We start from the raw sequence: 72,089 nt of genomic DNA on the forward strand, positions 1-72,089 counted from the left end.
TGATAGTTGCTGTTAGTGCTGGGGTTTATTGTAGTGGTAAAGAAGGGTTCATTGCAATGGTGAATAAGAAGAAGAAGAAGAAAATCAGAAGAAGAAGAGATCCCATCTGCAAAACAAATAATAAGAGGAAGACAAATCCAAATCCTGGTAGTTGTTGTTAGTGTCGGGGTTCATTGCAGTGGTGAAAAAGGGTTCATTGCAATGATAAATAAGAAGAAAAAGAAAAAAAAAATTACAAGAAGAAAAGACCCATCTGCAAAAAAAAAATAATAAAAGAAAGATGAAAAATTTATTTATAAAAATATTAAATATTAGAGAGTATTTAATAAAATTAAATATATAAATTTATATTTAATTTATATCATTAGATATAATATTAAAATGATCTAACAGTTTAAATTAAAAATTAGACTAAAGAACTAATGTTAATCTTAAGGATAGTTGAGAATAACAAATTAGCTCCCTAGCTTGATTAGCTTCATTTCTTTCTTTTCTTCAATATGACTCTGTTGGATTTCGATTGTTGTATGCTTGACAATTGCCCTCTCTAAAAAGTTAGCATTTATTTATTTGTTAATTTTCTTTAATTTTGACATCAAATTCATCCGCCCTTCTCAGAGTTTATTTACCATATTATTTCAAAATTCAAACTTATTCGATGTGATGTTTTATGACTGTTTTTTACCATAGAAGCAAATAAAAATTCCTTAGCAACATTAACTAATTTAATTTTAGCCGAGCTTATACTTGATTTGTGGTTCAATTCTAGTGGTAGAGAATAAATCTGATTCTTGGTATATGGATATATTCTTGCAAATCGATAAGTTGAAATTTGTGTATAAAATAAATTTGTGTTAATTTTTTATTTTGTATTTTAAGTTTTATTGGTATCAAGTTATTTTTATTTTAAGTTTAAAGTTTAAACTTCATCTAAACATGTTTTTTTATCTGATTTAGACCCATCCGATTTTATTGTAATCCAAAAGTAACGAGATTTTATTGGGTCAAGAATTTGAATAAAAATCTAAAAAATTAGACTCAATCAATATTTTTTATTTGATCTGAGACAAGATAAATTTAACTTTGCCTCATTCATGAATATCTCCATTAGAAAGTAGAGATCTTAACTTAATTTATTTAAAATTTTTTATTCTATAATTTTAATTTATGAGTTTAGTTATAATGTATTTTAAAAATATATGTTAAGATTATTATTAATAAAAGTTTTAAAAATTTTTGTTTTAATAAATACACAACATATAAATGCATGAAAAACTCAATTTTTATATTTTTTTTTTCTATAAACACTTTCTTAAAAAATAACTTCAACTTATGTCTTATGTATTTAGGACATATATTAGCTCTGTATCTTAATTTATTTCTATAAGATTTGTGTTGGGTTGTGCTCGGCAAATTATTAGTATTTAGTACTGCGACTTAGATACTTGGATATGTCATTTAATTAGGAGTTTCAATCATTATGTTTTATAAAAAAAAATACTTTTTATTTAACAATTATATTTAGATAGAATAATATAAAAATATTTATTTATTTTTTATTATGTTAAAATATTTTTTAAAGATCTCTTTTTCAAAAATAAAAAAGATAAATTTTAAAAAACGAATTTTTTTATATTTTTAATTTAACTTAAAAGAATTTATCAAAAGTACTAACATTTTAAAAAGATTTTCTATTAAAAAATTATTCCCATTTAGTGGCATCTAACCAAAAACTAAAAATTATTCCCATTATTAAAAAGTTATCACGGTATTCCCCAGTCCGACAGGTCAAGTATTAATCTATCGCGGATCAGAGCTTCATTTAAGGGTCTGCTGCTTGTCATGCACAAGACAAAATTCGAACACTCAACACTTGATTAGACAAACGAGTGAACTGACCACTCGACCAATCCAAATTGGTTTATAAAGAGCGAATTAACTTGTTTCAAATAAGAACAGTCGTGGTTGAATATTACTGTACAAATAAATGAGAAATGTTAGGACAATTCTTTTTTATGAATATTAGTCAATAATTTTAGAGTTAATATTTTATTTTTATATTATGATGATTTAAAATTTAAATTTAAAGTTTAAATCTTATTATTTAAAGTTTAGTATCGACTAAATGTTAATAAAAAATAATAAATTTTATTATTCATATTATATTATTCGAAATAAATTATTAAAAATTTGGATTGAATTACCTGGACAAGTTATTAACTTATTATAGTACTGTAACTTGAATCAGTCAATTTTAGGGAAAAAAGATCGTATATTTTATCGCATATATTCATAAAATATTTTTATTTAAAAATTATATTTAAATACAAAATATATATTAAAATATTCTTTTAAAAGGATAAAAATTATCAAAAATACTAAAAATTTAAAAGACTATTCTCATTTAATGGCAACTAAACCATAAACTAAGTGAAAATTTATAAAGAACGAGTTAACTTGTTTTAAGCAAGGACATTGGTAGTTGAATATAACATTCTATAAATAAATGGGTGGTGGTTGAATAATTGAATATAACATTGTACAAATAATAAATGAATTCAGATTAGACTATCTATGCTAGAAAAGTTATTATGAATTATGCTATGTGTATATTAAAATAAATTATTAAAATTAGCTATTGGTATAAAATATATGCTAAAATATAAATACATATTTAAAATAAGTTAAACTATATATGTATTTATACACAAAAACATTGGTGACTGATTTTAGTAGTTAATTTTAGTGTACAAATAACAATTTTAAATTAGTATAAGGTGGATACTATAATGAAGACTTTATAATTGTCTTTATATAAAAATACATTCTTTTAATCTTTAGACGATGAATTGTATAGTTAGATTTTGATATTTATAAAAGTGTTGTCTTTATTTAAAATATAACTAAATAAATAAATCACACTTTAAATAAAACATCTTTATAAAAAAAATATTTTTGTCATCTTTATTTAAATAGTTACTTTATTATAATACTGTAACTTGAGTCTATCAGTCAACTTTAAAACCAAAAAAGAGAGAATTTTTTTATCTGATAGTATTTATAAAAATATTTTTATTTAACAATTATATTTAAATACAAAAATATAAAAGTACTCATTTATTTATTTATTATATTAAAATATTTTTTTAAAAAAATATCACTTTTAAAAAATATATTTTTGTATTTTTACTTTTATTCAAAAATTACAAAAAATACTAAAATTTTTTTATTGAAAATTATTCCATTTTGGTGGCATCTAATCTAAGTCTAAACATGAACAACGTCTAAATTTATATATGGCGCGAGTAGTGGACTTGTTTTTTTTTTTATTTAGTTGACTAGCGAGTCAACTTGTTTTATGCAAGGACAGCACTTTTTTTATTTAAGTAAAATTAATTAATTATTTATTTAAATAAATCAATTTATAAAATTTTATTTTGTTAAATATTTAGTTATAATTTTACTGACACAAAAAATAGACAAAAGAGAGAAAAAAAATTTATAAATGTGAGAGTAATTGACAATAATTTTTTTCTCTCTTTTTTTTTTCATTTTTGTTGGTATTGACAACGTAAACTTAAAAAAAAAATATTTTATTTTCGGTTGCATCAACAATAAAAATACAGAAATAATTCAACGCAAATATCGTAATTTTTATTTTCGCTTTTTATACTAGTAAAATTGTACCTAAATATTTAAAAACATAAAATTCTATAAATTTATTTATTTGAGTAAATAATTAAATAATAAAAAATTAAAAACCGCAAGGACAGTGGTAGTTGAATATCACATCGTAAAAATAAATGATAAATGTTTAGAGGTTAGTAATGAATAGTGGAATGCGAAATGAGAATAAATTTGCAGGTTTCGTTAGAAGCAGATGTATACAAACTTCATTCACTATTCTCCTAATAATGCTAATCAGAATCCCTTTAGTTTCTTGTTTCTTTGTTTTTGGGCAGGTTGGTTTGCATCACGAAGCTAAGGACTTCACTCTCCCTCGTGGTAATTAAGGTCAGCTAGCCACCCATTCATCAACTTCAACTAATCCTTATATGCTTCTTTAATTACATACTTTTAGGATTAAGGTTGGTTAATTATATTAAAACTTAGATATATATATTTGATTAATGTTGCTTAATTGCAAAAAGACCATATATAAATATTTGTTATGAATTAAGACTGCATTTTTAAAAGAGATTTCATATGAAAAGAGACAGATATTAAATTAAGTTTTTGTATTATATTTAGCATAAAATATACTGAATTGAGTTATATTTTAATATTATTTTTGGTTTAAAATAAATATAAAGATTAAATGATAAATTTAGAATTAAAAAGTTAAAAAAAGAATATTTAAAAGAATACATTTTTAAAATTTCAGTTTTTATCTATAAGAATTTTAAATCTTTATATATCCACTATTTGAAGGTAATCTTAGTAGTTCCGAAAACCAAATTCAGTCTGATTGTGTTAATACTCTCTTGTGCTAAGTAAGATATATATAATAACACTCGAAATTAACTAAGTTAGATTGGTCTAATGGTTAGTTTATTAGTCTATTTAAACAAATGTCAAAAGTTTGAATTTCGTCTTGTGCATACAATAACTTGTTGGCCAACGACAAATCTTTAAATAGAGTTTCGATTCGCAACAAATTAATCCTTGATCTATCAGACTAGGGAAGATCGCAGATAACCCAAAATAATAATAATAATAATAATAATAATAATAATAATAATAACACCCGAAATTAAAATGTATCTATGCAAGCATATATTGTCCTATACAAACTCATATTTAAGATGTGTACATAAAATTGCAACAAAATGTTGAAACTAACTTATTAATTATTATTAGCTGCCATCCTCACCAATAAAGTAGTAGAGTAGTAGGAGGGTTAATTAAAATGAAAGATGTGCACATTATTAATTTTCTTTTGTATATCGAAATATTGCATGAAAAAATTTTAAATTTAAATTTAATTTATAATCTGAAGTCAATAATAATTATGATATTAAAGTACTTTGGTAGGTTGTTGTGATGCTAATATTTGTGTGTTTGTATGAAATAAAGGGTATTTTCAGTTTTTTAAATTAACAAAAAGGTTATCTTGTTTTTTCCTATTTTAAAATAAAAAGGTCAAATTTCTACTACAACAAAACAAACGGAACACTAAAGGGAATGTTTTTTTTTAAAACTTATCCTAAATTTAGTCTTTTTAAAATTAACTACAGGAGTAATTTGGTTTTACTAAATCAAAATCATACTTCTGAATTATAATACAATTAAACAACTTTAATACACAAATGTTTTTAGTTTCTAATACAATAGAATTTTAGAGTTTGTAAAATAAAATTTATATTTCAAACTATAATACAATTAATTAAACAACCTAAATTTTAAAATGGTAATTCATCAATCTTTTAAAAATTCACTATAAGCTAGGGTTATTTTATTTTAGTCTTTCTAAAATCAAATTCAAGTTTTTAATACAATTAAACAACTTTAACCATAAAAAGAGTATTTTAGTCCTTTTAAAAACTGATTCTAATTTCTATTTTCTAATACAATCAAATAACCTTTATTAATCATATAAGGATATTTTAGTTTTAAAAATTAACCTTAAAATGTTATTTAGTCTTTTAAAAAATAATTATAAGGGTATTTTAGCTTTCAAAAAATAATTCTAAAAAGAATATTTTAGTCTTTAAAATGATCTTTGTGTATTTGAGTCTTTTTTAAAATAAAATTCAAATTTCTAATTTCTCACGCAATAAAACAATATCAATTAATTAATGCTATAAGGTTATTTTATTCTTTTAAAAATTAACCTTAAAAGGTTGTTGTCTTCTTTTAAAAATTAACTATAACAATATTTTTTTATTTAAATAAAATATTAAAATTTAAATTTCCTAATAAAATTGAGTAATCTTTATTAATTAGATAAATTTTTTATTTCAGTAATTTTAAAATTAACGTTAAACTGATATTTTTATAGCTATTTTTAATCCTTTAAAAATGTAACACAAAGATATTTTAGTCCTTTTTAAATTATACTAAATGTTACTTTAGTTTTTTCTACAATAAATCATGTAAATATTTTATTTTTAAAAATTAACTTATTTTTGTCAAAATATTAAAAAGATATGTTAGTCTTTTTACAATATTTTTAAAAAGAATATTTTGTTCTTTTTATAGTTAATTAAAAAGACATTTTAATAGTGATTTAAAAACTGGTTAAAATCGAAAGCTGCTGTGAAATCCGATTTAGACAATAAATAAAATTGATGAATTGTCGAGTCGCTATCAAATCGAAAAATCAATTAAAAAATGATTGGTAAAAAAATAGTCAGTTTTGAAAATCTTTTATATGATGTCATTTGATGTTAAAAAAAATTTCTTTAGCAAGAACATGATGCAGCAGATAAAGTGTAACACTCTAACATACAAAGCTTTACATCTAGGATGTAAAATAGAGGTGGCGAGACGCTACGACCTCTAAAAAAAATTTTAATATATATATCATAGTGAAAAAGGTTTATAACTAGGAGTTTTTGAAGAAAAGGAGAAAACAAAAGTTGTTAAATTTAAAAGCGAACCCTTCGAATACGGTAACGTAAGCAAAATAGAGCAAGCTAACGAATTTATATATACTAAGAGTTCCAAAACACATGTAACAAAACTCAAGACTCGGCTCGTGAAGATAAGCTGATTCGAGCACATAGTTATACGACATATATAGATATATAGGAAAGCCCAAAATATAATCCAAAATACAGAGTTACAAAACCTAAATCTTCAAAATCACCTTTAAGAGGAATTAATACAACATATATATAATAGGTGGAGATAATAAGTATCTAAGCCAATACAAATAACCAAAATAAACCCAAAGGATAAAGATCTTCACAACATTAGAAGCTTCCAGCATTCCTCAGCAAGGTGCCTCACGTCCTACATCTGAAAACCACAAAATCCACATGGATGAGAACCGGAGATTCTCAGCATGGTAACAGTACCCACATATCTAACATATAATGTCTTGGGAAAGTCAAAGGCAATCCTAGAACTTTCAACAGATAATTAAAGCTTAAAACATAACTAAGCCATGAAATTAAAATAGGCAACTAACTAAGGGTCTCCAAAACTATCTAACACTCCCTTTTCCAACTCCTCCAAACCTCCCAACCACCAACGGAATCAAATGCAACAAACATAATTATTACAAACAGAGAAATCACAAATAGGATTCAAATATAGCAGATAATCAAGTAGCATTTAGTTATGCAATCACTTAGGCAATCCAAACAAGACATATAGATGCATATGATGCATGCCTCTCCTAGTGGCTGATGAGTCTCATCTGTCGGTTACAAAGCCAACCCGACATGTCCCGGTAGCTAACCATTGGACAGAACACCAAATATAGAGCAAGTGGGACAACGCCTCAACCCTTGCATCTTACCCGCGTACTCGGAGCAGGGGACAACTTCACCCTGCCTCTTACCCAGGCAGTGTTACATTCTCGGTCCGGAGCAAGTGACAACAGAACACAGCCCTTGCGTCTTACCCGAAACCTTGAATTTTTACAGAACAAGTGGATAATACCACTGTATCTTACCTGGCTTACTGACTCTTACCCGGAGCAAGTGGTGTTACTGTATCTTACCCGGAATCACATTTAGAAACACATTTTCATTATCATTACAATTTATTCATATTCATTCAAATTCATAATCAAACTCGATCCTTAACCTTCCTCTTTCCCATATCTAACCTCATCCTCAATCATATCTCCTACAACTTCATCGCTGACCCGGAGCGAGTGAACAACGCCACCGCATCTTATCCGGCGTCTCAATTCATTCCTAAACACACACACACACCAATCACAATTAGTTATCATCAACTCAATCAAACACATTCGTCATCATTTCATTATCATTACCATTCTTTCATTCATCCATTCATTCTCAACTTATACCCGACGTTCTCGCCTCTTACCCGGAGTAAGTGGTTAACACCACTGCGTCTTACTCGGAGGCACATCACAATCAATTTCAATTTTATTATCTTTATAATTCATTCATAATCATCTATAACCAATGCATAATCATCCTTTACAACCATGGCATCACGTATACTTCAGTTCTCTGCATTTTTCATACATAAATCATCATTAACTTTCCCCTTACTTCATCCTCAAGCTATCCATATTCCTAGCTTATTCTTAATTACTAAGCATTCTATTATAATTTAGGACTTAAAGGATGAAAATGGAGGTTCATAAGCTTGAAACAGTGTCTCGGAAGGTTGCAAGCTTGCTGGGAAAGTGAAAGACTTGAAAACAAGTGTCTTATAAGAAAATAGGGTCGCGTGCGTACGCACAGGGGTGTGCGTGTGCCGTGCGCATGCCCAAACGAATTTTCAATATGTGTGCGCACATAGCGTGCTAGCGCTCCCATCAGTAGCCATGCTCCTGCATGTGCGTATGCACAAGGCTATGCGTGTGCATAGGTCCAAAAATTCACAGGGTTTGCATGCGCACACAAACCAGAAATCACAAATTCTGCAGAATTTACAGAATTCAGATTTCAAGCCCCAACTTTCAACGATCATATCTCCTTCCACAAAATTCATATTTCCACCAAATTTAAACCATTTTAAAGCTTGTGAAATAGTCTTTCATTTTGTATAAAAGCATCAAATTTCAAAAACAATTGCTTAAGATATTATCTGTTGAAGTTCATCAAAAATTCAATTTTACCAAAGTTCATAAACTCCCAATTTTCAAAACATACACTTCCAAATTCATTCAAAACCCAACCAAAACTCAGCCATTTCAACATCAAACATTTCAACCTCTCATTCAATCCTCAACCCACTAATTCTCCACTTTTTAACCAATCTCAATTCAATAAATTCAATGTATAATCAACTTCCCATAGCTCAATTTTCCAAAAATTTATTCAATTTTCATCCAATCACCATGAGTATACTTATCAATATCACACACCAAATTATGCTCACCAAAAAAATTCCCAATCTCACCAACACTTAAGCATATCAATCCACATTACTTATAATCTTACATGCTCATCAACAATCAGCAACACTCACAACCAACCAATTACTATTCACATATATTCAACTAAATCCATATCATCCAATAACCACATCAACATTTTAAAATCCACTAATCACATACATAACAACACAATTCATCTCAACCAATCAACAACACTAATAGTTCAAATCCTATCTTAGGGTCTCTAACCTACGTTTTCACACCACATTATATTTTAGATATAGGAAACCGAAACTATACCTTAGCCGATTCTCCGCTCAACCCGGAACACTTTTAATTTCACTTTTTCCTCAATTTTCAAGGCTCCAACACCTCTAAGGTCAGATTTCCAGCACCACGAGCCCACTCCAAGCCTTCCAATACCTCAATTAAGTTTCAATATTCACATACACACTACCTAAACCACAATTATCACATCCAAACAGAACAACATAATACCCAAATGCCTAAATTCAGAAATTTTATTAGGGTTTGAGATCTCTTACCTTATCTAAGGATCAAAGAGGCAAGATTGAGCCTTCTCTTCAAGCTAATTAGATCCTATAACATCAAAGAGCTCAAAATCTCAACATTTTTACCCAAAAATTCAAAAATCAAGGCTGGAAAAACTGAGATGAAAATGTGGTTTACCTCAGAAATAAAGTTGTGGACTTTGTAGAGTTGTGGTCGCATGGCCGCAAACGGTGTGACAATCGGAGTTCCGGATAAAAAGTTATCAAGGATTGAAGATCAAGCTAGGTTTTTACTTTTGGAAGTGTTCTTCTCTTCCATGGCTGCCCAGCAGCGTGTTTTGCATAGAGTGAGGGAGAGAATGAGCTGTGGCTCATTTAACTAAGTGTAGTGGGTTGGGCCTTGGGACCATTTTGGGCTCGGTTTAATCGGTTCAGTCTGTTTGATCAAATTTTGGGCCAAATTTTTTAAAATTAGTGTCAAAATTCTCGTTTTAATTTTCTCTATTATATTAAACCATAAAAATAAAATTTATTATTTTCTAGAATAAATCTTAATTTATAAGTTAATTATTTGTTAAATAACCGGATTTTACACAAAGAAAGAGTTGTCAACGGTCCTAGGTGTTCCGAATGTGGGAGCTCAGGACAAATACCTTGGCCTATCCTCAATAGTCATAAGATCTAAGAAAGAAGTCTTTGGCTTTATTAAAGATAAGGTGGCAAAAAAAATTATCCTATTGGAAGCGCTCATTTCTCTCTACTAGTGGCAGAGAATTGATGATCAAGGCAGTGGACTCAACTATTCCGGTATACACTCTTAGTTGCTCTAAGTTACCAGATTCCCTCTTGGATGAACTACATCGAACCATGATGCAATTTTGGCGGGATAAAAAAGAAAAAAAATGTAGTAGATCAGCTGGGACACAGTAAGTAGAAAAAAACAAAAGGATGATTAGGATTTAAAGATCCAAAAGCTTTTAATCTTGTCATGCTAGCAAAATAGGGATGGAGATTTCTTAGCAAACCTCACTCACTGTTTTACAAGATTTCAAGTATAAATTCTTTAGATAAACATCCTTTATGGAAGCTAAGGCGGGATTCAGACCCTCCTAGACGTGGCAGGGCTTACTAGAAGGCCAAAAGATACTAGAGAAGGGTATAAAATGGCATATCACTACTTAAGGTGGTGTTAGAATCAGGGAGGATCCATGGTTTGGGGATGAACCCCGTTTTCGCATTTCTAATGAAGAGTGCAGGGATGAGAACCTAACATAAATTCGACATTTACTGACAGCAAATGGAGAGTGTAACCAACAATTAGTCCATCAAAATTTTAGCCATGACACAGCTCAGTCAATATTCCAGTTGCCTATCAAACAACAGGAAGACTCAATATACTGGATTCACAATAACTCTAGAGACTACACAATAAACTCAGAATACAAAATTGCCTACCAATTTTTTTACTCACCAGAAGAGCAGCTCCACCTATGTTTTCAACATGCAGACACTTGGAAGACAATCTAGAACCTGAAAGCACAGCCAAAGGTAAAAGTCTTTGGAAATTTATATATGAAGGTATTGCAGTGATGAAAAAATTAAATAGAAGACTCCCCCAAGTAAGATCCAATTTCCCCAGATGCACAAAGAAATCTTAAATGAAGCACAAATATAAAGAAAAATAATTCATACTCATGTGTATGAGATGGTGTTCAAATGTCACTCTATTTTTCTTGCTTTCAAATATTGTTGTGAGGCCAACTATATAGTGTCAAGCTTGCTCTTCAAATTTGTTTCACTGCCTCTATATTATCTCTAATTCTTTCCGTTTCTCTCTCCCTTTCTTGCTAGCTCTTCTTTTTCATTTTTCATTCATTAATCTGCACCGTTGATTTAAATTTTGGCTCCAAGTTTTATTCTTAGCCATTCAATGAAATCAGAAAAAATAACCTCCAATTTTCTTCTTTTTTTTTGAATAGTGTAGTAGAAAATTGGTAGCCTCAACAAGCTCACTTTTGCATGCACAAGAGCACAACTGCTATCTTTGCTTCTGATCCAATGCAGTCTTTGATTTGTCTTAGGCTTTATTGTTTGACTTTTTCTTCCTTTCCCTTTTGATGCCAACATTTGGAGATCCCTTTTTCATTCTAGCTTGAACCTATTCTAAAGCTTTCTTCTTTGACATGGTGAATCCTTGTTAGCCTTGGTTAGAGATAAGCAATCGTTGGTCCAAAGGCACGATGAAACTGGTTTTTGCTCATCATTTTCATTGGGTTGAAGTTTTGATTGTGAGTATTATGAAATGTTTGTTGATGCTCCAAGTTATGGGCTTGTATGCTTCTTGGTTTTAGACCTACTACACTAATTAGACTTGTTAGCACACATTTGGAATATATTTCCTAGTCTTATCTAAGTTGAACGTGATGGTTTGGTCAAAATTAAATTCACACCAACAATTCTATTGCAAAATATTTGATTATTTTTATGTTTAATTATCTTTTTTTTTCCAAAGATGAGGTGAATTTATTAATTCCAAAAGATAGAATACATGTGTCCAAATGAGACAAAAACCATATGAAGAAGAAGAAAATTTCCAAAGGCCGAACATAGTGAGCAAAAAGCAAAAATTGAAATAAAGAAGAAGAAACAGCCTCTAAATTATATTTTAGGATCTAGAAAAAGCAAATGAAATAATGTTTTCAATTAGTTTTCTTCAAAATCCATTTATCTTCAGATGGGTCTTGTTCACCTGTTCGAAAATTCTTTTGTTCCGAGCCCTTCATATACACCACTAGTAAACTCCAAGCGCCACTAAGTTCTGTGTTTCTCTTGGGTTCAGCAGCAAATGATTTTTTTCTTGGTCCAACACTAGAAGAATCGTATAACGTCTTCACTAATGTCCATATCTCTTAAAGGACTCTTGGACCAATCTTCTTTAGCTTTCTCTCAAATAAATAAATAGTGGATAATGTTTCAAAATCAGTGTTGCAACGGAGATATGTCACCATTCTTTCTAGGATTCTTTGATGAAAAAGCTCTATGAGAAGAAGCTGTTAATGTAGAGCTCGCCATAAGAATCGGAGGATTTTGGGAGCAGTCTTTAGTTTCTAGAGGTCCTGCCATACATCGTTCCTCTGGCGAAGAAAAAGTAACTTTGTATTCATATGAAACCTCCAATTTTCTGGATTTGTGCAACATCCAAGTAAGTTTATGTCTATCTCCCATCTCTACATTTTGATTGCTAGGATTTGTTGACTGATTTCAGTTGAAAATATTGATTTAATGAGCTGCTGGTTCTATTCGTTGTTCCTCATTAACAAATGATAGAATCGAGAGTGTATGATTTGAGTAAAATTGATCAAAACGAATAGGAATGATGAACATATGAAAAGTGAGAAATTATGGATCGGAGAATATATTCACATCAAACCCAGATCCGATCTTCCAAAAGAGTCCTTTTTCGAGACTTTTTGCCCCTCTAGGATGCTCTTCCAATTCCAAGAAGGTGAGTTTCCTGCCTCAACTCTTAATATGTCTGTAAATATTTGTTTTTAGGAATCCCAAAAAGAGAATTAGGTTCTGTTGCTAACATCTAGCATTGTTTATCCAATAGAGCTAGGTTCTGTGCTTGGAAGTCTTTAAACCCAGGCCTCCTTTCTTTTTAGGTCTTGGCATCGTATTTCAGCTGACCCAAACAATCCTCCTTTGTTCCTTTTTTTTCCACCAAAATTAAGAAAAAAATTCCATAAATTTCTTGAATTAAAACAACAAAAAATTTTAAAACAAAAAAGAGTATAGATGGAACAACTTCACCATCCACTTTAATAAGCATTGTCCACCTCCAACCTGAAGGAGTTTATATTTTTAGCCTTCAACCCTTTTTCGAATCTTGTTCTTATAGCATCAAAGATAACCTTTTTCGATTTTTGAATAATAGACGGCAGACCCAAATACTTTTCTTGAGTCCTAAATATGTTGAATATTCAGGCTTTTAGCCAGAAAGATTCTAATATTTTGAGGAGTATTGTTGCTTAAAAATATAGCCAATTTGCTGCGATCAATTATCGGCTGTTTTTTTTGCTTATGGAAACAGCTAAAGTGATACACCATGAAATGGAAGGAACACCTAATATTTCACTGCTATGGGTCAGAAACAAATCGCAACTTACGTTTTGTGTTTGTTTATTTTTTTATTTTTTTGAAATACACCAAACGTAAGCTACGTTTTGGATTTTTTATTTTTTTTAATTTCAGTTTAAGACTAAACGCAAGGTGCGTTTTAACAAGTCAGAAAAAGAAAAATTTTTTGAAGCCCACAAAACGTATCTTACGTTTTGTTAATGTTAGAAATTTTTTTTCGGAAGTCCCAAAACGCAGGTTGCGTTTTGTACACAAAATAATATTTAAATCTACAAGTTTGCCTATAAATACGAACTCCGGTTTTGATTCATGTTCATCTTCACTTCTCCTCTTGCTCTTTCTTGTATAAAGTCCTTAGTGAGGTATTTTTTTGGCAGATAACTGTGTCAAAAAAATAGAGTTAGTTAAGGCTAAAGTTATGGAAGGTGTTGCAAACTTGCAAGTATATTATAACAGTGAGGTTATAAGAAACACACATGAAGGAGTGACTTTTGTTTGTGAATGTCCGTTGTCATTTGCCATTCCATGTACCATGAGTTTTGTCGAGTTGCAAAATGCTCTTTGTAATAACATTCAAAGCCACATTTTGAAAAGGGTGAGCAATCTTTTATACAGAAGTCCTGTGCAAGTATTTGGTGGGTTAATACAGTTTCAAATAATGCCCATCACTGACGATGCCTGTAAAACCCGGTTAATTAACGGCTAATTAACCCATAAATGAGAATTTATTCTAGAAAGCCCAAAATGTGATTTTTGTGGCTAAACGTGATAGAGGATTTTGAGACGAGAATTTTGGTACCAATTTTATAGAATTCGGACCAAGATTGGACCGAACGGGCCAAACCGGGCCAAACGGACCCAAAGTGGGCCCTTGGCCCAACATAACTAAACCAAAACCCTAGTTTTCAGCACTCTCTCTCCTCACAACACACTCAAACACGCTGAAATTAGAGAGAAAGGGAGGAAGAACACTCTCTCAAGTTCTCTCCCTTGGTTGATCTTTAAACCACCATAACTTTTGATCTAGAGCTCCGATTGCCGCTCCGTTTACGGCCACGTGTTCACCGCGGAGAGCTCTACAAAACCCATACAATCAATCTTGAGGTAAGTCACAAGTTTCTGTTCGAATTCCAGCCCTTATTTTCGAGTTTCATGGGTGAAATGTTGAGATTTTGGGTTCTTTGATGTTATAGGACCCAACTCTCTTGAAGGAGAAGGTTAATCTTGTCTCCTTGGACCTTGGGTGTGGTAAGATTCTCAACCCTAGTGTATTTTGTTGTTTTATGATGTTTGGGTTTTGAGATGTTGTGTATGGGTATGATGGTTGTGGCTTAGGTTGTGTATATGTGAATATTGGAGCTTGATTGGTGATTTTGAAAAGCTTGGAAAGGGTTTGGTGGTGAAAAATCTGTTCTTGGAGGTGTTGAGGCCTTGAGAGCTTGTGGATAAGTGGTTTGGAAGTGCTCCGGTGGAGCTTGGGAAAATCGGCTAAGGTATGGTTTCGGTTTCCCGTATCTAATATGTAATGTGGTAGGAAATACTTAGGCTAGAGGCCCTAAGATAGGCATTGAATGGTTGATGTTGTTGAATGATTGAGATATATGATGTGGTCATATATGTGATGATGATTATTGATGCCTTGGTGGTATGATGTATGAGAAATATGCATGTTGTGATATATGCTTGATGATTGGTTATGGTTGAATTGTGGGTTGAACCATGTTGATGGTGAGTATGATATTGATTGTGTACAATGATGATTTATTGGATTTGGTGTTGTTGAGAGTTGGCATGAGGAAGAGTATATGATATGTCAATATGTTTGAGTTTGAGCCACTTGGGTGAAGTGGGTTAAAATGATGAGATAGTGATTTTGTAAATCGTGGTAAAGTGTCAATGTGTGAGTTGAGGAGGCTTGATGTTGAAATTGATATATTTTGATTGATTTCAAAGAAAAGGGATGAAAATGGCATGTTTTGATTGATTTTGAAAAGAGTTGGAAATGGCTTGTTTTGAAAATGGCACTTTGTGGTTTTTATGAAAAACATGGTTTTTGGGCATACTTTGGCGAGACATAACTTGGACTACGGATCTTTGTTTTGTACCAAATCTTTTTAGAAATGAAATTGGATCCGAAATGTCCGTGTCGTTCGAAGAACGGGTGAAAAACGATTTAAAATGAGGAAGTTATGTCCGTTGGAAGATTGGGGTTCAAATTGGTGAATTCTGCAGCTTTTAACTTAGAAAATTTTTAGCAGAATGACCCCTTGCGCGTGGGCGCACTTGGCGCGTGCGCGCCGTTCTTTCCGAAAATGCCATCCACGCGTGCGCGTGATGTGCGCGGGCGCGCCGATGGTGCTGCACCCAATGCCCAACCATTTTTCAGAGAGTTATGCCAGAACTGTGCCAGTGTTGTGCCTGGGGCACGAGAACGCCCACGCGTACGCGTGGTTGACGCGTACGCGCCGATTGGCAAATTTTTAATCCACGCGTTAGCGTGCATGACGCTTGCGCGTCGATGAGTTTTTGAGGCCATCCACGCGTGCGCGTGGAGTGCGCGTACGCGTGAACCTGTTTTTATGCCAAAGTTGATTTTTGAGTTTTAAAAGCCAAATTCCATACTTCTGAGCCTCCGATCTCACCACTTATATCTTAAATCATTATGATATGCCTAGCTATGAGAGAAGGAGCTAGTGGATGTGGTAACTTGCGAGTGAAGCAAGGGAAAATGATTAATCAATGAGGATCATTGATGATTATGTGAGATGTGGAGGATGGTGGTGGAAGTGCTTGTTATGCCATTGGCCGAAGGGCCGTAATTGTTTATGAATATTGGCTGGTTATGGATTTAACCGTGAGCCGGAATAGCTGTGTATGCTATGAATATTGGCTGGTTCTGGATTGAACCGTGAGCCGGAATGGCTGTGTATGATATGAATATTGGCTGGTTCTGGACTGAACCGTGAGTCGGATGGCTGATATGGATGTTGATCCATGGATGAGAATTCATGCATGTTTATGTTGAATTATTGATGATTGTGATTTGCACTTCCACTATCTGAGATACGAGTTTCCCTGGGTAGTAGCAGTGGCTAGCCACCACGTGCTCCAGGTTGAGACTTGATACTCTGTTGACCCTATGTCATAAGTGTGGCCGGGCACTGTGAAAGACCTGGATGAGCTCGCCCCCGTAAATATTCACCAGTGAAGGTGATGGATATAGATCATGATTATGATCAAGTTTATGACGAGTATAACTCGAGTTGGGGATGCGTGACAGAGGGACAGTCCAATGGTTAGCTACCAAGACTTGTCGGGTTGGCTCTATAACTGACAGATGATATCATCAGCCACTAGGGACAGGCATTCATCATTTGCATACTATATGAATTGTTTGGGATTGCCTATTTGACTGCATATTACTTGCTAATTGTCTAAATGCCTTACTTGTTCCTAATTGTATATTTCTTGCTTGATATAACTGTGTTTGCTACATTACACTCCTGCTGGTGGTTGGGAGGTCTGAAGGAATTGGAAAGGGAAGTAATAGTTAGACTGAAGTATCTTTAGTCAGATGCCCTTTATGGTTTAGCTTGTTGATAAGCTTTGATATTATTTGGAGGAAGTTCTAGGATTGCCTTTGGCTTTCCTCCATTATTATGTATTATATATGTGGAAGTTGTTACCATGCTGGGGACCTCTGGTTCTCACCCATGCGGATTTTGTGGTTTTCAGATGCAGGACGTGTGGTTTCCCGTTGAGGCATGCTGGAGACTTCTAGATTTGCGAAGATCCTTTGTTCTCGGGGCTATGTTTTGGTTTATATGTTTTGTTTAGATACTTTTATCTCCATTAAATAATACAAACTGTGATGACTCCTCTTATGGGAGATTTTGGAGAATAGGTTTTATGTATTTGTGTCCCTTTGGGTTTCCTTTGGGGTTTTCCTTATTTTATCATATGTATATATTGCTATGCTCGGACCGGTTATCTTCGCAGCCGGATCTTAAGTCTTGATATTCCTGTTTTTGACACTCCTTTGTATATATATAATCTCGCGTTGGTTTATCCTTATTCGTTACGTTGTCGATCGGAGTGTTGCGCTTTAGAGTTGCGATGGTTTTTGTTTACCCCTTTTTCTACAAAGGCTCCTAGTTATAATCAATCATTCATACTACTATATGTACTAAATTTTTATTTTAGAGGTCGTAATACCTTGCCATCTCCGAATTATGACTTAAGCATAAGACTCTGTATGGTAGGGTGTTACAATGCCAGTATGCAGCATATGTTGTATATTTATCAACAAACCCGATCTCACGTGCCGATGATAGAGCTGTACATTGAGTTTGAACAGCAGTCGGGGATGAGTATGATCAGCGACGAGATCAATGTTGATGAGCTCGGTGATATAGATTGGGAAGAAGATAATAATGACAGTGAAGACGAATTTGAAGCTAACTATGAAGTTGATGACGAAAACGATGACGAAGACTTGGAAGGTAATCCGGCGGTGCAAGATGAAGCGAATGCGATTGTAAGCCAGCACCCGTTTGGTGTTCCGTCTTTTATGCGGACTCTAGATCTCGAAGCCATGCATGCTCCGGAATTTCCTGAGTATGCGAATACAGGTATGTCATAATTATTAATTGAAGTTTTCTATAGTGCTTATTTTATTTGCCTTGTTTGACTGATGGCGGTGCGCATGTCGTTGGTGAAGGTAACGTTGCGGCGGAAGATGGCGAGTTTAGTGTCGGAATGGAATTTGGTTCGAGAGAGTCGGTGATATCTACAATCAAAAGCTACACCATATCTAGAGGAGTTGATTACACTGTGTATGAGTCTGAGCCGCAGACATTCTATGCGAAATGCAAGGGGTATGGTGCAGGGTGCGACTGGCTTATTCGAGCTAGCTTGATTCGAAAAAAAGCTTGTTGGGAGATCAGGAGATACAATGGCAAGCACACGTGCACCATGGGCACGATTTCACAAGATCATGCCAAGTTGGACTCAGACACAATTGCAGATGCCATTAGGCCGTTGGTCGAAGCAGACCCCTCGATAAAGGTGAAGTCTGTTATTGCAGAAGTTCAAGGCAGGTTCAACTTCCTGTTGCTGCTGTGGTTCATCAGCGCCGACCTCTTCACCTACAACTCTATCTGATAGACGCAGGTGAATCCCATATTGCTGTGTGTACCACTCGTAGAACGCTGGGAGAGGATGAAAGTCAATAATCTCCTCGTCTAAATGCAATGTGTTATAGCGGTCAAATCTCCATCTGTTAACCCATTCACTGTAAATCTCTCTCCAGTCATGGCTCTGTGCCCCTGTCAAGCGCTTGCAGTGATCACGACCAAGGTCGAACGCCGGGCCTAGTGGAAGCTGTTGCATCCCGAATTGTCGTCTAACTCGGTCTGTCGGGTGCCATTCTATGCACTTGAATGACACTAAAGGCGACTGGGTGAAGCACATAACCATCTGAGCAGCGAGGAAATCCGGAACCCCAACTCCCATATATGGCCGCCATATAAACTGCACATTAGTTACCAAGAGGCCGATTAGAAAAACTATTCTTTTGATTAAAAACATTGAACATTAATGGTTACAACTTACATCGTCAACTCCCATGTCATCCAGTCCTCGCCTGAAATGCGTAGTAGGCCGCCGTGTATATCTAGTATGTCGGCGCCAATGAATCCACCTAACAAAAAACAGAATAACAATATTAGTAGGAGTAAGAAATTAATAATAATAATAATGACAATAACGATAACGATAAAAGCCAATACCGTCGTGCAAGTGGAATATCATCATCGCCGAGCTGATCGCGGGGTATAGGTGCCAAGAGCGGCATACGCTCCCACGCCCAAACAAAAAGCAGTATCAGTGGGCCATCCATCTCCTTGCAGTTGTATCGTGATGCACGACACAACGATCTGTATAGGTGTGCCAGACTGGCTGCCCCCCAACTGTATGCTGAAATCCGGTGGAAATCACGAAGTAGCGGTAGAAACTTCGAGTTCAATGAAGCCGTCGACTTATCCGGAAACACAACTGTTCCGAGTAGGCAGAAAATGTGCGCTCGGATGTACCGCTCAAGAGACTCCTGAGTATCACACGGCTCGGTGTCTCTGCACTGCCGGACCCAAGCAATATTGACCTTCCCCAACACGTGATCTTGCGGACCGGGCTCTCGACCAAAACACGCAATGCAGTTCTCCACCAAGAACTGGTGACTGCTGTCTGTTCTACCCGTAACGGGCTCCCCATTAATCGGGAGACCAAGAATATAGCTGACATTTTCCAGCGTCACCATCACTTCACCGACTGGAAGATGAAAAGTGTGAGTCTCCGGCCTCCAGCATTCCACCAAAGCACTCAGTAATGCAGAATGACCTCTCATTTCGCCTACTCGCGAAACGTGTTGAAACCCAGTCGATGCCAATGTCACTGCAGCTACCTCGTTAAAAGTATCTGGCGGATCCAGTTTCCTTGACAATAAATTCCTGGTAGCCTGCAAATAAAAAAATAATAATTATTAAATTCTACATAATATCAGTTAATAATTTATTCAAAAAAAATAGTAACAATAACTTAACAGTATTATTATTATTATTATCTTAAAACATAATAATAAATTATCAAAAAATCATAAGTATTTAGTTATTATTTATTACTAGAAAATAATAATAACCGTTAGTCAGTTTTCAATAATAATAATAATAATAATAATAATAATAATAATAATAATAATAACTATTTCATGACTATCGGTACACCAAAAACACGATTATTATTCATATTATTGACATGATAATAATAATAATATCGGTATGATAAAACATAACTACTATTCATATAATAATAATAATAATAATAATAATAATAATAATAATAATAATAATAATAATAACCAGTAACTAAACAGTATGTATTTTTATTATTATCTCAAAAAATAATAATCATAAATTATTAATAAATAATAAACAATTATTAAACATTATTTAGTTTCCATTCAAAAACAATTACAATTTATTACTATTATTATACAGTATTATTTATTTATTATAAGAAAATATTAATATTTTATTATAAAAATTAATAACTTATTATTAGAAAATACTAATAATTTTTTTACACAACCGTATCATAATAATTAATAATAAATTATTTAAAAATAATAACAAACTTTTAATTTATTAGACAATACAACTAGTTGTATGATAAAAAAATATAAATAAATAATTAAAAATAATAACAAATTTATTAAAGATAATAAAAAATTTATTACACAGTATTTTTTTAATAATCACAATAATCATAACAATAATAATAATATTATTAAAATTAACAATCACTATCAAAATAAAAAAAAAATATTTACCCATTGAGAAAGATCAAGATATTCAATAATGTGTTCCTCCGGTGTGGTAAAATTACGAACCATTATTTAATCCTTTACCGTAAACTTCTCCTTCTCCTTCACTTCTCCCCCACTTCTCCCACACTTCTTCACTTTCACTTTTTCCCTTTCACTTCTTCAACTTTTTCGTTTTACTCTCGTTTCACTCCTATGCGTTTGGTTTTCGTTTATATAAACAAATTTACCATCCTCCATGACGCGTGTCACACATGCAGCTAAGGTGGCTGCCAAACGTAACCTCCGATTTGCTTTGGTAGGCTGACAAACGCAACCTGCGTTTTGCCTTCTCCAAAACTGGTCAAAAATGAAGCTATTTTCATGCAGGGGACACAGAGCCACGTTTCGTTCTTTAATTGCCTGGGCCTGCCAAACGTAGGCTACGTTTTGCAGCGTGATTTTTTTCCTTGTTTTTTGTCTCTGTCAAAACGTTACTTGCGTTTTGTGCTCTCTGACAAATGCCAGTTTCACATTCATGCATAACACACTATACATCTATTTTTTACCAATTCACCATTTTCTAATCCATTTACAAATTAATTTCTCTCGATTATCATGTTAGAAAAATATATGAAAAGTAAAATATATAAATATATTAGTACGTAGTAATTGATATATCATGGGTATTTTATATTTTATAGAGAAAAATAAGAACTTGACTTTTGAAGGGTGCTGTTCCTTATTCCTTTCTTTTTTGTTTGGTCTAAAACAAGAAAAGTTGATTGTTTAGTTTTAATTTTATTTTTGGGAGTTATTTAGATAAAAATGTCTAAAATATCTTTTTTTAAAAATATTTTTAATAATTATAATTTAACATATATAATCAATTAAATTATGTTATTTTTATCAAAATTAGGCTATACAAATTGATTTAACCGAAAAAATTGTGAATCAAATCTTAAACTGGTCTAAATTAATATTATTTTTTTATAAAAAATGACTACAATACCCTTATTATAGAGAATGATTAAAATACTCTTATTATATATATATATATATATATATATATATATATATATATATAATATTAATTTTAAAAATTCTAAATCCTAACCCTACGATAGAAAAATAAAGGATTAAAATTTAGGATTCTCAAAATTAATATATATAATAGAAGTATTTTAGTAATTTTTGATATTAGGGAATTGTAGTCATTTTTTATAAAAAAAAATAATATTAATTTAGACCATGTCAAGATTTGATTCACCATTTTTCGGTTAAATCAATTTGTCTAGCCTAATTATATGTGTTAAATTTTAATTATTAAAAAATATCTTTATAAAAAGACGTTTTCAGCGTCTTTATCTGAGTAGCTCCTTTTATTTTTCGTATTTGTGAAATCATATATTATAAATAGTGATATAAAATTAAACATGAGATTTGTCATTTTAATGTTTAGTGTCAATTTAATTTAAATTTTATATTATTTTTAATTATTTATTAAAATAATTATATAAATAATAAAATTTTATTAATTTTTTATTCAAATAATATCGTATCTCTAAAATAGTCAAATTTTATTTTATATATCAATAACAATACTAATTTTAATTTTAAATTAGTTCACTTGTTGTAAGTATAAAAAATAATATTCTAAAAGCATTCTATTAAAGTTACTTTTAGACAAACCTGTTTCATAATCATTATGGAAGAATAGTTGGAAGGCTAAAATAATAAATCTAATTATTATCTTTTTATCTGATTAATGTATATTCTCTTTTTGGTAATTAATTCTTTATTATTTTATTCACATATTTGGTTTCATACAAATGCTTTACCATTATTTTTATACTTAAAAGAATAAATTATCAAAATGATACTCGAAAAATTTTATATAAAAAAAAATAATCCTAAAAGACACAAAAGATAAAATAAACCTTAAAAAGATTATTAAAAGATATAACCTTAATTTTAAATTTGAATGATTAAATTGGCCTTTGCCTCTACAGGAATCAATATTATTGATATCAGAAGCAGCTAAACAAGCAAAAGCTATGGATGCAAAATTAGATGCGGAGAAGGCTCCTGAAGAATTAAATACCATCAAGATTGCCGCAAATGAGAATGTGGAGAATGGCATCGTGATTGCCTCGGCGAAATCAGATGCCAATATTTCCTCCGATGAGAAGAAATGGCAGGCAACATATAAAAGAGATATTGATTCTACTAAACTGTTGCTTGGGGTTGAGCTGCCAATATTGGAAGAAAATATTCAACTTCCAAGTAATAGGTCCAAGATCCAAAAGGTTCCCGCCTTGTTGCTTCGAAATTCCAACTTTGAAAGGTACTGTTCACCCAAAATGATCTCATTTGGTCCCATTCATCACCGTGGGCATACGCATGATCTCCGGCTTGGACAACAATTCAAATACATTTGGGCATTCCGTTATATTGAGAAATTCGCCAGTGAACGACGTGGACTAGACAATGAAGGTGCAAAAAGGTTTCTCTATGGTAAGGTAACACAAAACCTTCAGGAATTGAGAAATCTGTTCTGTAAGGACGTGACTAAAGGGTACAAGGAAGAGGAACTAGCAAAGATGCTGTTTGTGGATGGATGTGCTTTGCTCTATTTCATGGACAATTTTGATGATCGAAATCCAAAATCGTTGCTGCTAAAACTTGACCAGTTGTTGTATGTATGGAGAGATATTATCTTGTTGGAAAATCAACTTCCAATAATGTTGTTGAAGTTACTAATGGCTGATGGTGCTCATCAATTGAACAAGTTACTGTTCAATTTTCTATCCATGGGCCAACCAAAGAAGAAAAAAGAGTTGACCATTCCCCAAAAACAAGATGGTGAAGAATCAACTCATACTCATCTACTCGACTATATTCGCTATTATTACTCTGAAGGTGAATACAAACATAACATAGGCTGCTGGTCGGGTCTTCTAGGTTTCCTATCAATACTCCATTATACCTTTGTTGCATTAGTATTGCAAGATACAGATAAAGCAGAGCGTGTTTTATCAGATTCACCCATAATATTAAGAGAGTTAATTCTACCTCTCCGAGAAGCAGATTCCTGGCATAGATATAAGAACATAGGGGATCTTAAAAAAGCGGGTATTCGAGTGAAAGCAAGCCAAGCTGAATGGAAATGGGGTAACATTTCTTTCATCTCCAACACGTTTAGCGGACAATTGATGCTTCCAGGGATTGTGATTGATGATGTCACACCTTATCTGTATCACAACTTGATTGCATATGAGATGTGTCCGGATTTTGATAACAACTTCGAATTTTGCTCTTACTTTTCTTTGATGGATTCCTTGGTTGATGATGCCGAGGATGTGAAAGAGCTCAGAGCAGCTGGTGTCCTCCAAAATTTACTTGGAAGTGATGAAGACGTGGCCAAACTCTTCAATGAACTAGGCCATGTATTGCCAAGCAAACTGTTCAACGCCGAAAGCTATGACAATAGATATGTTGCAGTCAAGCTTCGAATCGATGCGCATTACAGAAACAAATGGAAGACTTCGTTGGCTCAACTACGCAGCACCTACTTCAATACCCCATGGTCTCACATTGCCTTCTTTGCTGCTTTGTTAGTATTGGCTCTCACTTTAATCCAAACATGGTATGCTATGCCTATAAATTCTAAGTAGTAAGGTCAGATATAAAGCGAACTCACCAGAATAAGTAAGGTTTAATCTTTATATGTAGGTAGCAGGTGGTTTCATCTCTTATGATACGAGCTTTGTGGAACAAACTCAAAGTTATAATGTATCAATTGGTCTAATTATTACAAGAGCACATCTAAGAATAAAAGAAGGTTTTATAAATATCGTTAAATCATTTGTTCAAGATGTGTATTAAGAATTGGCCAAATCAATGATTAAGGATTAGGAAAAACTAATTGCCTTAGTATTTTCAAGTTGTATTGATACATTAGTCAAGTTGAATCAAATATAAATGATTATATTTGTATTTATTTTAAAATTTATTTTATGTTTATTTTAATTTATTTTGTTTTTATCATTTTAGACTCAGTTATGATTGTATTCATTTTATTTTAATAAATTTATGAGTTAGGGTGTAAAACTAAGAGACATAAAAAATTTTTAAATCTTATAGTCACTTTTTTTCTAATTTTGATGAATACATTTTTTTAAATTTTTGGTGAAATTTAAGTGTGAATAAAAAATGTAAAACAATTTTTTTAACTGTTATATTAGAAAATCAAATTGAAGTGAAAAATTGTTTTTTTTTTAATTTTTATCTTATCTTAAAGTTTCGTTTTGTATTATTTGATAAAAATATTTTTATTTAACAATTATATTTAAAAACAAAATATAAAAGTATTCATTTATTTATTTATTATGTTAAAATATTTTTTAAAAAAATATCACTTTTGAAAAATATATTTTGTATTTTTACTTTTATTTAAAAATTACAAAAAATACTATTTTTTTATTGGAAATTATTCCATTTTGGTGACATCTAATCTAAGTCTAAGCATGAACAACGTGTAAATTTTTATAGAGAGCAGTGGACTTGTTTTTTTTATTTAGTTGACTAGCGAGTCAACTTGTTTTAAGCAAGGACAGCACTTTTTTTATTTATGTAAAATTAATTAATTATTTATTTAAATAAATCAATTTATAAAATTTTATTTTTTTAAATATTTATTTATAATTTTACTGACACAAAAAATAAAAATAAAAGTGGCCCATGTTTATATTGTCATCGTGAGCGAAAACGGACAAAAGAGAGAAAAAAAATTATAAATGCGAGAGTAATTGACAATAATTTTTTTTTCTTTCTCTTTTTTTTTTCATTTTTGCTGGTATTGACAACGTAAATTTAAAAAAAAATTATTTTCGCTTGCATCAACAATAAAAATACAGAAATAATTCAACGCAAATATAGTAATTTTTATTTTCGCTTTTTGTATTAGTAAAATTGTACCTAAATATTTAAAAACATAAAATTCTATAAATTTATTTATTTGAGTAAATAATTAAATAATAAAAATTAAAAATCGCAAGGACAGTGGTAGTTGAATATCACATCGTAAAAACAAATGATAAATGTTTAGAGGTTAGTAATGAATAGTGGAATGCGAAATGAGAATAAATTTGACAGATTTCGTTAGAAGCAGATGTATACAAACTTCATTCACTATTCTCCTAATAATGCTAATCAGAATCCCTTTAGTTTCTTGTTTCTTTGTTTTTGGGCAGGTTGGTTTGCATCACGAAGCTAAGGACTTCACTCTCCCTCGTGGTAATTAAGGTCAGCTAGCTACCCATTCATCAACTTCAATTAATCCTTATATGCTTCTTTAATTACATACTTTTAGGATTAAGGTTGGTTAATTATATTAAAACTTAGAAGGAGATTTAAAACTAAGACACATAGATTAAATTAAGTTTTTGTATTATATGTATAGTGTAAAAGTATTAAATTGAGTTATGTTTTCGTATTATTTTTTATTTAAGATAAATATAAAAATTAAATAATAAATTTAAAATTAAAAAATTAAATAAAAGTATTTTTTTAAAATATTATTAAAATTTCAGTTTTTATTTAAGAATTTTAGTTCTTTATATCTCCATTTTTTTAAGTTATTATCTCTAGTTTAAGCTTACTAGTTCCGAAAATCAAATACTCTTTTGTGCTAAATAAGATATATAATAAGATGTTCAAGTGTTCCATTATATTTGATCAGAACATTTGATTCTACTATTTAGAATGATATACTTTAAAAATGTAAATGACTCAGATTGATGAAAAATCCTTAATGTAGATAGCACTTACAAGAATTCACGTTAAACATGCAACCAATTCATGCTTCAGTCAGTTTATAATGATTCAAATCTCTATTGGTTGCTCAAGCCGGTTGGAAAATAGCTCTGTTTTATATACTAAAATTGTTTTAGGTGATATAGTATTGGGACTTTTAGTTACATTTTTGTTGTCATGAAATAAAAAATTTTGATAAAAAAATATTAACTATAAAATAGGTCAACATTTCCATTATAATATGAAATTTTTAAAAATATTTTAATTTTCAGGTAAATTTTGAAACAATTATTTTATATCTTAATATTATTACAGAGAAGGAATTGAATATATTAAGAAATTTATACTGATAAAGTTAAATAAATTTTTCATAAACACAAAATTAAGTATAAGAGTAGATATTCATGCTATACAACAAAAATCTATTCAATTCATATTTTTAAATTTTTAAATTTTATTATTTATTAATTTATTTAATTTGTATTATTTTTATTTTATTATATAAATGTAACACCCTACCATACAGTGTCTTATGCTTAAGTCATAATTTAGAGATGGGAAGGTATTACGACCTCTAAAATTAAAATCTAAGTACGTATAGTAGTGTGAATAATGATTATAACTAGGAGCTTTGAAAAAAAAGGGATACAACAAAATTCGTAACTCGAAAAATACAACACTCCGATCGATAACGTGACAAACAAGGATAAACTAACGTGAGATTATATATATATAAAGGAGTGTCAAAAACAGGAATATCAAAACTCAAAATCCGGTTGCGAAGATAACCGGTCCGAGCATAGCAATATATACATGTAAATAAAATAGGAAACCCCAAAGGAAACCCAAAGGGACACAAATATAGAAAACCTATTCTCCAAAATCCCCTCTAAGAGGAGTCATCACAGTTGTATTATTCAATGGAGATAAAGTATCTAAGCAAAACATATAAACCAGAACAGAGCCCCAAGAACAAAGGATCTTCGCTAATTTGGAAATCTCCAGCATGCCTCAGCGGGAAGCCTTACGTCCTGCATCTAAAAACCACAAAATACGCATGGGTGAGGACCAGAGGTTCCCAGCATGGTAACAGTTCCCACATATATAACATGTAATATCAGAGGAAAGCCAAAAGCAATCTTAAAACTTCCTCTAGATAAAATCAAAGTTTATAAACAAGCTAAACCATAAATGGCAACTGACTAAAGATCATTCAGTCTAACTATTACTTCCCATTCCAAATCCTTCAGACCTCCCAACTACCAACAGGAATATAATATAACAAACACAGTTATTTCAAACAAGAGATATACAAATAGGAACAGATAAGACATTTAGACAATTAGCAAGTAATATGCAGTCAAATAGGCAGTCTCAAACAATTCACATAGTATGCATATGATGAATGCCTGTCCCTAGTGGCTGATGATATCATCTGTTAGTTATATAGCCAATCCGACAAGTCCTGGTAGCTAACCATTGGACTGTCCCTCTGTCGCGCATCCCCAACTCGAGTTATACTCAACATAACCATGATCATAATCATGATCCATATCCAATACCCTCACTGGTATATTCACGGGGGCGAGCTCATCCGGAATTTTCACAGTGTCCGGCCACACTTACGACATAGGATTAGCAGCGTATCGAGTCTCCACCTAGAGCACGTGGTGGCTAGCCACCGCTTTCACCCAGGAAAACTCGTATCTCAGATAGTGGAAGTGCAACATTCACATTTTATTCAACAGCATATATGCATTTATACTTAGCCATAATCATGGCTCCGCCGTAACACGGCAATAAACTCAGCCAACCGGCTCATGGTTCAATCCAGAACCAGCCAATTCATAAACAATTTAGCCCATCGGCTCATGGCATATACAGCACTTTCACCGCCATCCTTCGCATCTCATATAATCATCTTTGATCCACATTGATCATTCGTTTTTTTCTTGCTTCACTCGTAAGTTACCACATTCCCTAGCTCCTTTTTTCATTGCTAGGGATATCATAATGATTTGAGACATATATGGTGAAATCAGAGGCTTAGAAGTATGAAATTTGGCTTTTAAAACTCAAAAATCAACTTTAGGATGAAAACAGGGTCACAACACGTCCTCCACGCGTACGCGTGGATGGCCTTACAGTTCATCGATGCATATGCGTCATTCACGCGGACGCGTGGATTGAAAAACATCCAATCGACGCATACGCGCTAGCCACGCGTACGCATGGGTGCGTCTGTGCTCCACGTACAAAATTGGCACAACTCTCGAGAAAATGGCTGGGCGTTGAGTGCAGCGCATCAACGCGCACGTGTGGATGGTGTCTTCTTGAGAAACGACGCGTACGCGTCAAGCACGCCTACGCGTGGGGCTCATTCTGCTAAAATTTTTCTAAGTTAAAAGCTGTAGAATTTCCAGAATCAACCCCCAATCTTTCAACGGACATAACTTTCTCATTTTAAATCGTTTTTTGCCCGTTCTTCGAACGGTATGGACATCCCAGATCCAATTTCATTTCTAAACAAATTTGGCACAAAATGGGAATCCAGAATCCAGGTTATGTCCCATCAAAGTATGCCCAAAAACTATATTTTCACACAAAACCACAAAGTGCTATTTTCAAAATAAGCCATTTTCAACTCTTTTCAAATTCAATTAAAACATACCAATTTCATCCCTTTTTGAAACCAATCAAAGTATACCAAAATCAACATCAAGCCTCCTCAACTCACATATTAACACTTTACCACAATTCACAAAAACATCATCCCACCATTTTAACACTTCTCAATCAAATGGCTAAGAGACAAACACATTAGCATGTCACACATCCTTGCTCATCCCAATTTTCAATAATAACATTTTCAATCAATCACCTTTATACATAAACAATGTCATACTCACCATCACAAGTTCCACCACAATTTAACCTCAATCATTCATCAAGCATATATCACAACACGCATTTTCTCGTATATCACACCATCAAAGCATCAATATTCATAATCACATATATGACCACATCATATATTTTAACCATTCACAACATCAACAATTCAATGCCTATCTTAGAGCCTCTAGCCTAAGTATTTCTCACCACATTACATTTTAGATACGAGAAACCGAGACCATACCTTAGCCGATTTTCCAAGCTCAACCGGAGCACTTCCAAACCACTTTTTTTCAAGCTCTCAAGGCCTCAACACCTCCAAGAACAGATTTTTGCATACAAAATCCTCTTCCATGCTTTTCCAAAATCACCAATCAAGTTTCAATACACATATATAAAATGCCTAAGCCACAATATTTTACCAAAATACAAGAACTCAATACCCAAAATCACAAATTCAATATTTTCACTAGGATTTGAGATACCTTACCTCACCCAAAGACCAAGGGAGCTAGAACAAGCTTTTTCCTCAAGCTATTGTGATCCTATAACACAAGGGAGCTCAAAACCTCAATATTTTTGCTCATGAAACTCAAAATTAAAGTTGGAAATTCGAAGAGAAAACTATAGCTTACCTCAAGATTGATTGTATAAATTTTGTAGAGTTCTTCGCAGTGAACGCGTGGCTGCAAACGGTGCGACAATCGAAGCTCTAGATCAAAAGTTATGGTGGTTTGAAGATCAAATGAGAGATAGAAGTTTGAGAGAGTGTTCTTCCCCCTCCCTTACTCCATTTCAGCGTGTTCTTGTGTTTAGTGAGGAGGGAGAGTGCTGAAAATTAGGGTTTTGATTTAGTTATGTTGGGCAATGGCTCAATATGGGTCCGGTTGGTCCGGTTTGGCCTGTTCGATTCAATATTAGTCCGATTTCTACAAAATTGGTACCGAAATTCTCGTCTCAATCTCCTCTATCATATTAAGCCATAAAAATCACATTTTTGATTTTTTAGAATAAATTCTCATTTATAGGTTAATTAGTCATTAATTGACCGAGTTTTATAATAAATATTCTTGAATAATTTATTGATTATAGATTTGAAAGAAGATAAAATAAAAAAGTATAACTAAGAGAAAGTGGTGTTATTACTTATTAATTTGAGAGTAGTATTCTCATTTTTCATATATATGTATATGATATTTGTTGTATAGATATTCTTAAATACTTATTAAAGATATATTAGTTATTTTATAAACATATTTTAATAATTATTAAAAAGATATAATCTATATTAAAATTTTATATATAATTAATAAAATCAACATGTTACAATATACAATAACATAATTGAAAATAAAATAACTAAAATTGAAATATTTTTTCTTATTTATTAGAATTTTGTACACATAAATTAATACCGTTTGTATTTATATTTTTTAAAATTTGCATACATCAATTAATAAAATTTATTTGTTAAAAATAATTTAATAATTATACTGGTTAAATAATAACAAAAAATACTAATAATTATTGACCCCTATAATTTCTCATATATATAGATACACTAATAAGTAATAAGAAATATATAAAGAAAATTTAACAAATTTAAAAATACAAAATAACTAAAACAACGTAATAAGAGAATATAGTTTAAATATATTACTTTAAAAAAGGATAACACTTAATTTTAAATTATAATTTAAAACAATAAAATAATAATAAACTAACAAGACAAATAAAGAAAATAAAGTAGAAAGAAAAAATAATTGAGAGCAAAATATATATATATATATATATATATATATATATATATATAAATAAATGGTTAAATTAGTCTTTAAAAAATTATTCATTCTCTAAATTAGTTCTCAAAATATTTTTTTAATTAAATTCGTTCTTTGAAAATTTTAATTAGTCATGTTAGTCTTTCTATTAATTTTTTATTGATGATATTAAAATGTGCTAATGTGACACGTTAAATGACATCCCAACACATACCTATAAATCTTAATTGACTATTAATATAATAAATTTATGAAATTATATCATATTAAAATCTAATTGAAGAGAAAATTTGAGCTATTAGAATCCCTCAATTTGAAATTGATTTGATTTAGTTTCATAAACTAATTATGTTAATAGTCAACTAGAACTATCAGGTGTATGTTTTGATGTTACTTAACATACAACATCAATAAAATTTGACATCGTTTGCAATGGAAGTGACTGAGAGACTAATATAATTAATTTAAAATCTTTAAATGACGAATTTGATTAAAAAAATCTTTTGGAGACTAATTTAAAAAACGAGTAATTTTTAAGAACTAATTTGACTATTTACTCATATATATATTTAAATTTAACACCATTTATATATATATATATATATATATATATATATATATATATATATATATATATATATATTATCTTCTATCTTCAATAATTATTCGAGAATATTTTTGTAATAAAATAAAATTAATACAAATTAAATAAATTAATAAAAAATAAATTTAAAATATTTTATAAATACAGATTGAATAAAATGTTTTTGTATATTGTATAAATATCTACTCTAATTATACTTAATTTTCTTTCTATTAACAAATTGTTTAATTTTATTGGTATTAGTTTTTTAACATATTCAATTACTGCTCTATACTAATATTAATATGTAAAATAATTGTTTTTAAATTTACGTAAAAATAAAATATTTTCAAATATTCTATATTGCAAATGGGAATGCTGAGCCGTTATATCACCGGCTTTCTTATATAAATAAACATATAAAAAACTTTATTTTCAGGAATGGATTGAAATATTATCTGAAATACGCATGGCTAACCCAAGGGCGTCGCCCACAAAATGGAGTTGCCCATCAACTCACCCTTGGTGTCCGCGAAATAGAGAGGACAGCTGCAGGCTCCAATTCACCTGTAGCGGACACGAAATGGGGGGCAGCCATTTAGTGGCTGCCATCTACGAAATGGGAAAACCAGGGGCGGCGGATACGAATTGATGCACTTCTTGTGTGCTGCCCACGAATTGGGACTATAATTTGCCTATACAGTGTGTGTTTGGATTAAAGTTTATAAATGGGAGTTTTTGCATAAAATTGATTTTGTAAATTTGATTTTGATAAAAAGTAAGTTAGTGTTAAAGTGATTTATGTTTGGTAATTTTTGTATCAAAATGGATTATAGTAAAATAAATGTTATTTGACTTATACCATTCAAAATCACTTTTAGATAAAAAATTACTAAAATAGACATCAACTTAAATAATTTTTTATATTATCCTATCATTTTAATTAATTTAGATATTTCAATAGATCTTATTAGTTAATTTTATAATAAAATTAATATTTACTTACTAAAATAAAAATAACATATAAAAATAGACAAAATATATTTTTAAATAAAAATAAAAAATATAAATTTTAGATATATATATATATATTTATTTATATATGTTAAAGAATATTTAATCAAATATGTTACATTTTTTAAGTATTAACGTAAAAATATTATTTTAGTATTTTTTTACATCGTACTCTTATTCTAGTACTCTTAGTAATCTTATTCTTAATATTAATTTGGAATTCAACTTGGAATCCAACGTTTATGATTTTATTATTATCTATGATTAATTTTTTATTCAATTTATCTTTTTTAATAGAATCATAATTTATATTACAAAAAATTATACTAAAACATAGTATACGAGAATTACAATTATAAAAGAGAGTACTAAAAATAATAAAAAAACTTAAATATTTACGTTTTAGTGATGGAAACAAATCTGAAAATTCTTAATAATCTTTTTATATAGTATATTTTTAGTACTTTTAGTATTCTTTTTTTGTATACTATAAATTTTTACTATTATTATTATTTACGGTTAATTTTTTGTTTAATTTACTTTACCTAATAGAATCAATAAATCATATTATAAAAAGATAATAACAAACATAATACACAAAAATCACGATTATAAAAGTGTATAATCTTGAACAAACAATTGAAAAAAATCAAAATAATAAATAATAGAAAAATAGAGCTCATATAAATAGAAATAACAAGAATTCTATAAATAATACAATAACATACATAAAGGATAAAGTTGGTAACAGATAAATAAATGATTAGTATCCAGAGCTAAAAGTCCGTTAAGAAAACGCAGAAGTTACAAATAGTTGCTTATTGTAAACGTAGTTTTGGTAGGATTTTTGCGTTCATGAGAAAAAAATTTGCTAAACCAAAAATTGAAGCTTCCAAGAAGTCTAAACGTGCTTCTTCCCTTCCAACGGGTTTTCTAAACACACCCATAAACGCTTCTGGATCTGTTAGAGATGATATTAAGCTGGTATCTAATGGCTTACAAAAGCAAGCTGTAACTGATTATAGCTGAATAACCATAGTTAATTTATTTACCATATTGAGTTAGGTTTTAGTAAAGTTAATTTTCTAATAACTATAAATAGTGGATAACAATATGTACTCCCCTAGTACTCAGTCGTTGGTTTTCAATTTTAGGTTTTGTATTTGTTCATATGACAAATCTACTGAGTCTTCTTCTTCCACCCCAATATTATTTTCTTCACCAAAATCAGATCTAGACCACGATTTCTTCATGGTGCGGTGAGCGTGGAAGATCGTGAAAGAGGTGAAGTTTTGGCCACAAATACAGTATTGAGTTAGCATCAATGGCTGACACTCCTTCCAACCTAATGTCTGGGGTAAATCACGGGTCACATGAGAACCAGGAGCTTCGAAATCTAGCTCGCATTCTAAGCCAACTCTCGAGTTTGCAGCCAGAGAGCGCGAAATCGAGTACCAATTTTCTTGCAGATCCAGCAAGTGTTTACTTCCTACATCCAGGTGAGAATCCTGGAGTTTCTATTGTCCCAATTGTTCTGAATGCTAAGAACTACAATTCCTGGTCAAGAGCTATGAAATTAGCGCTGAAATCAAAGAATAAGATAGGTTTTCTTGATGGAACCATTGTGAAACCAGATAAAAATGATCCTGCATATGTAGCATGGGATAAATGTAATACTTATGTTGTTTCTTGGTTAAATCTATCATTGAGTGCTGAGATTGCACAGAGTGTTGTTTGGAATGAAACTGCTGTAGATTTATGGCTTGATTTGAAGCACAGGTATTATCATGGAGACAGATACTAGGTTGCTGAATTAGAAGAAGAGTTGTATGCTATGAAACAAGGGAATCTAAGCATAACAAATTATTTCACCAAGTTGAAGGCTATTTGGGAAGACATTGACGGTTTCAAACCAGTTCCACAATGCAAGGAATGCTCTGAAAAATGTGATTGTGGCTTAGGAACTATGAGAGATTATCGAGATGAAACTTATGCAGTGAGATTTTTAAGAGGATTGAATAAGCAGTATGGGACTGTGAGATCCCAAATCATGCTGATGAAGCCTCTTCCAGACATCAATGAAATTTTTTCTCTACTTATTCAGCAAGAGAGACAGTTTAATGGATCAGATTTGGAGACTCAAAACTTTACAGCTTTAGCCAATTCAATTCATAATTTCAACAATAATTCAAGCAGTGTTTCCAGAGGAAGAGGACGAGGAATCCGTGGAGGTAGAGGTGGAAGAGGAGGAAGAAATTCAGCACCTAAGACCTGTTCTTATTGTCACAAGGCAGGGCATCTTGTGGATACTTGTTACCACAAACATGGATTTCCACCTCATCTACAGAGGCAAAAATGGCCACGAGAGACTAGCAATGGAGCTATGGCCAATAATATTGTTGCTGGAATTGAAGGGAGCAGTACCAACAATGTCAAGCAGGACAAGGAAGCTGATGGTCAATCCCAATTCAATCAGAGTTTGAGAGATGCACTGCTTACCTTTCTTCGGCAAGAGTGTGCACAGTCTTCTCAAGGAACAAGTGTGAGAGATGTCGATCAATCAAATGCAGGAAATGGAGGTATACCTTTAGAGACTTATATACTTTGCATGAGCTCTCATATTGCACGATTATTGTCAGTAAAAACTTTTTTTTCAAATTCTTGGGTGCTTGATACAGGAGCTACTGATCATGTATCACACTCATTGCATTTTTTTACAAATTTTAGACATATTAGGCCGATTCTGGTAAAATTACCAGATGGAACACACACAACTGCAACTATAAGTGGAACTGTGGTATTTTCAGCTACATTCTATCTCACGGATGTGCTGTACATACCAAGTTTCAATTTCAATCTTTTATCTATTTCCAAACTTACAAAAGGCTTGCATTGTGAATGTGTTTTTACTAACAAACTTTGTGAGATACAGAATCGGACCTCTTTGAAGATGATTGGCACAGCTAGAGCAAAGCATGGATTATACATGATGGATTTTCCCGCATTAGAGTTAGCACACAGGGACAACATGGAAAATACAACATACAATAGGAGTACTAGGATTCTAGATCCGCAAAATCATAGTGACAAGATTTTACTTTCTTCTAATCTTAGGACAGCAAATTCGGTTACACAAACTTCATGTTTTTCTGTTGAGAATTTATGGCATTTTAGATTGGGTCATGTACCACAAAACAAATTTGATATTATCAAACACATATATCCTTGTGTGCAATTTCCTATATCTACTTGCTCTAAACCATGTGATTTTTGCCATTATGCCAAGCAAAAACGGTTACCATATACCCTTAGTGAAACAACAAGTTTAAACAATTTTGATTTAATACATATTGATATCTGGGGGCCAATGTCACTTATTTCTCTACAAGGTTATAAATATTTTTTAACTATAGTAGATGATAAAACCAGATTTGTATGGATTTATTTCATGAAATTAAAGTCAGAGGCCAGCAGTTTGGTTCAGAATTTTGTTGCCTATGTGAAAACTCAATTTAATTCTCAAGTAAAGATTATTCGAACTGACAATGGTCCTGAGTTTAAACTTGATATTTTTTATAATTCACAGGGTATAATGCATCAAACATCATGTGTTGAGACACCTCAACAAAATGGTATTGTTGAACGGAAACACCAACATATTCTTAACATTGCAAGAGCATTAATGTTTCAATCATCCTTGCCAAAAATTTTTTTGGAATTTTGCTATTGGTTTAGCTGTTCATTTAATTAATAGACTTCCGACTCCAGTTTTAAAAAATAAAACCCCTTATGCTACCTTATTTGGCAAGAATGCAGACATTAGTAACCTTAAAGTGTTTGGATGCTTGGCTTTTGCTTCAACGTTAATTCATGGACGAAAAAAATTTGATAAACGAACAAGAAAGAGTATTTTTCTTGGTTACCCACCTGGCACAAAAGGATATATTTTGTTTGATATTCACACTAGAGAACTATTTTTGTCTCGAAATGTGGAGTTTTATGAACATTATTTTCCTTATAAATCCTTTCATGATGATATGACCAAAAATTTTATAAGTGCTTCTTCTCTACCTATTGCTGATTCTAATTTTAATGAATTTGATCTTTTCACTTATGATTCTTTAGATGCATTTCATCCATCTCATGTAAATATTGATTCTTTTCATGATCCTAGGGACCCTACCTCACTTACTGATTCACATGTAGTTTCTCCTAGTCCACCAAATAATGCATCATCTAATTTTCATTCAAATGATAACATGCATCATCAGGATCTTAGAAGATCAACTCATATACATAAACCACCTTCTTATCTTCAAGATTATCATTGTATGTTACTTAGAACAGGAAGCTCTAGTAACCAATCATGTTCCAAGCGGTACGGTCTATCTCACATGGTGGATTATGGGAAGCTATCCCCTACACATAGAGCCTTTTCCCTAGCAATAACCACAACAGTTGAACCGAAGACTTATGAACAAGTTGTGCAGCACGAATGCTGGAGAAATGCAATTAGTGCGGAATTGCTTGCTCTTGAGAAGAATAAAACTTGGTCTATCACTTCTTTGCCTCTTGGAAAGCGCCTCATTGGATGCAAGTGGGTTTTTAAAGTGAAGTTTCACCCAGATGGTAGTGTTGAACGCCACAAAGCACGTCTTGTGGCTCAAGGTTTTCGTCAAAGAGTTGGCTATGATTACTTTGATACATTCAGTCCGGTTGTAAAAATCACTACTTTGCGACTTATTCTTACTCTTGCTGCGGTACATAATTGGAAACTTCACCAATTAGACGTTAATACAGCATTCTTGCATGGTGAGTTGCAAGAAGAGGTTTATATGAAACCCCCTAAGGTCTCGATGTTTCAAATGGTGCTGTTTGTAAGTTGAATCGTTCTTTATATGGCTTGAAACAGGCAAGCCGTCAATGGAATTTAAGATTAAGTGGTTTTCTTCAGCAACATGGCTTTATCAAGTCTCCTCATGATCACTCTTTGTTCACCAAGCACACTAACCTCGGCTTGGCTATTATTATTGTTTATGTTGATGATCTTGTTTTATCTGGAGATAATTTATTTGAAATTGAAGCTATTAAAAGGGCTCTTGATGCTGAATTTAGTATTAAGGACTTAGGCCGGTTGAAATTTTTTCTTGGAATAGAAGTTGCCCGTAGTTCTGAAGGGATTGCTTTGTATCAACGTAAGTATACTCTTGATTTGCTTGAGGAATATGGTATGCTGGAAGCTAAACCTGCTTCAGTTCCTATGCTGTATAACGGAAAACTTTCTAAGGAGAGTGGCACAAGATTACAAGATCCATTACAATATAGAAGACTACTCGGACGACTGTTATATCTCACCAATACTCGTCCAGACATTGCTTTTGCAGTTGGGAAGCTCAGCCAATTTTTGGATTGTGCAATTGATAACCATTACAAGGCAGCACTACATGTTCTTCGATACATCAAGAAATCTCCTTCTAAGGGTCTTTTCTTCTCTTCAAATAATGATCTCAAATTGACTGGTTATGTTGATTCAGATTGGGCAACTTGTTCCGATACTCGTCGATCAATAACTGGGTATTGTTTTTTTCTTAGGTTCTTCATTAGTATCTTGGAAGAGTAAGAAGCAAACAACTGTAGCATGTTCTTCTTCAGAAGCTGAATATCGTGCCATGGCACAAGCAACTCGGGAAGGTCAATGGCTTCTTTATCTTCTTAATGACTGCCATGTATCTCATCCTCACCCAATCAATCTCTATTGTGACAATCAATCTGCGCTGTACATTGCAGCTAATCCGGTTTTTCACGAAAGAACCAAGCATATTGAAGTAGATTGTCACATTATTCATGAAAAGTCTCAAATAGGAGTGCTGAAATTGCTACCTATTAAATCAGCTCATCAAACGGCTGATTTACTTACTAAAGCGTTATCATCGGGTGTCTTCGAATCTTTACTTTTCAAGTTGGACATGCTTGACTTACACGCCCCACTTGAGGGAGGATATTATGATGATAACAGGATAAATGTTTCAACAAGCCTTAATTCAAGGGAGGATGATAATAATGTTGCTGAACTTGCAACTAATTCAATCAGTTTCAACTTGAGGGAGGATGTTGGAGATGATATTAAGCTGGTATCTAATGGCTTACAAAAGCAAGTTGTAACTGATTATGGCTGAATAACCATAGTTAATTTATTTACCATATTAAGTTAGGTTTTAGTAAAGTTAATAATCTCCGAAAGTAGCCATTATCTACACTCTCCTTCTACTCTCCAAAATTTGCGGCCGGTGGGCTAGACATGCCCCCATTTCGTTTGCGCCAGCCATGAGGTGCTTCATCTCCTTGGTGGCAGCTACGAAATTGCAAAGCCTGCGGCTGTCCCTCCATTTCGCAGGCTCCGAGAGTGAATTGATGACTCCATTTGGTGGGCGACGCCCTTGAATTGACCATGCGTATTTCAGACAATATTTCAATCCATGCGTATTCCTGAAAATAAAATTTTTCATATGTTTATTTATATAAAAAAGCCTTATATCACCTACTCTTATATACTTTGAATGAGTCAAAACTAGGCTACTAATTAAGCCACAAGCATTTGAAGCCAACTATCCTGATATTCCTATGTGAATTATTTTCAACTGGCCAATTGCATAATTTTATATCTACTTCAAAGATAAATATGGTAATTTTAAAACTCACTAAAAGACAAAAATATTGCTGGAAACTTGATAATACACAAGAATATGAAGTTCTACAATCGTACACAGAAATACGTGATAATTTTTTTATATAATAACACCTGAAATTAATTAAATTAGGTTGGTCTAATAGTTAGTTTACTAATTTGTTTAAATAAGTATTGGAAGTTCAAATTTTGCCTTATGCATGTAGTAATTTATTAACCAACGATAAACCCCTAAATAAATCTCCAATCTACGACGAATTAATTCTTGTCCTACCAGACTAAAAATACTGTGGGTAATAAAAAAAATAACACCCGAAATCAAAATATTTCTATGCAAGCATATATTGTCCTATACAAACTCATATTTAAGATGTGTGCATAAAATTGCAACAAAATGTTGAAACTAACTTATTAATATTATTAGCTGCCATCCTCACCAATAAAGTAGTAGAGTAGTAGGAAGACTAATTAAAATGAAAGATGTGCACATTATTAATTTTCTTTTGTACAACGAAATATTGCAGGAAAAAATTGTGAAATTATATTTCTCTACAAGAAACAGCAATGAGAAGAGATATTTTTTTGCTATGAAAAATGAAAATGGAATAGAATAATATTGATGACATCCATATTATATTGGTCACTTTAGGATCATAATACCTTTCTTTCTTGTTAATTGAGTTGCATTATTATATTCCTTTGTTTCAGGTTGTTGCTTTATTAATTTGCATCCATATATTGTCACAACTCACAAAGGGATTTACTAACTATCCCTCGTGGGGCAGTGTCACAGTAATTAAGGTGAGCTCGGTAATCATACAGTCATACATCAGCTGCTTCTGTATGTGGCTATGTGCTATTTTTAATTACTTTTGCTATAGTATTGATGCCTGAAAGATTTTTCATTGACAAAATAACTTAAAAAAAAAATGAAATTAACCTGTGTCCTTACTTTTTAAAGTGACAAGTGTTAAGTTTATTTTTGTTATTAACAGCAGTGTGTATGTGTATGTTAAATACTCATAATACTATCATAGTATGTATTTGTTATTAATAATCAATCGTTGTTGTATTTTTAAATTGAGCCTTTACCTATTATTATATACTATAAATATTTATTAAATAAATAATATTAATAGATATTATATAATCACAAAAAAATAAATTGTGATTAATAATTTTTTTTGTTTATTTTTTTAATTTGTATATATTTAATAAAGGATAAAAAACCTAAATAAATCAATAGGAAAATTTTATTACTCAAATCAGCCAAAACAAAATTTTTTCAGTAATCCACTAACGAACAAATATATATAATTCGAATCAACATGATTCGAACTGCCAATACAAGTAATTCGAAGCAACTTGATTCGAATTACGTTTGAAATGAGTTGCATGTAATTCGAATCAAGTAGATTCGAACTTTAGAGGGGTAAATTGAATTGACATCATTCGAATTAGTAGAGAAACGTGACTCAATGGAGTTCAAATCATATTGATTCAAATTATTCATTGTTAGAGAATCTAATTTCATGTTTATGGTACGTACTTTATGATGGAATATTAAATTTTTTGCTAGTTCACATTCGTTATAAACAACAGACATACAAAACATTTGCAACTACGATATTTTTTACTGTTACATAACTAAAATTCGAAACATAGTACACTAGTAAATCAAACAACACAAAACCAACCCTACCTATTTGTGACTGTCCTCCCTGGCTACCTCCGACCTGTGGACAGCTCCGACGAGTGTGTCCGGGTTGCCGACATAAGCCGCATCTCTTAGGCCGGTTTGGATCTGCCTCGTCCATGTTCGTCCGTATCCGAGTAGACCTGGGGCGACCTTCCCTTGCACACTTCTTGTTCGGGTCCGGTATTACCGTCGGCCCATCATATGATGGCCAGAAACCCTCTGAGATTGGAGGTCTAAATCCCATCTGATAAACACTAAAAACGTTACTGAATCGATAGACAGGGTGCACGTAGGAGTGCCAAGTGACTCTTGAGTAGGCACAGCATGCCAGTGCATGCGGACAAAGGAAATGAAGTGCCTGGAAGTATCCGCAATCACATGTCTGAGATTCGAGTGAGACCTTGTAGCTACCCAGGGAGAAAGAACCAGTCGGAGTGGTCTCTGTAACCGTGTACTCGGAGTTGTCCCTGTCATACAAAGTAACTGTGAAGCACCTTGCCGTCTTCAAGTTGGCCTCGATACATTTAACTAGGTGTTGACTGAATACTTGTCCGGTACCCATCTGGGCCTGCGCCTCTCTCCCCTTGCGTACAAAAAGTTTGGCCAACCGTCATACGTTGCTTTCACCAACGAGCATACCGGAAGGTTCCTCACACCCTTGAGGATTGAATTCACACACTCAGATATATTCGTCGTCATGTGACCGAATCTTCGGCCCTCATCGCAATACTGTGTTCACAATGAATACTCAATCCGGTTTGCCCAATCACACATCGTCGGATCTTCCGAGCGAAGAATATCAAACCAGTAATGGAACTCCACCTCCGTCTTAGCATAGGCAGCGTTCATGAGAAGCCTCCTTGCGTCTTTACCCTTGAAGGTGAGCGCAAAATTTGCTGCTACGTGCCGAATGCAGAAAGCTCGGTATGCAGCCGGAGGTAACCAGTCCCCGTCGGGAGCCTCAAGGGCGGCCTTGATGCCGTTATGCCTGTCAGAGATAACGAGCAGACCCGGCTATGGTGTAACGTGCTGACGGAGGTGGGAGAGAAAGAATGACCAAGACTCAGCATTCTCACCCTCGACTAGTGCGAATGCAACAAGGAGTATGTTGGAGTTCCCGTCCTGTGCAATCGCAACAAGCAGAGTACCCCCATACTTGCCATATAGATGGGTCCCATCAATACTAACCAACGGCTTGCAATGACGAAATGCCTCGATACACGGTGGTAAAGTCCAGAACAGTCTGTGAAAGTAAGCTTTAGATTCGTCCAGCTGTCCCCCAACTTGAACAGGGCTAGTCCGAAGAACTGCAATAGAACCAGGCATCGTCACCTGCACTCCTAACACCCACATTGGGAGCTCGTTGTAAGACTCATTCCAGTCACCATAAATGAGCGCAACAGCCTTCTACTTCGCCATCCAGACCCTCCTGTAGGTCGGCTTGAACCCATAGTGCGAGGCAGTCGCATTTAGAAGCACCTTGATGCTAACGGATGCATCAGCTCTAACCATTGGCATAATGAATGCCGATATCACATGATAATCCAAACTCCTGTGATCGCTTCAGATAGAGCTGGCGAGACAAGTATGCGGTCCATTGTACCGTTTGACCTCCCATATGCCCTTGCACTGCCGGAGACTCAGTCGAATCAACCATGTGCACCCATTCCCGAACTCAGAACACTTGCCAACGTAACGGCGATAATCAGACTCCACAACCTTGTACTATACACCTCGGCGGATGCTGTAAGTCTTCACACTTAACAGGGCATCCTCCTTATCCTGAAATTGCTGACCAACCTGGAACTCTGTCATACCAGCTGACCCTTCTGCATCTCTTGGGCCAAATCCTGCAGCTTCGCAAGGTACCCCCGGCTGCCTCATGGCATCCAGGTCCAAAGATGAAAAATGTGGAGGATACTGCTGTGTGCCAGAGCTAGAGCCACCACCGGCACCGGCAGGCTCACTGGCTCCGATATCATCGGCACTATCATCAGCAATCATATCCGACTCGACATCATCGTCCTCTACATCATCAAACAATTCATCTTCAGCCACAGCCGGTGCAGCATAGTATACAGAGGTAGGTACAAGTTCCGCTGTTCCAACCTCGTCGCCAACACTACCATTGAGATCAATAGCGAACGAAGGGGAGGCGACAGGTGGGACGGGTGGCTCGTACGCCGGGACTGAGGAAGATGCAAAGGCAGGACTTGAGCTAGAACCGGCAACCGTCGCTACAGTGTTGGTATTCCGGTTCGAACCCCCCGAGCTGGACACCACATCAACCAGCTTTGCCAACAGCTCCGGTGTCCGCACTTCGAAAAACTGCCGGCGACAAAGAAACATGACCTGTAGGTCCTCATCACTCCCAATTGTGAAGCAATCATACTTCACAGTATCTTGGAGCACCGTGACTGGAATGCGATAGAAAAACTTCTTAACCCGTTTAACACCTTCCAGACCAAGTTTCTGTAATACAGAGCTAGCAAGGTCATCATAGCTCGTCGTAGAACTCACGATAATACAGAGAGGATCCTTATCGGTGAACTTGACACCTGAGCGAGTTTTCCTCTTAATCGATCCTTTGTGGTAAACCAACACTATAAAACTGTCCTCACCAGCCATATGACCCCTCAATATTGAGAGCAACTCACGTTCATCACATATATATACAGGTCCGGAACACACTAATTCGAAACAACCTAATTCGAACTATTTATACATAATTCGAATCAAGTCAATTCGAATTAACTTTTGCTTCTTCTTTCTTAGCAATTCGAATCGACCTAATTCGAATTGCTTAATGGGACAGTTTTTCTACTAATTCGAATCATGTCAATTCGATTTACCCCTCTAAAGTTCGAATATACTTGATTCGAATTACATGCAACTCGTTTCAAACGTAATTCGAATCAAGTTGCTTCGAATTACTTGCATTGGCAGTTCGAATCATGTTGATTCGAATTATATATATTTATTCGTTGGTGGATTGCTGAAAAAATTTTTGTTTTGGCTGATTTGGATAATAAAATTCTCCCATTGGTTTATTTAGGTTTTTTACCCTTTAATAAATTTATAGTTAAATAAAATATAATTAATTTTAAAATGAATGACTTTAAAATTAAAATAAATTGAATATAAATAAAATAAAATATTGTTATATATATATATATATATTATAATTTGTCTTTTAACTTATTGTATCACCTCCTATATGCTAGTTCCACTTTTTATGCCACCATAAAACTTCTATGAATCAAGTTAGTTTTAAAAACTAAGTTTTTTGTTTTGTTCGTGCCAAAGCAGATTATGCAAAAGATATTTTTCGTTTTAGGGAAGAAGAGAATCAGACAAACATGCATCCTAGTTTAATTTTTTGTGGAGTGAAGATTATGTATTGAGCAATTCGCCCGTAAATCAGGTAAACAAGACACTGAAGATGCAAAGGTGTTTCTGTATGGAACTGTAACACAACACCTTCAAGAATTGAGGAATCTGTTCAGTAGTAAGGATGTGACTGAAGGGTACAACAATGAGGAGCTAGTACAGATGTTGGTTGTGGATGGATGTGCTTTGCTCTATTTCATGTGCAATATTAATGATCGAAATCCAAAACCATTGATGCTCAAGTTTGATCAGTTGTGGTGTATATGGAGAGAGATTATCTTGTTGGAAAACCAACTTTCAGCAAAATTGTTGAACTTACATACCGGTGATGTCTGATTTTATCAGTTGACGAACAAGATACTGTTCCATTTTCTATGCATGGGCCTACCAAACAGGAGAAAAGATTTAGCCACCTTTTCTGAAAGATATGACCAGAATAACGTACCAACTCATCTACTGGACTATATTCGCTCATATTACTCTTATGAAGGTAGTCGATCCCCTTTAAGGATAGCATTCCCGTGGTGTCCTCGAATTTGCGTACGTCTGCTCCCTATTATCATTATTTCATCAATAGAAAAGATATTTCGACGACCATTCCTTAATATAAAAAAGGCATTTCGATCTCTCTTCCCAGAAGCAGATTATTGGCATAGATATAAGAATATAGGGGATCTTAAAAAAGCTGGTATTCAAGTGAGAGTAAGCCAAACTGATAAATGAAAATGGCTTAACATTTCTTTCACCTCCAACTTGTTTAGTGGACAATTGATGCTTCCAGGGACTGTGATTAATGACCTCACACCTTACCTGTATCACAACTTGATTGCATATGAGATGTGTCCGGCTTTTAATCACGACTTCGAATTTTTCTCCTACTTTTCTTTGATGGATTCCTTGATTGATGACGCTGAGGATGTGAAAGATCTCAGAGCAGCTGGTGTCCTCCAAAATTTGCTTGGAAGCGATGAAGACGTGGCCAAACTCTTCAATGAACTAGGCCATGTATTATCACACAAACATCTCAACGACTATAGGTAAAACAATAAATATGATGTAGTCAGGCGTCAAATCGATGAGCATTACAGAAACAAAGGGAAGACTTGGTTGGCTCAATTACGCAGCACTTACTTCAATACTCCATGGTCTTATGTTACCTTTTTCGCTGCTGTGTCTGCGTTGGTTCTTACTTTTCTCCAAACATTGTATACTATACATCCTAAGAATTGAAATTCATATTAGTCTCATCAAGTATGTAAGTCAGTACTAAATATTAAGGTCAAAATTTAAAGTGTGACATCCTCACCACAATAAGTAATTATGGTTTGCAACGAATTGTGGTAGAAAAAGAAAAAAAATGTTGTGATATAAGGTTTTCTTTCCCTTTCTTTTTGTCTTTTTTTGTTTTGCGTGTTGTAATGTTACGGTGCTATTGATTCGACCAAGTTATTTAAATAATTAGATTAAATTTGTCTAATAACTTTTCTTTTTAAATATTCACACAAAATTTTTTTTTAAAAAAAATTTATTTTACATTGATAAAATATGTTTAAATTAAATATAATTTTAAAATTTTAATTCTTTTAAATTCAATGAAATGGCTCTAATTTAAAATTTTAGAATGCATATGGCAAAGAAGAATCCATACATTTTAAAACAAATTCTTATTGAACATGGTATAGATTATAGAGTTACATTAGTTGTTAAAATCACATCTCATTGTAATAAATAATCCCGACTCATTGAACAAGGCCTCAGCTCACAAGTTTTAATTCCAGAGAGCACTTGTGAGGATATTGCATTGAGTAAATGTTGAAATTGGTTCCAAAACATACAACCACATTAAATTAGTCATTGGGGAATTTTTTACATCAACAGTATCCTTCATAATATAAAATAAGGGTTTGGCTAAGTTAAAAATTAGAAGAAAATAAAAAGGATTGTCTATTTGTCTTGGAGATGTGAAACATTTAAGTTTTCAATGCATTGGACAAAGAAAAAATTTGAAAGTTTACTCATTTTATCCTTAACCATGCTTTCAGGGTCCCGGTCAGCCATAAGTAAAACACAATAATTATCTATTTAAAGACTAAAATAACATCCAAATACAGGTTGAAACACTACAGTGATTTCTATTTAAACTTGGAGCGACTAAAGTACTAAACTAGCATCCAAAATCTCTAGATGGCTCATGATATTTAAAAGAAATCTGTTATTGCATTATTCCTAGTGTTTACTCAAATCATAACCGCTCATGCTCCTACTATCTAATTGGGATTATTAGTCAATAAGGACAGTTTCAACACATAGTCACTGCCACCATGCGAAACACTAGTTTCAAATCTTAAGAGAGTAATTTGTCAACAGAATTTTTCGGTCAACAAACAATAAGGTACTTGTCATAAATAGAAAGCAGAAAAGGGGATTTGTCAAGGTTTGTGGCTTATACCAGCCATAGTAGACTTTCCAGCACCGCCTTTATCGGAGGCGACAGTGATGGCATCTTTGACTCCGTGAATGTGAAGGTGCCTTGCGTAGCTCCGGACATTCTCTAGTCTCGGAGAAGCCAAGAATCAGTGAGTGAGTGTATTTCGCTTGATTTTAATTAAGTCGACAGGGCGTCGAATCAAATTTGTATTAATATCTCAATTTAAGATGTAGATAAGACTTCTCGAAAAAATTTAGACTTAAAATTTATTTAGTATGTGTTAAAAGAATCATTTATATAAAAAATATATGAAATATTAATGAAATTACACTAACAAATAGTGTAAATAATTATAAAGAATGGACATACAAAAGATAAATGAACTTTAAATAAACATGAAAGTGAAATAAAAATTAATAAAAAGCAAAATAGTTAAGAAAAGAAAAAAAAGTAAAGTATTTGACCAAAAGAAATAAAAGTGAAATAAATTGAAAATTAACTTTAGACACTTATATACATTTGGACTTTATGATTTTCTTTGAAATTAGTATGACTTAGAAATTACAGAATTTTGATAATTTTAAAGTGTTTAGATTAAAGTCCTTAACTCTTTTATGCTTCTTCTATTTATGGATCACAGTAATATTGAGTTGATGAATGCCTTTTTTTTTCCGCAATTTATCTTCTCTTTTTTCTCGAATTCTTACAATTCTCGACATTGTTTTGACCATAAAAAACCTTGTTCTCTAGATTGAAAATCTCATGTCTTCTCTTTCATCTTAGTAACCAAACCTCACGTTCTATATGGTGCCACCAGATTAAACCATGTGCTATTAATAAATTTCGACTTAAATTACTTTTGACTCGATTCATATCATACATGACATAATTTACATTACTTTGTGGTGGTCAAATTTCACAAAAAATCAATTTTTTTATTTTTTATAAAACAAATTGGTTTGATTCGATTTTCGATTGGTCAGTCTAAAACTGAACTAAATCAAACCGAATCGAAATAAAAATATTAGTTTTACTAATTTATCTCTAATCCTAATAATAAAAGTGTGGTTTTTAAGGGAATAGATCTTTTATTTTATTTTTTTCCTCAATTGTTAGATAAAGTATAATTTTTTATTATTTAATATTTTATTTTTTTAAATATTGTTTTTAATTTCATTTAAAAAATATAAAGTGAGAATCACACTTTACTAAATAATTAAAAAATTAAAAAAATATATTTTCGTTTCTTAGTAATTGTTGGGCATGATTTATGGTTAATTTATGTTTAGTTCTTGACTTAGCTTGATTATTGGATTTGGAAGTAATGTAGTATGAATTTTAGTTTATCAAACATTTAGACTTCATATTTTACAATTATTAATTTTTTTTTTCAATTAAGAACTAAAAACAAACACTGAACCAAACCACTTTTGATTAGGTCTGATTTGGTTCGGTTGGAAGATCAACTATATAACAGATTGGACGATGATTTATTTATAGGAATTAATTTGATCAATTAAATTGATGTTTTTGTCCAAATTCAAACTAAACCGAACTAATAATACTCCTACAAACAATATTAAAAGAAGAAATACGAGTATGTTATTCAACTAGCTCTAATATGAATGTTATTTTATTAATATTTTAAAAATTTAAAATAAATAAATAAATAACAAGTGGTGAAAATTAGTCTGCTTTTAAATATTTCATTTCACCATTATTTGTCCACTTTCACATTATTTTCAATGTTATTTTTATTTCTCGTAAGAGTGTCTCCCATATATCATAAATCAATAAATAATAAGAACGCCAATTGATGTGTGCTGGCAGCTGATGTGAAAATTTAGAACAAACGGGTAGTGGAGATTTAAAAAAAAAGAAGTAAAGATTAAAGAGAGTAGAGATTTTAACTTAGTTTATTTGTATTTTTTCATTAAATTTAATGTATTTCTAACCATAAGAATTAATTTATTAATACGTCGATTTCAAATTAGAGGAATGGATTTTTTCAATTTTTTTAATAATTGAGAAAGTAAAATATAATCTCTCACCATTAATTTTATAAATAAAATAAAAAATATTAAAAATTTAAAAAATACACTTTATTTTTTCATTATTAAAAAAATAAAAAATATTTAAAAAAAAAATTATTTCTCCAAACTAACAAACTCAAGTGTCCTAACCTTTTTCGAATGGAGTCAATCAAAATCAATTGTGGACAAAGACCCTTGCCATCAATGATCACCATCGACATATCAAGAAATTCCTCGTTTTCTTTTTTTTTAACATGCTCTGTGCGAATCAACTCCGTATCACCGTTGGGATTCATTTTCACACCCTATGCCAAATACGATTGCAACTATGTAGAGTTTATATATTGTGGGACAAACTGAAAAAATTTTTAAGACTAAAATTACTTCATCTGAAAAAAACACATCACATTTATCCTTCCTAGTAAACTTGGTCGCAAATTTGAGGATATTACCTCCTCTGTACAATCTATGTCTTTGCTACAAAACATGAGTATCACTTAATACACTTTTCTAAAATGCATATATAAGCATCACCATGCACCAATCCCATAGAACTGGGACAAATAAAAACATGTCCTACCTCACCGCAGATGAAGTTTGAGGCGAGGCTCTCGATAGAAAATATATTTAGCACCTAGACACAACGTACAACAAACGGCTACTTAGCCTCCTTCATTCACTTCGCATTCGTGCTCCATAGTAGATCTATACACTGAAAAGACAGTTAATAATTTTGCGAGTTCGATTGACAAATTTTCTGCCAAATGGATTAAGATCGATTGGGTTAAGTGATGCGAATCAAAGCTAATCTTAACAGACCACGGCTTAGTTTGGTCTAATTTTTACTTTTCAAAAGTAGCTTATAAAAGTTAATTTTTAAAAGATGATTTTTTAAAAGTTGTAGCATTTATGTTTGGTAAATCAAATAAAAATTAGTTTTTAATAAACATAAACAACATCAATTGTGTTTGGTAAAATAGTTTTTAAAATTTAAAAATATTATAATACACATAAATGTAAGTATTAAATTTGAAAATTAGTTAACATATGAAATTATATTAGACTTTAAATTTTGAAAAGTACAAGCCAATTTTAAAAAGAAAATGCTTTCAAAAATATTTAATCTTTTAAAAATTACAAACACAAGCACATAATTTTTTTATTTACTAAACATAAAATAAAAAATTTGAGTTTTTAAAAAACATAAGTACTTTTTTAAAAAATTTTATCAAATCAAGCTCACATCTGGTTATATATGGACATAAGAGATGACAATTAAAAATACCCAACTCTCACTGGCACTAAACCTTATAAAATTATTGTCTTTAACCGATGTTAGCGTTGTTGTGAAGCTAACTGCGATTACTGTCTAAGTTAAACAACATTGTTTTGCCTTAAAACGACGCTTTTTTTTTAACATGTATTTAATGCAACGAATTTTGATTTTTTAAATTTTAGATTTTATATTAAAGAATAAAATGTGATCTCTTATTATTTATTTTATAGATAAAACTAGAAAAATATAAAAAAAATTCAAAAATAAAAAATCACACTTTATCCTCTCAAATAAAAATCCAAAATTTAAAAGATTCAAATTCTTAAATATAACATCCCAAAAATATTTTGAGGTCTACAGTAGTATTCTTTTCCCATGGAAGACTTGGCCCTTTCTTAGATACAAATTAAAGCTTCTCTATTGTTAAGTTAAGGCCAATTTTCTGATGTTTATCACTTGATAATGTCGGATTTTTGTCGAATTTATTTTTTATAACAAATTTTATATATTTAAAATTAATTAATTTATATATTTTTAAATTAGATAATATTAACTATTTAACCTAGAACAATTAAACACCAAATTTTTTTTAAGTACCATAACAAATAACTTAACTTAATATAAACATTTTAAATTTTACGGCCACTAAAGATTTAAAAGAGTTATCAATCAGGGGTTATAGCTTGATTAGCTTCATTTCTTTCTTTTCTTCAATATGACTCTGTTGGATTTGAATTATTGTATGCTTGACAATTGCCCTCTCTAAAAAGTTAGCATTTATTTATTTGTTCAATTTCTTTTGGCATCAAATTCATCCGCCCTTCTCAGAGTTTATGGATTACCATATTATTTCAAAATTCAAACTTATTCGATGATGATGTTATATGACTGTTTTTTTACCAAAGAAGCAAATAAAAATTTCTTAGCAACATTAACTAATTTAATTTTAGCTCAGTGATGAGCTTATACTTGATTTGTAGTTCAATTCTAGTGGTAGAAAATAAATCTGATTCTTGGTATATATATGGATATATTCTTGCAAATCGATAAGTTGAAATTTGTGTATAAAACAAATTTGTGTTAATTTTTTATTTTGTATTTTAAGTTTTATCGGTATCAAGTTATTTTTATTTGAAGTTTAAACTTCATCTAAACTTATTCTTTTATTTGATTCAGAGTTCAGACTACCCGATTTTATTGTAATACAAAAGTAACGAGATTTTATTAGGTCTATAATTTGAATAAAAATCTAAAAAATTAGACCCAATCAATATTTATGATTTAATTTGAGACAAGATAAATATAATTTTACCTGACTCATAAATATCTCTATTAAATATATAGTAAAGACCTTAATTTTTAAAATTTTTTATTCTATAACTTTAATTTATGAATTTAGCTATAATGTGTTTTAAGAGTATATATTAAGAATATTATTAATAAAATTTTTAAAAAATTTTTTAATAAATACACAACATACAAATGCATGAAAAACTCAATTTTTATATTTTGTTTTTTATAAAAACTTTCTTAAAAAATAACTTCAACTTATGTCTTATGTATTTAAGACATATATTAGCTGTATCTTAATTTATTTCTATAAGATTTGTATTGGGTTGTGCTCAGCAAATTATTAGTACTGCAACTTAGATAGTTGGATATGTGATTTAGTTAGGACTCTCAATCATTATATTTTATAAAAAAAAAAATATTTTTATTTAATAATTATATTTAGATAGAATAATATAAAAAAATACTCATTTATTTTTTATTATGTTAAAATATTTTTTAAAAGATCTCTTTATAAAAGATATAATTGACTTTTAAAAAAAGATTTTTTTTGTATTTTTAATTTAACTTAAAAATTTATCAAAAATACTAAAATTTTAAAAAGATTTTCTATTGAAAAATTATTCCCATTTAGTGGCAGTGGTATCGAACCATAAACTACGTGAAATTTTATAAAGAGCGCGTTAATTTGTTTCAAGTAAGAACAGTCGTAATTGAATATCACACTGTACAAATAAATGAGAAATGTTAGGACAATTTTTTTTTTATGATTATTAGTCAATATTTTTGGAGTTAATATTTTACTTTTATATATATTATGCTGTTTTAAAATTTAAAATTTAGAGTATAAATCTTAACATTTAAAATTTAATATTGACTAAATAAATATTGATAAAAAATAATAAATTTTATTAATTATATTATATTATTCAAAATAAATTATTAAAAATGATTGAATTGCCTTGGACAAGTTATTAATTATTACAGTACTGTAATTTGAATCTGTGAGTCAATTTTAGAACAAAAAAAGATAGTATATTTTATCACACGTATTCATAAAATATTTTTATTTAAAATTATGTTTAAATACAAAAATATAAAAGTATTTATTTATTATATTAAAATATTCTTTTAAAAGGATAAAAATTATCAGTTTTGAAAATAATATTTACTTAAAAAATGTCAAAAATACAAAAATTTAAAAGACTATATATTCCCATTTAATGGCATCTAACCATAAATTATGTGAAAATTTATAAAGAGCGAGTTAACTTGTTTTAAGCAAGGGTATTGGCAGTTGAATATAACATTCTACAAATAAATGAGTGGTAGTTGAATACTTGAATATAACATTGTACAAATAAATGAAAGATGTTAGAACAAATATATTTTATCAATATTAGTTAATATTTTAAAAATTAATATCTTATTTTTGTATTATTAGAATTTAAAATTTAAATTTAATATTTAAAATTTAATATTGACTAAATGTAAATAAAAAATAATAAATTTTATTAATTATATAGTATTATTCTAATTCTAAATAAATTATTAAAGATTTAGATTACGCTAGGCTAGACAAATTATTATAATACTGTAACTTGAATCTATCAGTCAATTTTAAAACCAAAAAAGAGAGAATTTTTAATTATAAAAATACAAAAAATATTCATTTATTTATTTATTATGTTAAAATATTTTTTAAAAAAAGATAAAATATTACTTTTAAAAAAGATATTTTTGTATTTTTATTTTTACTTAAAAATTACAAAAAATACTAAGGCATTTTGAGATTGATATTATAACAATTTTGAACTTCGCGGTGGTCATTATCAATTGTTGCAATAAGATTGTTATGCACATAAAATTTAACACAAAGATAAATTGTAGAAATAAATACACCGAACTTATTCAAAAACGGTCAGTCAAGTATTAAGTTATAAAGACTAAAACAATCAACCATAAGGTATTGAATATCTAAAGTTTTGGTTAGGGGAGATTCTCATCGAGTGTGGTTTGTAATCATGATGAACCCAATACAAATACTCGTTCACCTGAAAAGTCAACCAGGTCTCCAATAGATGGCTGCAATATGTTGTCACTCAACTTCATTTTCTGAAATGTGGAGTAAAATAGAACATCGACACTGCTTTCTAGATCAAACAAGACTTTCCGAACTATTAGGTCTCCTAGTTGAATAGAAATGACAACTGGATCGTCTAGATTGAGTTCGGTTGAATTAAAATCGGATGGTTGGAAACTTGGAATGTCATTTCAGACAAGCTCGGCAAAGTCTAATGATTATTGACGGCTCTTTCCACAGCAAGCATAGTTCGGTAAGTACGTTTGCAAGCAGAGCTCGAGGCTCCACCACCAACGAAGCTCCTAGATATATAGTTAATCACATTTTGGAGTTGATTAGGTTGAGTTGTATGTGCTTTGTCTTTATCCAGAGAAGATTGACCTATAGAAGATAAATCAAATTGATGTGGGTTGCGATTTTGGATGTGGCCGCCGATGTATTTGTCCAAATGTCCTTGTCGAGCTAAGCGCTCGAGAAAGTCTTTGCTTACAACACACTCAACAGTAGTATGCCATATTTCTGGTGAAAAGCATAGTACTTTATTTTGTCCACATTCTTTATATCTTGGTAGGTTCTAGCCTTCTAAGGAGGTTTGATTAGCTTCGAATTCAGAATTTTTTTTTATGATTTTTTCTCTTTTGGTGTTGAACTGGGTATAAGAATCGTAACACGATGACAACTAAAAATGTTTCTTGTTGTCCCAAGTTTTATCATCATCCTTGTTGTTTTGATTCTTCTCGGATTTCTGAGTTTGGCGCAACTCTTCAACTTTTATTTGACCTTTAGCCTTCTCGCAAAACTCGGCTAAGGTTTTAGGTTTGGCCACTGTGATAGCTTCTTGGAATTTTTTGGGGCGGAGTCCACTTTTTATAGCATGCAGATGTACCTCGGGGTAAAGGTTTGGAATGTTCATCACCACTTTGATGAAGCGGGTGACATACTACTTTAAACTCTCTTGTTATTCTTGCTTGATAGTGTTCAGATAGTCGGAATCATGTAGATAGATGAAAGATGAAGCGAATTGATCTTTGAATTGCTTAGCAAGCTCTTGAAATCGTGAGATTGAACCTACAGGCAAAGATGAAAATCAGTCAAATGCAAAACCGTCTAAAAAGGTAGGAAAATAACGATATAAAATAGGATCAGAAGCACCGTTCACTATCATCATTGATCGGAACTTTTTGACGTGCTTTTTTGGATCTCCCATGCCATCATAGGAAGTCAAAATTATTGGTAATGCAAAGTTTCTAGGAAGTTTGAAATTCATAACATCGGCTGTGAATGGTCCAACAGTGTTGTCTAATCCGTCATCGTCATCATTTTGTTGGTCTTCCTCTAGTTGTTGAGTTTTCGAGATGTGTATCGATCAGAATTTTCTTCATCGTCGTCTTCTGGTTGCTCCTTATCATTATTTTCAATCTAAAATTGGTTAACTCGACTATTTGGTTTGTTATTCGTTGATTTTCTTCCGTCATACGCTGATTAGCTTGTTGTATCTCCGTTACCATCCGAAGAAACTTGGATGGTGTGGGAGGAGGTTGGTTAGCCATGAATAAGTATGGGAGTTTTGAGACCTAAAGAAAGAAGGATTTTGTGTTTCTAGGCCTCACGGTAGGCACCAATTGTTCTTGTAGAGGTTGGCCGCTGTATAGTTTGTCCACCAATGAGTGTCTTCAAACTTTCTGTTGGGATGAGTTATACGTCGGGAATAAAAAAACAAGGGGTGTCATGGTTACCTGCAAAAGGCACTCCAATATTCATGTCAGTAAGTGAATAATAGACTTTGTTGTAAACTGCAATGTGTTAAATAAATGTCTTACCTTCTTTTTATATTTGAGATGAAGTATTGGTAGTTACACTTTCAAGTAATTTGTCTTAATGGAGAATAATAACATGTTATAGCGTTACAATATTTCTTTTAATGCCCGTTATGATAACTGATCTATAACATATATAATCGAGTTATAACATTTAATCGAGTTATAACGACCATATCATTTAATATTGACTAAGTATTGATAAAAAATAATAAATTTTACTAATTACATAGTATTATTCTAAACACGTTATTAAATATTTAGATTGGACTATGCTGGACAAATTATTATAATATTGTAACTTAAATTTGTGACTTGTGAGTTAATTTTAGAAAAAAAAAGAAAATTTTTTATCAAAAGTATTTATAAAAATATTATTTTAATAATTATATTTAAAAATAAAAATATAAAAATACTCATTTATCCATATTTTTTCATTTAATGGCATCTAAACATAAGCTATGTATAAATTTATAAAGACCGAGTTAATTTATTTTAAGCAAGGACAGTTGGCAATTGAATAATGAATAGTGGAATGCGAAATGAGTGTAAATTTAATTTGCAGGTTTCTGTTAGAAGCAGATGTATACAAACTTCATTCACTATATTATTCAAACTGATCATCCCCGTTTGAATAATGTATACAATGCATTACGAAGGACTTCACTCTCCCTCGTGGTAATTAATATAATGTGAGCTAGCTGCCCAATGCCCACACATCAACTTTAACTTCTATGCTTCTTTAACTACATATTTTTGCCATTGTGAGATTATGCTGTTTAATATTTTCCAATATTTTTGAAAATCGACCAAAGAGATCCAAAAATAAATTTAAACTCCCCATCGTTACTCTTCTCTTTAAACGAGAAATAGTTAACACTTAACACTAAAAAAATACTACCCTTTATATATATATATATATATATATATATATATATATATATATATTGGATAGATAACTTAGTTATATAGGACCTAAGTGTAACGATGGAATCAAGTAATCAACTTATTTTAAACTTAAAATGGTTATATATACTAAAGAAAGACCACATCTTTTATATATTGGAGTCACTAATGTAAAGACGCTTAAAACATTATTTTTTAAAGACGTTTTTTAATAATTAAAATTCAATCTATATAAACAATTAAATTATGTTATTTTTATTAAAATTAGACTAAATAAATCGATTTAATCGAAAAATCGGTAAATCAAATCTTGAACTGATCTAAATTAATATTTTTTATAGAAAATAACTATAATATTCTTATTATAAAAAAATGACTAAAATACTCTTATTATATATATTAATTTTGAAAACTCTAAATTCTAATTCTATGACGACATAGAAAAAAGAAAAGAGTTAGGATTTAGAGTTTATATATATATATATATATATATATATATATATATATTTTTTTTTTTTAAATTATTTTCTATAATAAATATATTGTAATTATTTTTATAAAAATTATTAATTTAAATCAGTTTAAAATTTAATTTATTAATTTTTTGGTTAAATCGATTTATTTAATCTAATTTTGACAAAAATAATATAATTTAATCGATTATATAAATTAAATTTTAATTATTAAAAAGTTATCTTTTAGAAAAGATGTTTCAAACATTTTTATGTGAGTAACTCTTTTTATAGATTGTATAGATAGCTATAAGACTTGTAAGTGTGTAACTATGCAGTCAACTTATTTTAATCAAAGGAAGTTGATTATTAGTGTACCGCGAAATCAAGTATAAATGTGTAGGGTTTCCCGTTAGAATATGCATACAAATTACAAACTTCAAAGTTCACCAACCCTCCTATTCCATTTGCCAACTGGTAAGTTACTCATCAATATGAATAGAAATAAGAAATTGTATAAGCTTAATTATCTATATCCATGGGACTATCATGTGTCTTAAAAGTGCATATTAAAGTTATTATTAATAAAAATTTTTAAATTTTTATTTTAATAAATATCCAACAAAATACCTGAAAATTTTAATTTTTATAATTTCTTCTATACAAATTTTCTTAAAAAATAACTTCAACTTGTGTCTTTAAGACACAAATTATCTATATGAATTTTTTATTTAAATTAAATAATAAAATATTTATCAAAATATATAATATATAGTCAATTTACAATTTTAGATAGGCGTATACATCTTAGATACTGTGACAAATAAATCTTTCAAAATCGCAAATCTGGTAACAAGTTAAAAAAGAATATCAACTAGAAAGTTGGCCATAAATCAGGTACTGAGTGCCAGATATTAGCATAACCAATTTAATGTTAGTATACTTGTATATATATATAGAGTCACCAAAAATACTTGTATATATATATTACTATAATAATTTAACTATAATATTATATATTCGTATTATTATATTTGTATGGTTAATTAAAATATTTAATTTAAAAAAATCATGATTTAATTTTTTTAAATTAAAAAATTAATAATTTTAGTCCAATTTTACGTAATCGTATAGGCAAAATTTCTTGATACCTCAACACTATATTCATATATCAAGAGATTTTGCATATACAAGTAAAATAATACGAAAAAATTAACCGAAAAAATTGGACTAATATTGTTAATTTTTTAATTTAAAAAATTTAAATCGTTAAATTTTTTTAAATTAAATATTTAATTAACAATACGGCCATATCTCAGATGCTTAGCATTTGATTTATGCATAATTTTTTAGTTGTGTTATATTTTGGATGTACCAAAATAATTTTTTTTTTAATTTTTATACTATACTATAATATATTTAAAATTGTAATTATTTATATATTATACATTTAAATAAAAATTCCTTTAGTTAACCCTTTTTTTTTAAAATAGCTATACCCTTAATTTATCTTTATAAGATTTGTATTGGATTTTTTTTTTTAAAGAAAAGAGCTCAACACAATAAAATAAAGCGTATATTGTCAAAACACAAAAACAAGCAAAACAATAGAACCAACTGTCGATAAAAAGAAAACTGTATATCATTTTTGATATAGCCATCAACAAAACTAAAAACGGACACTCCGCCACTCGTGGCAACTAAATATGATCATGTGAATAATTTTATAAAAAATTTTAATTAAAAATTTTGCGAAATTATAAAAACGAGCAGAGTAATTAAATGTTTGATTTAAGAAATCTGAAGCTTTGTATATGATTAATCTACATGGTGCTCAAGGACCTGAGTTTAGTATCTTCTTTGTTAGAGTTCACGAATCATATTTATTAATGAATTTCCTTATAATATATAATAAATAATAATAATAATTTGTATGTATGTATGGATCTCGCTACCCTATATATGTTACTACTTAATGCTTTCCCACACTCATCTTTCTCTGAAACTACAAGGTAGCGACAAATATTTATTAATTCTTTTATTTTTTTAGATTCTTAATTTGATTATTATTATAAATGTGTTTGATTATAATTGAAATATAACTTGATATATGTTTGATTATAATATGACCTTTGAACATTGAGTTTGATTATAATTTTAAAATATAATGTTAAACATATTTGATTATTACCTTTAATAATATTTAATTATAATATTTTTTTAACTTTGATTTAGATTTTTATATTTAATTATAATATTAAATACATTTGATTATATTTGGATTTTGAAATATGATTAAGCATGTTTGATTATTACTTTTAATATTTTATTATAATCTGATTTTGAATTTTGATTTGTATTTGAGTTTGATTATAAAAAACAATTTTATCGCTGTTTTTGTTCGATAGCACACCCTTCACGTGACCCAAATAATAATAAAAAAAAAACACAGCCATAAGAGAAAATGAACCTCCTACTCTCCTAGCAAGATTACAAGGTGAAAAACTAAAAAAAAAAAGATTTAGATAGTCTAAATTTTAAATTTTATTTTAAAAAATAAAATATAATTTATTATTATTTATTTTATAGATGAAATAAAAAAATAAAAAATATTTAATAATAAAAAAATTTATTTTATTTTTTAAAATAAAAAATTAAAATTTAAAAGATTAAAATTAAAAGAAAATATAAAATTAAAAGGGACTAGAAGGGTGGGACCTTTTTTTTTTTCTAAACAAAAAAAGAATAAAAAATGAGAATGATGGTGGCCAAGGAATTGACGACCAGGATGGAGTGTCGCCCATGTGGAACGGGAGAGAATCAACGATCAGTGGCATATTCTCGTGATTCGGGCTACATTTTGATTTGTGTAGATCCGCGTCGTACATGATTGCATGCTGAACAACTTAAATAGTGAGTGGACATATGTATGCCATGGCTGTTGAGACTTGAGAGCTATATGTTTTGGCGCGCGTGAATGATTTATTATTATATTTTGTACCGTATAAAAAAATAAAAAATACAGTGGCTGATTTAAGTGCAAGTTAACTTATTTCAAGCAAGGACACTGGTTGTTGAATATTACACTATATAAATAAATGAGAAATGTTAGGACATTTGTTTTTTGAATATTAGTCAATATTTTTAGAGTTAATATTTTATTTTATATTATTATTATTTAAAATTTATATTTTAATACTTAAATTTTAATATTGACAAAATATTAATAAAAATAATAAATTTTATTAATCATATAGTATTATTTAAAATAAATTATTAAAAATTTGAATTGGATTATGCTGGACAAATTAGGGTTAAGTTCAATTTTGGTCCCAACGTAGAGGCCGAAAATCGATTCCGTCCCCAACTTTTTTTTGCTACAAAATGATCCTCAAAGTTTCAGTTTATTTTAAAATCGTTCTTTTTACCAAGTTTATTTTTTTTTATTAACAAACTACCACTCATTAAAAAATTATAAAATAAAATAAATATAAAAAAATAAAAAAGAAAGCAAAGAAATGGATACAGAGAAAGAAAGGGGGAGGGGGAGGGGGAGGGGGAGGGGGAGGGGAGTCGCACCGCTATACCGCCGTACTGCCGCCTGTGATCCGCCACTGCTCTTCCTCCTCACCCTCACCGGCCGCTTTTTCGCCACTGCTCTTCCTCCTCGCCCTCACCGCCCGCCGCTCCTCTTCTTCTTCTATGAATTGGATTTTTTTGTAAAATTTCTGAATTTTTTGTGAAATATTGTTGTTACTGAATTTGGTTTGAATTTGGAATATTGTTGGATCGGGGGAGAGAAAGAGGGGGGTATGCGAAGAGAATCGGGAGGATGGGGAGAAAAGGGAAGAAGGGGGAGGGAGGGATGTTGAGGAAGAAGAGGGGAGGGGTTTTATCGTAAAGTAAAAGAAAAAGGGGGAAGGGGTTATGCGAAGGGAGAAGGGGGAGGGGGTTCGGAAGAAGAGAGGGAAGGGTCTTCGCCGTCGTCGCCGCTGTTCTTCGCCGCCGCCATCGCTGCTCTTCTTTGCTCGATGGCCGTTGCTCGTCGTCGTTCAGGTGGCTCGCCGGATTCTGCTTCTGCTTCCATCATTCTTCTTCTTTTTCTTTCATTCTGCTTCTATTATATTTGTTGATTTTTTATTATTGTTGTTTCTAGTTGATTCTGATTCTGATTGATTATATTGTTTCATTGTTATTGTTGTTGTTGTTCTGTTTCTGTTTCTGCTCCTGCTTCTTCTATTTCTACTTGATTCCATTGTTGATTAATTGGTAATTTATTGTTATTGTTGTTGTCTTGCTGCTGCTTCTGTTTGATTAATTGTTATTGTTGCTTTTGGTTCTGTTTCTTCTTATGCTTTTGCTGGTGCTTCTGCATAATTTTGGGAAAGAAGGGAAAGAAGAGGGGAGGGAGGTGCTTCTGCTGGTGCTTTTGCATAATTTTGGAGAAGTAGGGAAAGAAGAGGGGAGGGAGGGAGGGAGGGATATTTTCGTCTGAAGGACGATTTTAAAACAAACTAAAACCTTGGGGACCATTTTATAACAAAAAAAAAAGTTGGGGACGAAATCGATTTTCGACCTCTACGTTGGGGACCAAAATCAAACTTAACCCGACAAATTATTATAGTACTATAAATTGAATATGTTAGTCAATTTTAGAACAAAGGAAAAAAAAGGAGTACTGCTAGGAACCAACTAGGGTCCAGTCAACTTCTACCAATTTTATAATGGATTGAATCTTAAAGTTTGTCTTAATAAAGTAAGTTAATATACATGAATGTTTCTTTTGCTATGCATCATGATGTTTTTTTCATACTAAATAGATATTTTTTAATGTATTTTTCTATTTTTTAAGAATTATATGAATTTTTTAAAATTCTATAACTGGACATTTCTTTTCTTAAGCATTAGAATATTTTTTTATATTAAATAGATATTTTTTATTGTATTTGTACCAAGTGACGGTGATGGAAGCCAATGAAAACTACGTGAAACCATTCACGGTGGATGACATAGATTTCTACTCCGGAGAGAGCTACTCAATCTTGCTGACCACAGACCAAGATCTGACCAAAAACTATTGGCTTTCAGTGGGAGTCAGAGCAAGAAAGCCAGCCATCCCACAACAAGTCCTCACGGCTCTCACCCTTTTTCACTACAAAAATATCTCCGTCTCCGTCTTTTTGGCCTCTCCGCCACCTGTCACCCCGACGTCAAAGAAGAAGTAACACAAATACAGCAAAATCCAAGGAGATAGACAAGCATCATTTCTATGGTATTCTCTTGAAAAATCAACCTATTACCGCGTTCTCATAATTCGTTGTTGAAGACCATGCCAGATTTGACATACTCGACGGTTTTATCGGTAGTGAACTTCTTGTCGTCTTATGTGAAGACAGAGGTGAAAAGGATCTGACGGTGAGAAAAAAATTGTGTGTTGTTGTTAGGAGTGTGCAGGTTAATATGAAAGAGATGAAGAAAGTTTTTATAGTTTTTAATTAAGTTTACTTAATTAGTTTCTAATTATTTAAATTTTAAATTTAATTAATTTAAAATTAATTATTAATAATTATAATTAATTGAGTTGTTCAATTTTTGGCTGGTTACACACTTGATTCCTATACTTCTCTTAAAAAAAAGTATAGTTTATCGAACGTATTTATAAAAGAATTTTTTACTTAAAAATTATATTTAAATATAAAAATATAAACGTATTTATTTATTTATAATATTAAAATATTCTTTTAAAAGGATAAACATGATCACTTTTGAAAATGATACTTTTACTTAAAAAATTATGAAAAATACTAAATTTTAAAGAAAATTTAAAACTTATTCCTATTTAATAGCATCTATTCATGAACTATGTGAAAATTTATAAAGAGCTGAGTTAACTTGTTTCAGGCAAGGACAGTGATACTTGAATATAACGTTAATTAATGAGTGGTAGCTGAACATAACATTATACAAATGAACGAGAAATCTTAGGACAAAATATAGTGTATTAATATTGGTCAATATTTTTGGAATTAATATTATTTTTATATTATTAAAATTTAAAATTTAGTACTAATAAAAAAATAAATTTTACTAATCATTTAATATTATTCTAAGCAAATTATTAAATATTCGGATTGAACTATGCTGAACAACAAATTATTATAATATTGTAACTTGAATTTGAAAAAGAGAATTTTTTATTGAAAGTATTCATAAAAATAATTTTTACTTATTTTTAAAGATAGAAAAATTTGAATCTGCAATTTCTAAATATAAAGAAATTATACCATTTAAACTATAGTTCGTGAGCAAAAATATAATATATTTAATAATTATATTTAAATACAAAATATAAAAATATTCATTTATTTATTTATTATATTAAAATATTTTTTAAAAAGATAAAAATTATCACTTTCGAAAAATATATCTTTGCATTTTTTTACTTTTATTTTAAAATTACAAAAAAATACTAAAATTTTAAAATGAGTATTGGAAATTATTTCAATTTGGTGGCATCTAATCTAAGTCTAAGCATAAACAACGTGTAAATTTACATAGAGCGAGTGTACTTGTTTTTTCTTTTTGGTTGACTAGAGTCAACTGATTTTAAGGAAGGTTTTGAGCTTGTCCGAAAGGATAAAAATGAAACACTAACTTCCTAAGCTACCCTCTTCCTTTTCCTCTTCGAGCAGACCACACCCCTCAAAATCCTCCCACACTCCCAAAAAAGCACCGGCCAGTTGGCCACCGCCACCGCCGGGCTACTCTGCTTCGTCTCGGGTGACTCTCGCGTCGGCCCCTGTGGGTCTCCTTCACTGGCTCGTCGCCTCCTCTGCGGCTCTGCGTGACTGCGTCTCTCGTCGTCGTCGTCGTCGTCGCGTCCTTGTCCGGTGCTCACCTTCTTAGTCTCCCTCTTCACTGCCTTCACTGGCTCGTCGCCTCCTCTGCGTAACTGCTTCGCCGTGCTTGATCTCCTTCTTTTCAGGTATGTTTTTTTAATTTTTGTTATTTATTCAGTTATTGTCTTATTGGGTTATAATTTGATTAACTGATTAATGATATTGATTAGGAATCTGTTAATTCTTGATTGTTAACTTGGTTATAATTTGTTAATCTGTTAACTGAGGAACTTAAGGCTTGTTTGGAAGTAATTTTTAGAAAGTCTTTTTTATTTAATAATTTTTTTAAAAGATATTTTATAAAATTAAAAATAATTTTATGTTTGGAGGTCATTTTAGAAGATTTTTTATTTATTAATTATGTATTTATTTGGATATTATTAAGTTGATAAAAAAATTTTTTTAATAATTTTTTATTTTTAATGTGTTTAGTAAATTTTTAGTAATAAAAATAAAAGTATTAGAAAAATAAAAAATATTTTTTTAGAAGTTATAATTTATATTTTTTTAAAAAAATTATTTTTTACGTAATAAATAAATAAAAGTTTTTTTATGTAGTTATACGCAAACATAATTGGTAAATAAATTTTTTTGTATAAAATATCCAAACATAAAAATAGAGGTATCAAATAGACAAATAGAAACAATTACACAAATTCAGCAAATGTGGACCCAAAAAAAATTCAACAAACTCACATCAAATTCAGCAAACAAACACATTCAATCACTATGGCAGAGAATCAAAGAGAATAGAAACAAAAACAGAGGAAATCAAACATGAACAGAAACAAAAGTAAAAACAAAAAAATCAAACAAACTCAAATCAAATTCAATGGAGGAGGAAGAGAAGGGACAATAACGACGACAAACACAAGCAAAGGGACGGGGTAGCGACGGGACACGAACGGCAGAGCAGAGAAGAGACGCTAGCAAAACGGGCGGTGATGAACGCGAGTGAATGAGACGGCGCAGAGATGGAATGCGAGCAACGGAGTAGAGACAGGACATGAGCGAATGGAACAGCGACGATGAACGCGAACGAAGGGGAGGGCACAACGACGGTACGCTATGGGAAGGGAGACGACAGAGTAGTGAGGGCTGATGGCTGCCGATGTGGGGAACGCGGTAATGATGAGTGAGAAAGGGAGGGCATAGGAGAAGGAATAGGTGACGACGCAGCAGTGAAGAGTAATTAAAGGGGTTAGGGTTTGTTATCTTATCTATATATAGAAAAAATAACCTCTGTATCCGTGAACTTGACGCACGATAAAAAATGTCCACTGAAAAAGAAAACTAACGTTGTACTAATCAAAGATAGATTCTGTATGACAACGGTATCCAAATCCTAAATTTATGTTGACATTTTAATAAAATTCCAGAATTACTCCCACCATTATCTTCAACATCAACTCCACCACCATCTCTTCTTTTCCAAATCTCAAACTTTCACATCACTCCATTACCACTACCTTAACCACCTTCTCTTTTCTCTGCTACTCCACCACCGCCACCATGACGGCATTTTCATCTTTATATGTTCTATCTTCACGAATCCATCTCCAAGAAACTTTATCGCCGACACAACCTCTCCAACTGGATCCCTCTCCCCCTATCTTCCCTTTCCCCAAACCCCTTGTTATCTTCGTCACGGTCAACGCCACCTCCATCGCCGTTGTGGCTATCAGAGTCGTGTTCTCTGACTTGACAAGTATCCTAAGATAGATATGATTGGAGATTTCAGAGAGGATTTGAACAATGAATACACTCAATTCGTTCAATTTGGGTATGAATTATGATCTAACAAGTAACAACCAATCGAAACAAAATTTTAAATCTATTAGTTAATATTCAAACTTGCACAATCTAGTAGCAAAACTCCAAGAGTAAAATGAAATGCCTCAAGAATCACAAAAAACGTATGTTGAATGGTTGAAAATTGCATCTCCTTGTTATTAGTTATAGGAGATTTGCTCAACTTCGTTAATTAACTGATCCAACTTTTTCTTTCTATTTCTTGCCATGAATACTTTGTTTACATTTTATAATGATACTAAAATCGTATAACAAATTTGTAATTTGTACTGTTGTAAACATAGGACCTGTCTCCATGGAGTCCATGAGCTTGAAGTGGACATAGGACGAGTTGAATCGCACATAAGGAAGGGACCTTGCGTGTTGGATCTCGATTCAGTATCACTTTCAGAACTTCTCCATCTTGTGGCGGCACTGGACAGGGGTCTTGGCCGGAGAGGCATTGCGGCATCTCTGTGCAACGGCGTTGCTGGAGGTTGAATCCAGTGGCTTTGAACTCTGAACTTGCCAATATGTTGAGGCAGAGGTGATCTGTGCGTGGGCTTGCGGTGGCGCTGGGAACAGGCGGGTGGGTGGTAGCGTTGCATGGGAACGGGTGGATTGTCTGGAGGCCTTGTCGTTGTCTTCGTCCTCATTGGCGTGGAAAGATGGCGGCAATGGTGGTTAGTGGAATAGTAGAGAATAGAGAGGGTGGTTAATGTGGTGGCAATGAAGGTGTTTGAGATTTGGGGAAGAAGAAAGGTCAGGGTTGAAGATAAAGGGTGGGGTAATTTAGAAATTTTATTAAAAAGTCAACACAAATTTAAGGTTTTGGTACTTTTGTCATACAGAACTCATCTTTAATGGATACAACATTAGTTTTCTTCTTTGATAGGTATGTGTTAGCGTTCGTAAAGTTCATGAGTACAAATGATTATTTTTTCCTATATATAAAAGACTTGTGAAAAGACTAAAAAACCTATAGTATAAATAAATTATCAAAGACAATTAAAAAAATTATATACTTCAAAGACTAACGGAGACGGGCAGAGATTTCCGTTTGGGTCTCCACTCTCCATGTTTGCCTTGAAAAAATTGTCTCCCATCCTATTTTCATAGAAAAAATTCTCCGTCTTCGAATTCTCATTCGGAGTGATATCCGCGAGGATCTTCACTTCTCGAAAACTTTTGCTATTAATATATTGGGATCATATTTTTTCATAGGAATATCACTTGTTTCTATATCACCAATCTTCTCTTTTTGACAGCAAACCATATGTATGTCCTGGAGAGCAAAAAAAAAAAAAAAAAAAAAAGCAAACCATGTGCATGCAGCTGTGCAGCAACCATTACATGGGAATAAATTTCTCTCAACTTTCCTTTTATCCAGTGATGTTGTTAAGTGTATTTTTTATTTTATAATAATTTTTAAATATGTTTTTTTTTTGGCTTTATTTAAAGGAGTATGATGAAAAATGAAAAAAACAAATTTTACATTATTACAATATTACTTATTAAGAGGAAAAAATTGAAAAGTTGTCAGCCCAATTTGGTGCATTTACTAAAATTGAAGTCGAACTATCCCTTTGATAACGGAAAAACCAAAAACAAGTTGTTAATTAATGCTATAAAATTATTGGTTAAGATTTTTTATGCCTTAGAAATCGAAAAATTTAACCGTCAAAACTTTTATTTGATATGAGAAATGAGTTTCGCATAATATTTTTTGGTTATTGAAAAAGTTCTTTTTGAAATATTATTTAATATTTATTTAAAATTTTGATTGTGTAATGATGATATTTATGAAATGGTTTATTACTTTATTTATTCATGCATGAAAATACTTAAAATTGCTTAAGGTTATAATATCTTAGGCAGTAATATTTTGAATAAGTAAAGTTGCATAATATAATTTTTCTATTTGATTGTTCTTTTTTTTCTTGGGAGTGTTGCTGTTTGTTGGCGAGATTTGTTTGTTTTTTCTACACAGGAATGTTGGAAAGAAGATTAATTGAACATGAAATCTGATTTTTTTATTATTATTTTACTCCAACAAAATCACTAATTCAACTATCCTTGAAAAGTAGTGTAGTTAAAAGTTGCAAAAAATGATGCCATTACGAAAAGGCTATACTTATTTAATTATGGAGACGCTTTAGCAAGGTTCAGAAAACTGGACCGATCATCAAATCGCTCTAGTTACTGGTTTATTGGTTTATTGGTCTAATCGGTTTAACTGGTGATTCAACCGAAAAACCGTTTAGAGTAGAATAATAAATAAATTATAAATACACATCCTAAAATATAATTATAGTCTGATATAAATCTTAAAATATCTTCGAAATTTAAAATACTACATAAAATATCATCAACCAAATACATATGATCTTATCAAAATCCAAACTCAAAAGTTAAATAGTAATAAAAGCATATCTAAATATTAAATCCCAATATCATGGTTTATCAATCAAAATCCGCAAGAACTTGTTGCAAATCTGCTTCGGTGGGATGATTTTCACCTTCATTCCCACCCTGATCAGCAGAAGAAAGAGATGCAGCATAAAGACCACTACTACCACCGCCAGTAGCACTCCTTTTTACGGTCAAAGATGCTCTTCAATATAATAAACACAGTTGCAAACCGGGTTGCACCAGGACGTACAATTTCTCTCCAATGAGGTCTTTGTCTTAGCCAAGATAAGAAAACCGTATAATTGTACACAAATACTGTGATCTTTGAAGCACGAGTTGCAAGGTTAGAAATATGCGCCATGCTGCTTATATCTTTTAAAATAAGATTAAGGCAATGAGCAGCACATGGTGACCAATAGATATTATCATATTTTATATTGATAAGCCTACCAGCAGCAACATAATTGGCCGCATTGTCAGTCACAACATGCACAATATTATTTGGGCCAATCCATTCAATCACCTCAAAAAACAAAGTACACAAGTGTGAAGCATTTTTTACCATACTGGAAGCATCTATTGATTTCACAAAGCACAAACCTTTAGAACAATACACCAAGAAATTGATTAACGTCCTTTGTCTTTGATCTGTCCAACCATCAGTCATGAGGGTACATCCAGTTTCCTTCCATGCACTCCTACAACTATCAACTAGCATTTGACTTTCTCTTTTAAGATCAGCCAACAAATGAACCCTTAACTTATCATAAGAAGGCCCCTTGTAACCAGGTCCAATACCAGCAACACCATCCAACATATCTTGGAAATATGGCGACATCACAGCATTAAATGGAATTTTACAATCCAAAAGCCACCGAGCAAATCGTTTATCAACCTCGTGTATCGCCTCTTTGTTTTGCAAAACACTCTTAATACTTGGTTGAGCTCCTGGAGTTGTTCTTGGTGCAAACATAGGAGGAATGACTTTGGCTTTTTTCTTTGGATCGCCTCCAACTCCTTGCTGATTCGAGGTACGCTGCTGTTCCTGTTCTTCTTGGATTGCCTCATCAATTGCATCCTCTACCTCATCACCACCCTCTTCACCAAAACTTACTTTTCTTTTCTTTTTGCTGGCCTGAATATCTTTCAACAAACTTTCCATCTGTTTTTCCACATCATATGGAACTTTAGGACATTTTTTCATGTCTCCGGTAATCTTTGCTAGATGTTTCTTCATCCTGTGAATTCCACCTCCATTGAAAACTTGTAGACAAAATAAACATTGATACTGTGGTTTTCCATTCACTGTTTGTAGAGCAACATATTTCCAAGCTAAATCTGTTTTTCCCCTAAGGTTCGAAGAACCTTGTAACTGACTATCGTTAGCACTACGGGAATTAGGATTAGCAGCATCATTCGAAATAGGAGTATCGGCAGGCATGTTATTATTCACAGAATCATTGTTATCAGCAGTTGCTTCTTGATTAATACTATCTTCCATAACTAAAATTAATAAAACATATATGAAATTAAAAACAGCCACAGCAATAAACATTAACAATTCTATCTACACAATGAACATTAACAATTATGCAGAACAAATTTGAGAAATTCAGCCAGTCAACAAATATGCAAAACCGAGTTAGTTTCCAGCATTAACAAAGTACAAAACAGTAACAAATTTGAGCTACAAAACAGAAATTTGAGCAACACACAGAAATTGAACTACAAACACAAATTGAACTACAAACACAAATTGAGCAACACACAGAAATTGAGCTGCAAACCAAGTTACCAAGAAACAGAATTTGAGCTGCAAACCAAGTTACTAACAAACAGAAATTGAGCTACAAATCAGGTTACTAACAAAGAAGTTCACAGAGGCAAAGAACAAAGATGAGCAGAGGAAGTCAGTTCACAGAGGCAAGTCGAAGTTCACAGAGGCAAAGAAGTGAAGAACAAAGATGAGCAGAGACGAGTTACTCACCGTGCGACGATGAAGACGATGGGACGGGGCAGATGAAGACGAGGCAGACGGCTGGCTACTGGGCAGGGAACCAGGCGAAGAAGGAGGGTTACTTGGGCTGACGACCAGGCGACGGCGGTTGCGTTGTTGACCGGTGACCGCGGCGACGAAGGAGGGGGCGGTGGCAGGCTAGGGTTCGGGCGTGGAGGGTTCAACTTCAGTCTTCTCTCATTCTCTGTTCTCTTCTCTCACGAAGATGAACAACACACAGAATTAGGGATTCGGGGGAAGAAACGGGGGGGGGTGGTTGGGGTCACCGGGTCAGGGTGCTCTTCGGGTCGGGTCGGGTTAAGGGGTTCTTTTTTTTTATATAATGAAACGACGTCGTTTATGCAGAACCGGCCGGTTACCGGTTCGGCCCAACCGGCCGATTTTTGGCCGGTTCGCCGGTTCGTCGCCGGTTCTTTCCAGGACGGTTTCTGTAGGAGGACCGGACCGTTTGCATCGCCGGTTCGTGGTTAAACCGGTCGAACCGGCCGGTCCGGTCCGATTTTCAGAACATTGCGCTTTAGTAAAAATTGTCTATGCAGTTGTAGTCTATTCTCAAAGACATCATTTTTCTGTATCTAAAGTTATACTTTTTAAAAAAGAAATAGACTACGCTTTTAAAATGATTCTTCTAGACACCAAAGACTACGCTTCTCACTTTACCTAAGTTATATCATTTAAATGATTAGGCAACACTTTTTTTTACCTAATGCATCAATTTATAAATGTAGCAATATTATATACTTACAATTACTCTATAAAACTTTACCCTCATGTTTATTTTTTAATCCCTTCTATGCAATATTAATTATATATATTAATTTATATTTACTAATAAATTAACAGATAGTAATACTAAATATATTTTTTAATATTATAATTATCCATATAACATTAAATTTTAAATTAAGGTTTTAGTATCTCAAGATGCACTATCTGAACAATTTTGTGTGAGCTATACGGCATCTATGTGAATTGTAAAAAGGAAATAATGTTAAAGGCAATAACTTAACAACAAGAATCTCAAAGTTAAAAGCTATATGAATAAAACACGCATGTAAAAAGTTACAGTAACACATTTCTCGCCTACAGTAAGTCGATCCTCAACCTCCAATTCGTTACTCTGGGCCCTTTCTCGCTCAATGTTGATTGATATCCCAACCATATGCCATCTGAAACTTTAGGTTAATAATGACGAGTTACAGCACGATTATTAACAGGTTTAACACATTTAAGAAACATAAATACTTCAACGCCAATGACCAATGAAATATGTCAAATCCATCAGGCCTTAAACTTGGAAAACATCAAAAGATCCATGACTCAAGTAGCTGTAATGGACCAACCAATTTGACGACGTTCCTGTTGGCAACACGACATATGCATCGATATAACTATGCAAGAGCGACGGACATCCAGCTGTATCTACCCAAATCCTCTAGCCTAACTACATAAGGCAACTACTGGATATAAAGATGTGTCCCAGACTTGTCACCAAACAACTGAGTTGACAACAACATCATGATGTACTCCCTTGCATACCTCCTCACAATCTCCTCATCTACATCTTCAGAAAGCTCACTGAATGTCTCTTGTGTAACACCCTACCACACAGAGTCATATGCTTAAGTCATAAAACTGAGGTGGTGAGGTATTACGACCTCTAATATATATAGTTGAAAAGTTTTATATCTAGGAGCCTTGAAGAAAAGTTTAAAATTAAAGCCGTAATGCTCACGTAAACAGAAAACTTGCGTGCGAAGAAATCTAAGGTTAACAAAAAT

At 31.8% G+C, this 72,089-nt stretch overlaps 3 protein-coding genes and 1 long non-coding RNA gene across 8 annotated transcripts in view; 2 read left to right on the forward strand and 2 right to left on the reverse strand.

The window, feature by feature from the left end:
* The first annotated feature begins 3,877 nt into the window (after positions 1-3,877).
* On the forward strand, positions 3,878-25,051 carry LOC112737831 (putative UPF0481 protein At3g02645). Of its 4 annotated transcripts, none has more exons than XM_029291438.2 (3): positions 3,878-4,014; positions 23,053-24,689; positions 24,776-25,051. In XM_029291438.2, exons 2-3 carry the CDS (start codon positions 23,098-23,100, stop codon positions 24,777-24,779), a joined length of 1,596 nt encoding a protein of 531 aa, XP_029147271.1. In that variant the 5' UTR covers positions 3,878-4,014; positions 23,053-23,097; the 3' UTR covers positions 24,780-25,051. The 4 variants fall into 4 exon arrangements, with proteins under 4 accessions (XP_029147271.1, XP_029147269.1, XP_072071276.1 ...); XM_072215175.1 differs by lacking the exon at positions 3,878-4,014 and adding an exon at positions 12,528-12,745 and having other exon boundaries at positions 24,776-24,858; XM_029291436.2 differs by having other exon boundaries at positions 23,053-24,858.
* LOC112737839 (uncharacterized) lies at positions 6,621-9,979 on the reverse strand. Its single transcript, XR_003169107.3, has 3 exons — positions 9,722-9,979; positions 9,577-9,631; positions 6,621-6,963 (listed from the first exon to the last, which is right to left on the reverse strand). It is a non-coding gene; the product is annotated as an uncharacterized lncRNA (long non-coding RNA).
* On the reverse strand, positions 18,694-21,130 carry LOC114924635 (serine/threonine-protein phosphatase 7 long form homolog). The gene is made up of 4 exons (XM_029289869.1): positions 21,068-21,130; positions 19,473-20,197; positions 19,297-19,384; positions 18,694-19,215 (listed from the first exon to the last, which is right to left on the reverse strand). Exons 1-4 carry the CDS (start codon positions 21,128-21,130, stop codon positions 18,694-18,696), a joined length of 1,398 nt encoding a protein of 465 aa, XP_029145702.1.
* A 38,694-nt stretch (positions 25,052-63,745) lies between the features above and the next one.
* LOC112737845 (UPF0481 protein At3g47200) overlaps positions 63,746-72,089 on the forward strand; it is a 16,168-nt gene continuing 7,824 nt past the window's right edge. The window contains exons 1-2 of one of the 2 annotated variants that reach the window (XR_003169112.3): positions 63,746-64,174; positions 66,185-66,771. The gene's annotated coding sequence lies outside the window, so the exon portion shown is untranslated. Of the gene's footprint in view, positions 64,175-66,184; positions 66,772-72,089 lie in introns of those variants that run through there. The other variant, XM_025787980.3, reaches the window with a different exon arrangement.

This window comes from Arachis hypogaea, chromosome 2 (genome assembly GCF_003086295.3).
Source record: "Arachis hypogaea cultivar Tifrunner chromosome 2, arahy.Tifrunner.gnm2.J5K5, whole genome shotgun sequence".
Classification (NCBI taxonomy): domain Eukaryota; kingdom Viridiplantae; phylum Streptophyta; class Magnoliopsida; order Fabales; family Fabaceae; genus Arachis; species Arachis hypogaea.

What these genes read in the sequence shown, in the direction of transcription:
- LOC114924635 (XM_029289869.1), bottom strand. Translation starts at nt 21,130, where the DNA reads ATGGTTCGTAATTTTACCACACCGGAGGAACACATTATTGAATATCTT. An exon ending in ATCTTGATCTTTCTCAATGG is followed by an intron (nt 20,198 to 21,067) that starts GTAAATATTTTT and finishes TTTTATTTGCAG; the next exon opens with GCTACCAGGAATTTATTGTC. An exon ending in GATATTCCACTTGCACGACG is followed by an intron (nt 19,385 to 19,472) that starts GTATTGGCTTTT and finishes GTTTTTTGTTAG; the next exon opens with GTGGATTCATTGGCGCCGAC.
- LOC112737831 (XM_029291436.2), top strand. Translation starts at nt 23,098, where the DNA reads ATGGATGCAAAATTAGATGCGGAGAAGGCTCCTGAAGAATTAAATACC.